The sequence below is a fragment of the Acipenser ruthenus genome, chromosome 5 (genome assembly GCF_902713425.1).
Source record: "Acipenser ruthenus chromosome 5, fAciRut3.2 maternal haplotype, whole genome shotgun sequence".
NCBI classification, from domain to species: Eukaryota; Metazoa; Chordata; class Actinopteri; order Acipenseriformes; family Acipenseridae; genus Acipenser; species Acipenser ruthenus.
The window spans coordinates 45,266,589-45,338,677 of NC_081193.1; the positions used below are offsets into that span (position 1 = coordinate 45,266,589).

Consider the following 72,089-nt stretch of genomic DNA (forward strand, 5'->3'; position numbering starts at 1 on the left):
TTTTTCTTATATGCTCTGCACCCTTTGATACCCCATGCCTTTCCAGCAGCCTTATAGAAAAAGGCAGATACAGTTTTCACAAACCGAACAAGTGTTTAATTAATGCAACTATTGTAAAATAAACAAGCAAACAAATAATAAAATTAAACGCATTCCTTCATGGGCAGACATGTGGCTTCAGAGATGGCACACAGTCTCAAATGCAATAGAAAAAATACCCTATTAAAATGTCATTAACATTTAAAGTAATAACAATACAGTGCTACCCCGTTATAACGCAACCCGTTACAGTGCAGAATCAGTTATAACGCGATAATGTTGTGGCTCCCATTTCCACCATAATGCAATCTGACTTACAAACGCTGGGTTTTATTGTTGTTTTACATTACTGTTTTTAAACCCATTTAAGTTGAAACTGGGACATACAGTACTATAAAGCTCCCGTGCTTGCACTGTATTGTTTTTTCTTCTAAAAGTAAAAATAAACTGTCAGTTAATGTTACATAACAAGTACGAAACAATACAAATGTGTATAAATGTCCTTGGATTCGGTGTTATTTATTTACAGTTTATTATAAACAAGTTATTATAAAAAATATACAATTTAAATGAGTGGTGTAGACTTTAAACTGGTGGAATAGCAGTTTCTATTATGTTTTATATATTGTAATGACCTGGGAGTTATACTGTTACACCACTGGTCTACGACCCTGTGTGTGTGAGCAGGGAAGCGGTAAGCTTGCCTCAGCCGAGATTAATTGACGTCCGGGTAGGCAGGGACATGAAAGCCCACATCAAAGCGGACAGAGCTGACAGCTGTTTTTGGTGTAGCCCAGACTGACAGGATCCAAAAATAATCGTCCCAATAAACCGTGGATTCGAGCACCTGCAAATTGTGTGCGTCTCCTTCCTTAATTTTCCACGGTACGCTACAATATTAATTTGGCCATTGTAAATCGTTTCGGGAACAAAAATGCCAATATTCATTAATAAGGCGAAACACAAATAACGCCGTCTCCAATTATGGACCCTGATAACTGCGTATAATGGGGTAGTACTGTAATAATAGTAACTGTAATAATAATAATAATAATAATAATAATAATAATAATAATAATAATAATAATAATAATAATAATAGAGAGCCATTTTTATTGATAGAAGCATTTGTTTTTGTTCGTTGCCGAATGACAACTCTGAAAGTCTTGGATCAGACCGTATCCAGTTTGCATTTAGCATGTAAACGTGTGTCTTTTTAACTGTGCTACAAATAACTCACAATTATGATTATTATTATTATTATTATTATTGCAGTCTTGCTTACGAAGGTTCAATGGATCAGACAGCCATAGGATTTAAATCCAAAAGCTCTATTATTGGTATTTCCACACCATCTTAACACAGAACTCTACAACAGACAGATTTAGGAAACCAAGACACACAAAGGCCTGAACAGAGGGAAGGGCACTCTCAGGGCTGACATGGGCTGAGACAGTGACTGACCTACTCTACACACACGCAGACAGGCAAAACAAAGGTAACCGGGGGTGAGGAAAAATACACACACTTATTTACAACAACATCGTCCAGTGGGGTCCACTATAACCAGACAATGGCCGGGAAATGTCCGAACTGTGTTCCCCAGCATGCACTGCTCTGCGGCTATGCTAATTAGCCCCTGTAATCAGTCCCGCAACAGTCCAACAGGTGGCAGTAGCTAATCCCTGCTTCCCAGCTCGCTGCATTATTATTATTATTATTATTATTATTATTATTTTACAAAATCCATTTAAATCTTTTATATGTAACTTGGACATGTTACAAAATTGCTAAGGAAAAGCATAACTTGACAAATTCAAGCAATCAGTTCTGCTTTGAACTGTTATACATCCCAATGACTGAACACTAATGCATTAACACTCATGCTGTAGGAGTTGACTACAGCATCCTCTATGACCCATGGTGGTAGTCCTAGAATTTTTTAAGTGGCTTTTGGAATTATTACAATGTATTAATTTATATAGTGTGGGAAAGCTCCCCATACTGGTAGTGTGGCTGGGGTGCGTAAATCACAATTTGACCTCTTTTGGGGAACCCAGGAAAGCAGACACCGGAGATGTGGTATAGCACTGTATAATGCTCTTTTATTGAAGGCAGTCAAATAGGGCGTCTGGACCTTTAACCGCAAAACAAAGACTTTTCCAAAAAGAAACAAACAAAACCTAGTTCTCTCTGAGCACTAACTAAACTTGGGGTAATTTTCACCCGACTACTCCTTGAATGTAGAGGGGAGGGCTAATTCCTTCTTCCCACTGTAACACAAATGTCGTCTAGCCTGGCCTTATATACAGCTTTTCCTAATCAACTGACCCTCAGCTGTAGACAATTAGTGGATTGTCTTACGCCATCAGTCTGTTACCTTGTTCTGTTCTGGGATGTCGTTTTCTGTCCCCTAGATCTGCCAGCAGAACTACATCTCTTAATCTCATGACCCATGCAGAGCTAAATAGGATACAGACTTCTGGTGATACCGGGACCAATGTACCTCCCCTCGGTTACTCTACCCCAGACTTTCCTAATTTAGACATTATTATGTACCATATTAGTTCATTTGAAAATGCACATAAGGTAAACTAGAATTGGACAACAAATAGTCATATCAGAAAAAAAAAACTCTAAAATGTTAGATCTTAGCCAAGTTGAGACAGCATATAAGTGAACACTTGGTTTCAGAATATGGCTGTAATTTTAAGTACATTTTTGGCAAACTAACCATTTTTTCACCCTTTTTTCTACCCAATTTGAAATGCCCTGTTTTAATGTCGCCTCAGCACTCCAACCCACGAGCAGGAGGACTGAGAATCAACAGGTAACCTTCATTTCCAGTGTCAAGCCAATTACCAGTTTTCAACTGCACAATGCAAGCAGTACATGTTATTACACTACTGAACCATTGAGGCAAAACAATCTGTCTTTCTTCCCCAACCTGTTTGAGTCCAAAGGCCAAAGTAGTGCACCCTGTGGGCACCCAACAACTCACCCTGCATTCACATGGTAGTGCATTTAATGGACGAGAGGACCAAGTGGGTTTCCATCTTTTAAAAAAACTGTGTATAGAGAAATGTTGTCAACAGTACTTTACAAGCTTGGATAAATAGAGTAAAGCAACAACAGTCCCCTTCTGTAAATAAGGATATTTATAGTTTTACTCTCATCCAGGTTCTAGATTAACAAATTTGGGATGTTTTATGAGGTATATGGTTGCCTCAAAAGAAAACACACCACACACAGATTCCAGGAGTATGAATCATGTGATATTTTTTCATATAATCCTCTTTTCATGCACTTGTTCCAACACAATTCCAAAGTCCCCTTATCCCCATTTTGCAGCAGGAATGTGGTTGATTGTGAGTCAAGTCCTGAATATCTGTTGACAGGTCTTCTTGATACTGAGAACCTAATTGGCCAAGTTCTTGGCTGCAAGGCACATGGGAACATTTATCTGTGTAGAGGGTGTACTGTTGCCTTCCTTTCTTGCCATCTGGAAATGCAAAGGATCAGAATTTATAGCTTGAGTCAATAGCTCACTGCTTCCTACAATAATAGTAATATCAATAGCAGAAAATGTGTATATTTAACTCCTGCAACATAACCAATCAAACTCCATGAAAACATTAAAGGTGTAGTTATGATATTCAAACTTGCCTTTAAGGAAATTATACTAATGTAATGCTCCATTAGGTAACCACGCTAGGCCTGTGAAGTGCAGGAACGCTTGGAGTAAAAGAGGCTGTATTTCACATTGGTCGAACAGCCTACAGGCGACTGGCACGGACCACAGGAGCTGCTGGTGATTGGCCGTGGAGTGGGACGAGGTGGGACTAACTGGGGCTAAAGACCAGTGACAGGGGGAGTGGTTGTTGTTGTGAAGCAGAGAGAAGCGAATAAGCAGAGACAGAATAGTTCCACCCTGTGATTCCTTTAAAAAATTAATTAGTTTCAGCAGTGTAGGTCGTGGCCCACAGCGACGTGTTAATTGTTAGTTAACAATTGATAGATTGTCTTTTATCATTTATTAGTGTAATAAGATTGAGTTTGGCCCTGAATGGACTGAAGGCTCATTCTTATAGCGTTAAGGATTTTTGTTACAATATACACACACTGTCAACATCCTGGTTTGTACGTGTCACAGGTGGAGTGACCAGTGGTAACCGTAGGTAAGTATTTAACTTGATCTGTACCGACTACGCCACTTTGTGTTTGAAAAGGGCAAAGACCTTTATGACCAAGTAATAGTAAACCTTCCCTTAGCAAGTACTTTATATCCCCGGGGGGGTCCAACACACACACAAAATGGAACATTAGGTAGGTAAAAAACATTTTTAGTGTTTCTCAACAGGGTGATAAAAATCTTTCAAACCACACAAAACAACCCTAAACAAAGAGAATTTAAAAACAAGGGAAAACCTGTAATGAAAACTAGGGTAATCCCCTCCTGCTTGTAATGTTCATGCTTAGCTGTAACACAAGGAGTCCAGTAAAATATCAAATGTCAGTCTCTAGTTGGTTCCTAGAAAACCCAGCTGTCCACTCATCTCAACGTCCCCTGTCCTCTGAGCCCGAACCGCCAATGGACCTCACTGCAACAACGCCCCGAACTGCTGATGGATATGGAGACGGAGGTCCTGGTGAACCTGAGAGGGTGAGGGGGGCAAAGAAGGGAGGCCATCAGGAACGTTTACACAGGTAAGTAGAGCTATCACATTCATCTGTATGGTCCAGCTGGTTACTTCCCCTTGGCCTATCTTTGACCCTCGTGAATCTCCCCCTCTCTCTCTCTTCTGTCCTAGAACCTGGCTGTTGCACCCTGGGCTGGACCACTGGACCTCGACCCTCGACCTTAGACAGGTAAGTATCACCCTAGACTGGCCTAGGGCGTGCCCTAACGGAACACACACACAAAGCCGACTCAGTGTGGGTAAGTATGAATTATCGATATAAAATGTACAGTTTATTCAAAGTATTACAAATAGATAATACATAGTTCCACGAAAGTATTCAATAAAGCACCTTCTAAAATCCCATGAGTCTCACAGTGTCCGTTATTCCTCTAAAAACAGCCCAATATAAACAGTGTAAGAAAGAAACTCAACACTAAGTTGGGGCAGCACAAAACAAAAGGGGGGAAAAAAATCCAGAAAAGTACACAAACAATGAAAAAGTCACAACACAGTCTCATATAAACAATCCCAAACGGACAAAAAGAAATCCAAATCAGTTCTTTACCCTCTGGTCAGAATTCTTTCTTCAGTGTAGCCAAAGACTCTTTCCTTTTTTTCTTTCTTCCAGTTTGTATAGTAAGTCCAATGAAGCCTGTTCTCTCTTCCACAGCCACAACCCAACTGCTTCCCTTCATTGCCTCTCTTCCTTCTTCCCTTTTATATCCCCCCCGAAGCTCAATCTCCGCTCTCTTTCGCTCGACTGGTTGTGGGGCGGGACTTCCTACTAATGTGGAGAAAGTGCTCATGCAGATGGTAAAATACAGTGCACACAAAAAAAAACTGATTTGAATCGAAAGATTCCAAGGTGTAGGAAACAAAAAGAAATACAAAGAAAAACAAATCAGGTAAGTGTTCATAGTGCAAAAAAAGACTTTAACACAATAATAAACCATTCAAGTGCATAAATAATACTTCTAAAACGTCACTTGTGACATATGCTCGGGATCATGCCACCTCCGCAGTGAAGTCAACTCTTTTTTTGTAACTATGCCTCCAAAACGAAAATAATTTTATGTTGCAACAAAGCTGGAAACTATACTAATCGTAGTAACGCGGGAATATCTCTGTCATGAATATAGGTTGTCAAAAAGCACTCTGTTTTTTGGCTTGTTCAGCAACCATGCAGCAAAGCAAAATTGAATAATAAAAAGAAAAAGAAAAACTTGGAATAAAAACTCAGTTTGAGATTCTTGCATGTTGGATTAAGATTTGGTGCACTTTGAAACGATTCATGTCAGATTGATTTAAAATGAAAATTAAGCTTTCGGGATGTGTGCTTTTTTTGTACAGCATTTTAATTCTTTAACAAATTGGATAAAGCAAAAGCAGAATACTGCATACATGAAACGAACAGGTACATGTAATTCTACTTTTATTCACAATATCTCATTAACTTACTCCAACAGTTAATCCTTCATTGTCCTTTCACTATAACAAACCCCTTGATATAACAAACAAAAGGCTTGGACCCCAAAAGGTTTGTTATAGCGAGGGTGTACTGTATACACAACCAATCAGAGTTATATTTTATATTCGTAAGGACGGGGTATAGATTAGCTTGAGGCCCGCTCACTTTGCAACAAGCACCGTGCCTCGATTAACTCAGTCCTGTCACCCCGGTACCTCTCAACCATGAAAGCCTCTCCTTGTCCAGTTAGTAGCTTCATGGTCACTATACGTCATCCGTTCTGTTATGGAAAGGTGATAGAAACAGTTTGGTCATCCAGGAACATCAGCAAGTTGATCCGTGGTCAACTGGAGATTTGGAAGCACAAATAACAGCTGAGTAGTTATTATAACTGGTTTAATTACCTGAGCTCTGCTCTGGTGGTTATCAGTGGAAAAGAGCAAGAAAGTGTAAATGGACTCTTAATGTAAGTGGGTTTAACCAATGTCCACTGCAGGTGGGGCATTTGGACTGTTTCAAGCTGCAATAATAATACATTTGGAGAGCGGTGCGCAGACAATCCACCATTACACTAATCTTTATTTTTTCCTTCATTGAATGTAATGTTTACTTCTCTTGGCAACAATGGAGATTGTAGCTTGTTTTCCTGCAGCTGAAACTGTCTTACAGGTATGTACACAAATTGTAAAGTCAACAAGGCCTTAAGAATATATAACAGTCACCCAGGAATCCTATTTAAGGCTTTTGGTTTTTCGCAATTTTTGTAAGGGCCCAAAATACTGTAGTTTAAAAATATATAAAAAAAACTTGTAATACAAACATAGGAAATGGTGTAAATCTGCCACCCTAGATTGAGTGTTTAAAGTGATGGATGAAATAATAGTTTGTACAAAAAAAAGTGTATCCCTTAATCATAGCTTCATATAAAATTCAACAAGATTGTGGGGTCTTTGTCTCTTGTCTGATAAAAGGGTAAGACTAGTCTGTTTCAGGTGTTGTGCCAAAACATCATGTGTGCCAGTTTACTTGGCCATTTACCCTCAGTGCTGACAGAGGGCTCCTCCCATTAAAATATTGCTGTATTCTTCTAGCAGTAGAATTATGATCAAGATAACAAACATTTTCTTTTGTATTAAGCTTGTATAAATCCTTGTTTCTAAAAATGTAGTTGTACTTAGATGTAAAATGTAGTTAAATGCTTTGAAAACTTGACCATAGCTTGTTTCCCTACTAAGAACTGTCTAATAAATGAAAATGTAACTGTTTTCGTAAAAAAGTGAAGAAAAATAAAATCATGTACTGATAATGTTTAGTCAATTAATCTAAACTGTGGGAGAATAAAATACCACCACTGAGAATTTACATTTGAACCAAGGTTTTGAAAATATTCTAAAAGTGCATTTCTGTCTCAAAATATTTAAAAATGCTGGATAGGGTCCTATTTTTTATTTATTTAAAATTCATTTTTTCTTCTTTATTTTTTGTGCTGCCCTACATTTGTTGAAATTACTGTATATTCTTCTGAATTTCACAAGTCTTCTCTGAATAATCTTAAAACAGGTTAATCTGTTTATACAGTACTTTTTTTTTTTTTTTTTTAGAAATATACATTTTAAATGCAATATGGAGTAAAGTTGAGATATACACACCTCCAGACCGTCGCTGATGAACCACTGGAACCACTAAACATTGAGCTCATGGTCATTAATATTTTTAAATACAAATCTACTTTTCTCATTATAATTCAAAGGTACTTATTTTATTATAACTACATAGTCATTGCAGAAACATTTAAGAAACAACTACATTGTCCTTGGAAATAGAAAAAAGCAAAGATGACAAGTAGAACGACCCAGTTAAACATGTTGTAAACCAGAGTGGTCATGATTAGGTAAATGAAATAACACATTTCTGTAATATCATTCTAACATCTTATAAACATGTTACAAACTCCCTTTTTAATGCAGTGCATGTTTAATTCATAGTATAGTTCTAAATATGAATGGCACCCGGAAATATTAGCATAGCCCCCAAATGACACTCACTGGCACGGCCAGGAGTGAAATTCTGCCGGTACTCACCGGTACTCATTACTGGGGCTTATTTTAATGTTGGTACTGTGTACCAGGACTTATTTTATCTGCTTTTCATCCAATAAGCATGCATTCTTCTTACACAGTTCACGTGTTGGACCCCAGGACCCCCCAATGGATAGAGACGGAGGGGGAGATCCTCCTGGATTTTGTCTGCCTGGCTCCAGAAGTACCGTGGAAGGTGATCTGGCGGCAACCACCTGCACTGATGGAAGCTGTAAGTGCCATGACAGAGGTGGTCAGCTGGATCCATCAGGACCACTGGGTGACAGAGCAGTCCAGATTGGCTCTTGGTGGTACAGAGTTGTGATCCTCTTGCTTATTGTACGGGCATGAGGAGGCAAACTGCCCAGAGCTAAACGGAGATACTGACCTAGAGTGGGAGGAGCCTGAGGTCCAGAGTGAGCTAGAGCTGCTGTCCCACTGCCGTGTCCAAAGCCGTTGCAGAGATTCCCAAGGAAGGATTCCCTTGGTGAGGAGCTGGGTCCACACCACCCAAAATTTTGGGGGGAGGTACAAGTGCAAGCTGCATGTAACCATCAGCAGCCACCCAAGGCAAGGAGGACCTGCTGCCATCTCCAGTGCCAGAGGGGGAGGAGCTGCTGCCATCTCCAGTGCCAGAGGGGGAGGAGCCGCTGCCGTCTCCAGTGCCAGAGGGGGAGGAGCCGCTGCCGTGTCTAGTGCCAGAGGGGGAGGAGCTGCTGCCATCTCCAGTGCCAGAGGGGCAGGAGCTGCTGCCATCTCCAGTGCCAGAGGGGGAGGAGCTGCTGCCATCTCCAGTGTCAGAGGGGGAGGAGCCGCTGCCATCTCCAGTGCCAGAGGGGAAGGAGCCATTGCCGTCTCCAGTGCCAGAGGGGGAAGAGCCACTGCCGTCTCCAGTGAATGAGGAGGAGAAGTCAAGAGACCACCTCCACCACTGCCCCGACCATCACCCCTGTTCAACAGTCCGGCGCCTGTGAGTCAGTTCTCTCAACACATAAGTAAATACTGCACGTCTGCATGGCGTGTCGACCACAAACTCTAGTCTCTTTCCTATCTGTCAATGGATACTCATGCCCCTATTACATATTTACTGGCTACAGAGAAAAATAATATATTGTAATTTTCTAAATGCACATGATGAATTTAAAAACTAAGTTACTGAGTTGTTTTTTTTTACTCCCATGAAGATAAAAATTCTTGTCATGCTTGTGTCCACATTAGCTACGTAAAGTTTTGTCGTGTTAAATTAAACTCTTCATAAATCCAACTGGTTAATGATACAGAAGTAGATTGATCATTCTGCAAGAGAAGAAATGCCAGTTATAGTAATTAATTATACAATAAAAGTCTAGCTGGAACTTTTTCTTTAGAAGTATGATTTTTTTTTTTTATTACGAGCAGCTGTTAAACAACAGAGGAGCTGTTGTTACTATTGGTAATCACTTTTGTTGATCTTAAAGTTTGGCGCATATTGAGTAGTTGAATGACAATGTCTAAAAGAAAACAACAAGATTTGTCAGATTTCAGTTTCACGAAGAAACCTAAGACTGGCGAACGTCAGGCAGTAACCATTTCAACATGCAGCTCAACTGGCCAGTTAAGAGCAGATTTGATTAAATAATCTGAAATACAGAATGTAGACACCAACAAGAACAATGACGACACTGAAACACCGAACATCTGGAGCAATAAACAGTGAGAGGAATGGAAGGAATGTAATCCATGGTTGTTTTGCAACGAAGGAAAGCTAGGATGTACAGTCTGAAAAGAAGCTAAATGACTTCTTTCTGAAAAGGGAGTTCAGCTAAATCTACAAGCACAGAGATAGCACTACACATAAAAAGGCTATTGAGATTGCCAGTATCAGGGAGAAAAGTGTTCTTCCAAACATGGTTTTAGAGTTAAGCTCTCATTTACTAAACAAGACGGCGGCAGTATTCCGAACTGCATACCTAATCTGCAAAGAAAGGCTAGCTTTTAACAAAATGGATCCGTTAGTTTCACTTCAAGATATGAACAGTGCAAAAATGGGGTCAGTACACCGACCAGACCACTCCTGTGCAAACATTATCGAACACATAGCCAGTGAAATGAAAAGCAAAATGATTTCAACATTAAAAATCCCAGCCACTCTGCCGGATTCCTCCCTCTCCTTCACTCCTTCGACTTCTGTCTCTCTCCATCCCCTCCTACCCACAAAGCTGGCTGTCAACTGGACCTCACCTTCTCCAGGGCCTGCTGCCCCTCTACCCTCTCTGTCACCCCCTGGACCTCTCTGATCACTATTTCATCTCTTTTTCTCTGTCTCTCCCCTCTCTCCCTGCTCCTCCTACCCTCACTGTCACCTCTCGCCGTAACCTCTGCTCTCTCTCCCCCTCTGTCCTTGCCTCCACTGCTCTCTCTCATCTCCCTCCTATCAACTCCTTCTCACAACTCTCCATAGACTCTGCTACCTCCACCCTCTTCTCCTCCCTCACCTCCTCCCTCGACTCCCTCTGTCCCCTCCCCTCACCAATCCTGGCTCTCCTCTGCGCTCCGCTCGGCAAGAATCACACTGCGATCTGCTGAAAAGAAATGGAAGAGAACCAAACTCCCTGCTGCCCTAGACCTTTACCGCACTCTCCTCTCCTCCTTCTCCTCTACTCTCTCCTCTGCTAAATGTACTTATTTCCAATCTGTAATCCAAGCCTCCACTAACAACCCACGTAAAGTATTCTCTACCTTCTCCTCCCTCCTAAACCCTCCCCCCTCCTCCTCCCTCCTCTATCTCCTCTGATGACTTTGCCTCCTCCTTCTCTTCTAAAATCTCAGATATCCGCAAACTCTTTAACACCTCTCCCTCCCCCGCACCCTCTCCTGCTCCCACCCCTACACCCACAGCATCCTCTACTAACCCTCCTTCTCCACCTTCTCAAACCCACCACGTGTGCCCTGGACCCCCTCCCCACTCACCTCTTTCAAGCTGCTGCTCCTGCTCCCTTCCCTTCATCTCCTCACTTCTCAACACCTCTCTCCTTTCTGGTCTCTTTCCCTTTGCCTTCAAACAAGCCTCTATCACTCCCCTCCTCAAAAAACCTACCCTCGACCCAACCTCCCTCCAGAGCTACCGTCCTGTCTCCCTCCTACCCTTCTTCTCCAAAACCCTCGAGCGGACTGTACACCGCCAGCTCTCTGCTTTCCTGATCAACCACTCTCTGCTCGACCCTCTCCAATCTGGCTTCCGCTCAGATCACTCCACTGAAACCACCCTCCTGTCTGTCACCAACTCACTAAACTCTGCCCGAGCTGCCTTTCTCTCCTCTGTCCTAATTCTCCTCGACCTCTCTGCTGCCTTTGACACTGTCGATCACTCTATTCTACCATCCTCTCTCGCTGACCTGGGAATCTCTGGCACTGCTCTGGCCTGGTTCTCCTCCTACCTCTCCAACCGCACTTACCAGATAACCTGGCATGGAGCAACCTCCACACCTCGCCCTCTCTCAGCAGGAATCCCCCAAGGGTCAGTCTTGGGTCCTCTCCTGTTCTCTCTCTACACCCGCTCCCTGGGCCCCCTCATTGCATCCTATGGTTTTTCATACCATTTCTATGCTGATGATGCTCAGATTTTCCTCTCCTTCCCCACCTCTGACTCCACCATCCCCTCCCGTATCTCTATCTGTCTGTCTGCTATCTCCTCCTGGATGCACTCGCATCACCTCAAACTCAACCTCTCTAAATCTGACCTCCTTTTCTTTCCCTCCTCCTCCTCCCCCTCCTCTGATCTCTCTATCTCTGTTCCTCTGGAATCTACCACACTCTCTCCCTCCTCCTCAGCTAAGAACCTCAGAGTCACCCTGGACCCCTGCCTCTATTCCCAGCACATCTCCACTCTGGCACGCACTTGCCGATTCTTCCTGAGCAACATCCGAAGAATCCGACCCTTCCTCACCAACTATGCTACCCAGCTCCTGGTCCAGGCCTCGGTACTCTCCCGGCTAGACTACTGCAACTCCCTCCTGGCTGGCCTCCCTGCGTCCGTCACACGTCCGCTGCGGCTCATCCAGAACTCCGCTGTTCGCCTGGTGTTCTCTCTGCCTCGCTTCTCCCATGCAACGCCACTACTCCGCTCACTCCACTGGCTCCCGATCACCGCTCGCATCCAGTTCAAGACTCTTGTACTAGCCTACAGATGCCTTGACCAGACTGCACGCAGCTACCTCCATACCCTCATCTCTCCCTACACCCCCCCTCGACCTCTCCGCTCCGCCGGCACTAGAAGACTGGCTCTACCTCCTTTACGCTCCCCTGCCTCCATAGTCTGCTCCTTCTCCACCCTTGCCCCGCAGTGGTGGAATGACCTTCCTACAGATGACCACATTCCGGCGCCTCCTCAAGACTCACCTCTTCAGAAAGCACCTGTAGAACTCCTCTGTTTCTCCACTGGGACATTTATCACCCTTCCTTAAATGTGCTTTACTTGCTCTTATCTGCCCCCTATTTTACTGCATTTAATCCTGTACTTTAGAGTACTGTAATCGTCCAAGTTTTTAATCTGTAGTATTTTGTATATAATTATATCCTGATGTAACTATCACTGATACTGTTATCTGCTCCGTCATTGAATCATATTTTGTCATACTTACTAGAACCAAAGTCATTGTATTTTGCTCTTAATTGTATTAATACTTGTACTGTGATCCTTGAAATGTATTTTTGTTTGTGACTGTAAGGCGCCCTGGATAAGGGCGTCTGCTATGATATAAATAATAAATAATAATAAATAAACCAAACATACCCAATTAAAGCTTGTATCCTGGATTTAACAGAGTGTATAATTTTCGTATTTACAGGATGCTGATTGCTTGTGGTGTTACTAGCCTGAGGTTGATGAATTTTCAGTAATGTTACCACCACACATCACAACAGAAATCGACTGAAAAAAAACTAAAAATGCTATGAATAAAGTCAATCCACCCCACGAAAAATCAAATATACTTATGAGAACGTGTTTAACAAATTAAATGAGTCAAATTTGTAATTAATACAGGTTCACCTGGTAAAGGCACAGGGCGAGTTGTATAATCAGGGGAACGCAGGTTTGTGTCCTGCTTGCGTGAAGCTGCAGAGGATTGTACAGGGAGCTGTTGCATCAGGTCTGACAATCTTGCAAGTTAGAGGCAAAATCTGCATTTTTCTCCTCACCAAGCTACAGTAAACCCTTACTGGCTGGGCGCCTGGTGAGCTCAAGAGAACATCTGCATTTGGCAATTGGCTTGGTCAAAAGACTGGAGGACGCCCACTGACCTTCAGTTGTCCTAAGCTGTTGTGGGGATTTGCTGCAGTGTGGGAACTTCTAAGTTAAAAAAAAAAATAAAAAAAATGATACATAACTATGATATAACATTAGCTTAGGATGTTCTCGAAATACTGACTCCATACTTTTATTATGTTCTGCACGCAGTGTCTGGAAATTAATTATTTATTTATTTCTTAGCAGACGCCCTTATCCAGGGCGACTTACAATTGTTACAAGATATCACATTATTTTTACATACAATTACATTATTTTTTACACATTATTTTTTGCATACAATTACCCATTTATACAGTTGTTTTTTTTTTTTACTGGAGCAATCTAGGTAAAGTACCTTGCTCAAGGGTACAGCAGCAGTGTCACCCACCAGGGATTGAACCCACGACCCTCCTGTCAAGAGTCCAGAGCCCTAACCACTACTGTTTGTCAATATTGGTACTTGTACAAACCTTGTTTTGTTTTGTGAAGCATAGCAATCTGTAGTTCACTTGCTGGCCTTGCTGTTTGCAGTTTGGATGTCTAAATTGCATTGTACATTGTTGGATTTTTTTACAACATTATCAATACATAGGTTGAGAAAATGAGTGGTGATTGTATATTTTTTAAAAGAACGGTATGTAAATATTCATGCAACACTTTATTACTAATAATGTACCTGTAATTGAAAGATGTGTGTATCAAAACTTGTTTGGAGATGAGAACATTTCAATTTGGGCTGAAAGGTTACACCATTATCAAGGCCGTAGCCAGCTATGAGGCACCCAAGGCATGGGTCTTGGTTAAAATCATACTAATAATTATTTATTTAGGCCCTTTTACACATTGCTTTATAAAATAAAATGCATTTCATCCCTTGTTGTGTGCATGCATTAAAATTCCCACTGATATTTATAGCTTCTGCACGCTTCAAAATCTTTACTGTCGAAGACTACAGCAACACCATACCGCTCAGTTCATACCACCGCATTCAAATGGCTTCGAAACGACTAAGGCTCATTAGAGACTTTTTTTTACAAGGTGAGGCAAAGTAATAACATTGATTAGAACAAAGTACATATCAGCCTAATAATAAGCAATAATAAATTCCCGTTGTAGTCCACAGTTTAGCAAACCCAGCTTACTAATATTTAAATTCAAAACCGCTTACTAGTGGAAGTGGCTTGTAAACTGCAGTTTAACGGAAAAAGTTTAAACACATTTTAACAATTCTATTAAATAGTTTAGAGGACCTAGGTTGTGAATAGTATTGTCATTTTAGGTAGGGGTTTGGCGGCTTGCCCCCATAGACGCTGTAACTTACTATATACATCAATATGCCTTATACATGTAGGGCCTTTTGCGGTGTTGCAACGCCTGGGTCCCGAGACCCGAACATTGGGCTTCGTGAATAGACCAATACACAGTTGAAATTGGATGTAAAATGGTCATTTCATGTTAGTCAAGCTGTGTGCAGCTCGAAACACTGTGTGCTAAAATTGTCTCTATTTACTTATATCAAGTGATTGATGTGTTTAGTAGGCCACTGTCTGTATTTCAATGTACCTGCCTTTAAATATGTTTTTTGCTGACTATTTTTATTAAAAAGTGAAACGAGATGATTAACTAAGACTTCTTTCTTCTCCAGCAAATAACGTGCAGAATGAAGGCAGCGGAATGAAATTAATTGCTCTGCATTTAAGTAGTGCAAACACATAATTAGTCATCACAATTATTCATTTTACTTAATGAGTTTAGCAAGGGTGACGTCTTTGTTTTATGAAACAGTTAATGTTGTAACTACAACCTCCAAGCATCGAGGGTAAAGCGATCATCACTGTGGTTTTAGGATTGTATAGGTAGAAAATAGTTGAGCTTATTTTGTCATTATCATTTTTCCATGATTAAATTAAGAAACTGAGATGGTTTAATGACGCTAATTACAACATTAAAAGGCAGGCGGAACGCTCAGAAATAAAACCTGAAAACCAGAAACCCTAAATATCAGTTCTAGTGTATTTAGAAGCATTTGACTTTTGCATTTTAAAGTAAGTGGGATACTTCAAGGTTTATTTTAGACAGTGTGTGATTGACACTGGTAATTGAGTTGAGGGTGAAAAATGAACCAATGAACTGAGAGTCTGTCAAATAAAATTCCAACTTCAGTTCTTATTTTATTGACAGTCAAAACAAAAATCTACAATAATTCTAGGCATACTGTAACTAAAAGTGCTGGGAATTGAAAATGTTATTAGACAATGCAGAGTATTTTTTACAAGCAGGGGTTGTATAGTAAATTGAAAAATAGTGTTATTATGTTAGAAGTAATTGTTTTGTAGGACAGCTGCATGCTTTAAGGCTAGGGTTAGGTTCTTGGATGCCTTCCATTTTAAATTGCAGTTTAAGTGTGAATCCAGTTGAAAATGTTTATCCAATAAGAAATAGATGCAAAGTAAACATATACATTTATTTTCATGGAAACATGACTTTTATTTACAAACACTGCTGGTAGCTAGGTCCTTTATCACTGTTTAAGTACCAGTAAGAATGCATCAATTAGATGAGGTATGGTTTGAATTTGAATTAAGCAGATCGGCTATAAAAATAAAACTTGTAAAATAATTTTATGTTATAAAATGTGTAAATGTTTTGCAAGATATAACCCTAATTCGAACCCTATCCCTAACCCTAACTCTAAACCTAACCCTAACCCTAACACTAAACCTAACCCTAACCCTTTTTTGATACAATTGTGTACTTACATATATCATGCAAAAAGATTTACACATTAAGTACATTGTAACTATGCATAATAACATTGTAACTATTTGTAAATGCACAGTAATTAGAGACACTTATGGCCCTATTTAGCAACGTTCGCAAACCCCTAAGGCAATCACAAAATGCTTTTGTGGACAGTTAGCGCACCAAAATCAGGTGCATGTGTGGGCAAATAGACTTTGCCCACCTATGGGATTTAGCACCCGTGTTTTAGTGCCCACCTGGCAAGTCAGTGTTAGTGCTGGACATGGGCTGAACTTTAGAGGAGCGTCCTTATTTACACAGAACTGTACCAAGTTGCTAGCATTGGTTTTTCAATTGACATGTGAAAACCAGGTCTAAACTGTGCGAAAATTACATGGTCGACTATAAATAAATACCTACCAGGGAAGCAGGTAAAGAAAAGAGAGAGAAAAAAAGAGAAAAGAAGTATGGAGTGCGCACTGGATTTCTACGTGGCCAGACAAAGAGATGGAGGGGACATCCCCAAATATTTCAAAGTCATCTGTCTTTTCTGAGCATGTCTGACACACAATGTATGCAGCAATTTCGCCTCAACACACAAACAATCACTGACATCTGCCAGCTGCTTCAGGCTGACCTGGAAGGAGACATGCGGAGAGCACACTGTTTGCCTGTAGCACTAAGGGTACCCGCTGCACTAACATTTGATGCCACTGGCTCGTTCCAACGTGCTGTGGATTATACTGCAGGCATGAGCCAGTCGGCTGTATCCTGTGCAGTGTGAGATGTAACTGCAGCTTTAGTAAAGCAGGTAGGAGAATTCATCCATTTTCCCTGTCTCTCACGAGCTACAACAAAATACAAAGCAGGATTTTCTTGGGAGGTATGGGTTTGTTGGTGTCCTGGGAGCCATCGATTGCACACATGTGCAGCTACGCGCACCAACACAGAATAGGCACCTCTACATAAATCATAAGGGGACCTAGTCTGTCAATGCGCAAGTAGTGTGTGATGCCAACAACTACATCACAAATGTGTATGCAAACTATCCTGGCTCTGCCAATGACTTGTTTATCCTCGCTAATTCGCAAGTGGCAGCTGTGTTTCAGTGGGATGACAGTCTGAGAGGCTGGTTGATAGGGGACAACGGGTATCCACTGAAGCGGTGGCTACTGACACTGCTGTTCAACCCCACGACCCGTACCAAACCCGAAGAGAGTACACCCATACTTTTAAATGTGCTCAGCGAACATTTGGAATCCTCAAAAATGTTTGGATGTCTCTGGAGGAACACTACAGTGCACTCCTCAGGTGGTTAGCAATATCATCCTGGCTTGTGTTTTAGAGAACATAGCTCTCTGTAATGGATGTGATATTGATCTTACAGAGGAAAGATTACAAGGTTTGAGGGAAGCAGATGCTTAACTTGAAGCCCCAGTAGCCTTGCTTGAGAGGCTTGGTCATCCTCCTCACTTGGGCTGCTGGACATTTTTTTATTTGTTTGCTCTTTTGTCTCCTTCTTTTTTTTAGTTTCAAAATGCCCTCCGTTCGCTATCGCAGACGCAGAGGTGTTCTTAAAGGGAATGTTGAATCCTTATTGGTTGTAACCTTACTCACCCCTACTGTGCTTTGTTTGGCTGGACGCATGATTTGCTATTTAATGTGAGTTAGCCCACACATGAGACCCAGCTTCTAAATCACGTTTTTGTGCGCTATCGCGGCGGTTCGCTAACGCTGTCATTAATTTGCAATGTCTTTTTTTCCTCTAACCATGTGGTTTACTTTAAAAGTAAACTTTATCCATAATTTGTTTATTTACATGTCATTTGTATCCTAGCAACAAGTCAGTCAGACTAATACTAGGACACAATATCAAGAGCTCATCTAACAGTCCGATGATAATTAGATGTCTTATTCCCATGACCTTTTACCAATGTAATCTTATGATTGTATTTGCAAACATTTTTGAGAGAGTAACCAGTAACATCCAGTTTGAAAACTCATCTATTGGAATTGCTTTAGTTTGAAGGCTAGGTAATCAAGCATATTTAGAAATCATATGATGTAAGACAAAAAAAGCAGCCCACAAGATGACATTTTCTGTACTGAACTTCAACTTATCCATTACTGTTTGAGTTGATAGTAAAATGGGCATTCTTGTGGAAACAGCGTTTAACAATAGCAGACTTCATGTTGTCCTTTTTACGAGTACATGAGTAGTTTTTCAATTAATGTTATTAACAAATAATATTATGCATACAGCTTCTGCTTTGCATTGTTTTCTTTTTTCTGGGTTTATTTAAAGACATGTTCTGGGTTGTATTTGTTGTACCATTTGAAAAGTCAATTTACCAATTTTCTGGAGTTTTCATGTGTTGAGACATCCTGCTCAAATCATATAACAGCACAGATGTGAATCACAGTGCACAATATTGCAACACAATACAGTAAATTACAGCATAGTCTACTCATGTGTTCTATCTGAGTTTAAAGGCCAAACACTAATTTCATGTTTCTGTTTTGAGCATTTTATCTGTGTTAAAATCAGAATCAAATTGTAATTAAATTATTCAACAGAGAACATGATGAAGCTGTAGTCTGCAAGGTATATTTGTATTTGGACTAGTTTAAGTTATAATCACATAATGCCTTATTTGAATTCAAAATCATGTAGGACCCACCTCTATTGAAATATTCAGACTGGACAACACTTCTAGTGAATATAAAGGAACAGTTTTATTAGAAATAAAACTAAATGAAGGAAAATTAAAGGTGCAACAACTAACCTAAAATAATACAGAAAGGAAGAATGAACTAAACTAAACAGTACAGAAAGGAAAATATAAACAACTGATTTAGCGATCCAGAGCAGTCTATGGCAGATTCCTTTAAAGGTTACAACCACATTCCTGACAATTACTTAAGACGGAGGATAGTCTTAGCAGGGGTATCTTTAGTAACACAAATATTTACTTTCGTTAATATTTGATAATCAAAACATTGTTAAATCAGTCTCATATAGATGTTTTGGATCAGAAGGCAATTCTCACTCTTACGAGATAAAGACGCTCTTTGCGTCCAGACAACCTATTTGGATTCTAGTTTTAAACACAGAATGATAATTGCCTTGTAAAACCCACATCAATTTGTATGAATCACATACAACAAAACAGTTAATATAGTGTTCATTAACTCAAAGCATGAATTGAAAGTAATAATACTTTTCTTACATTCTACCTCAAACAAAACATTAATTTTATTTTAAGGTCAGCTTACTCTCGAGTTCATGGTCTGTCATCCAAAACAGGCGCTCTCCTGCAAGCGAGGAAAAATCCAGTCTTCCTCGCGTTGTGTCTCCACACCAGGGGACAAAAGAAATATTTTTGCAAAAACCAAGATCTTTAGCTATTTAGGTATTTGTGGCAAAGTGGTTTGCAGTGCGCAGGTGTAGAGGTGATAGTGTTCAAGAGAATGACAAACAACAAAGTTACTGGTGAAATGATGCTTTTATTTGTAATCCAAAGTCACCTGACAACAGTAAATAATAATGAGAACTGCAAATACACAACGATGTGTATTGCTCATTTAAATCCATGGGCTTCAGTCCCGAAACAATAAACACAATTTTAAACACACCAGTCCAGAGCGAGTGTTAAAGTGTGAGTGATGAAATACAATTTATTCGTTTGGTGCTGGCCTTCAGTGACAGCTCTGCATCGTGTTAGCCGTCTAAAGCCGTATTCCCACAGAAAATGCAGAATCAGTGACTAAACTGATGCCACATTTCGCTTTCTAAATTCACCATTTACACACAACAACATTGCTGGTTCAGTGTCTGCAATTTGGCGGCTTACCCCCATTTACACAGAAAGCGGATATTCTCACGTTAACATAATTTGATAGTGTTCAGTACCGTGATAAATTATAATTGCCCTTCAATGATTTTAATTTAGCCATCACTTGCTTTTTATTAAACACAACACCGCGTATCATTAACTTTTCTATGATTGTAGAATACACATTAGCATATCGCACAGTTCCATCAAGTTGTGCATTTATCTCTTCTTCTGCTCTGATGGTCAAAAGCTCCCTTACTTCTTTTTTGGACCAATTACTGCCTCAGTCACTAGCTATTTTGTTGGATTTATTTCTTTAATCAACACGTGGCGGAACAGGAAATTGCGTTTACTTGGGAAAAACAATCCACCTTGAATGCAAAATGTAGTGTCAGTGGCGGCCATGCAGTTTGCACTGAGAAAAATCTGTTTCAGTACCGATACACAGCCACCTCTGAACCACCTCGAAAGGTGGTTCAGTGCCGGAATAAAGTATGACTGCTTTTTACACGCATTTCCCATTTACAGTAAAAGTGATGCCGCATTAGCGCTGGTAAAGACACTGCAATTTGCTTCTATGTAAACATGCCTTAACAAGAACAAACAAGTATTATTAGACATGACAAACAAACAAAACACTCACGGTTAGTTTACAGTTTTTCTTTTCGCAGTTCGCTCTTAACCATAACAAAAGGAACAGATCACCTAGCCACATCCCCTTTTGTACCGTCAGTCACGCCCCCTTGGTTAGTGAGTGCAACCGTTTCTCCTCCAATCCGCGGTTGCCACATCGCTTCCCTTCTGGGGCGATGACATGGTGTACTGTAGCTCCGCCCCCTTTCTAGATGGTTGACTTCCACCTAACCCTTGGAATGAATTGTCCGACCATCCAGTCCGGGGCACTTTGTTCCCTTTACGTCGTGCTCTCTGAAACAGCAATTCCTCCACCAATATGTGCACTCTTCGTCCGGTTATGTCTGGGATATTCCACTGCAAACTCTGGCACTCCTAGCTTAATAAAAGACTGAATATATATTTCAGTCTCTGTCGACTTCAAATGATATGTCCATCTTTTCCTACGGTGATCAATCGGGGCTAAGTTAGATATTTGTACTTTTAGAATTTTAGACATCTTACACGGCAGACTCCCACACCAAGGAAAACACTGGGGTTGTTACCCCATATCAGAGTCTCCAAAAATGGTATCTCTTTTCAAGCCAATCGCAGACTGCGGGTCTTCAGTCCTTTTCTACTCCTTTTCTCACCCCGGGTATTGGATAGTTTGTTTATTTGGGGCTGTGCCCGAGTCCACGTGGAGTGTTTTCCCATTGGCTGTTCTCGTTCCGACCCAATTGGTCTGCTGTTTTGCCCCAGTCAGCTGTATTTATGAGGTGCACTGTTTTCTGTCCAAGGTGTCAAAAATTTCAAAACCATCTGGTTTGTACCCTCTTGGAAGACACCTCTGGTGCCAAAGGATTTATTCAGCGATGTTGAAGATAAACCCCTTGTCCAGTATTTAGTTTATGACTCTTTTTAAAAGCATTCTTTGTCAGTGGGGCAGTTTGTGACAAGAAAACCAAGCAGACACAGAGAATGGCTTAGGACCCCCCTCTGTATATTCCAATTCTGTTAATTTCATAAACAGAATGACGCTACACAGCATTTTTGGATGATGTGGGCTATAAGTAGCAGTAAATATCAAAATGTATTTAGTAAATATAAATAGTACAAGACACTAGATAAAAATGACCCTTAAAATAAAGGGAACCCGTTATAATGTTCTTTTCTGAAATACATTTGTAAATGGGAAGCACAGTAAACCCTCTTTTTGGCAGAAAGGTTGTGGAGAGAGACAAAGGTACATATATCACCATGGTAACAAAATAAAAAATACACCTTTTATTAACTTACCTTGAAAATAAATCATGAACACAAACTATCAATTGCGAAACCTGTAAAAACAAACATTAACCTGTAGGCATGTGTCACAGGAATGGCTGAGTGGTGACGTCAGGCCAGATGCAGGAACAAAACACAGACGCAAGTGCTGCAGGGCAAAAGGCGCTGCAGCGCCTTTTATTTTTCAAACAAAAAAAAAGGTTTGAACAAAAATAAACACACAGAGTAAAAATAAATAATCAAACAAAACAAAATCACGAACACTAAGGAATATAAGTCAGGCTGGGCAGTAGCCTTTACTGATCCTTGATGACTTAGTTTCTTTTGTTTTCAGATTCCTTCTCTCGCTCTTGCTCTCGTTCTCTCCACTACTCTCCACCCAGAGGGCAGAAAACTGCAGGCTTTTTATACAGGTGATGGTCACCTTCTGCACAAGGTTTTTATGATGGGGCTTTTAACCCCATCCATGCTGCCAAACAAAAACACACACGGGTATTTGCCGTGCTTTATAAACAATAAATCATAATACAATAAATAACAGCGCACATATACTATATACATAGAGGCAGGCACTTTGCCACAGCATGTGTTTAGGTTTAGATCCCTGTTGTATTGGGCTACCTTTATCTTGAATGGGATTATAGACATTAGATGTCAGAACAGCCTCAGGCTTCATTGTCCAGATTTATATGGCAATTCAAACATTGAATGAGAATGAATCTGATATAATAACATTTGAGATTATATATATATATATATATATATATATATATATATATATATATATATATATATATATATAATATTTATAAAACAGCAATGCAGCCTACTCCAGTGGCGTAACTAGGCTTGGAAATGTGGGTTGGCCCCAATTTAGGTTGGACGGGCAATGACCAAAGGAAATAGTTTACATTTCAAAAATGATTTGAATAAATTAAAACCCTGAATAAATCAAATATATTTACCCTGTAAATACATTTAAAATGTTTGAAGTAGACAACAAATGAATTTACATATATCTGCAGTGAATGCAATTTAAAAAGCCAAACCAGCGAGAGCATAGTAATATTATATTTTAAGCAATTATTAAATTAAATGAAAGTTAGTAAATGACTTACCATTACCTAATTAGTATCTTCTCGTCTCTGCTCGACCTTACAGGATAAGGCTTCGGGCTTGCTGTTGAATATTGCAATTATAGTCATACTCCAGAGAATCACGCGGGTCTCTTTCAAACCATAGGAGAGACAGCATGTTCTTCAGCGACTTGTCAGCATTGAGGCTCGCAACAGCTGTATTAATCCTGTTCACGGTGTACAGGAGGTCATTGGGATCAAAACTCTTAAAAGTGCGTGCATATTTGGTTGTGTTGGATATTTTTTCCCCCAGTCGATTTGCGCTTTATTTGTTGAATAAAACTTCAGCTTCCTCCGTATTAACGTTGTACAAAGTACATACCAGTTCTCTATTGCAGAATGTGTCCGATTTTGGCAAGTATGCAGACATGGCTTTCATAACGCCATATTTGTCATTTTGAAAGCGGCTGTTCACTTCGTAAAGTTGACAATCTAAAATATGATTCCACATTGCTCTCAGATCTTCATTAGAGTGCTCCCTGGTTCACTTTCCCAAAGATGAAGTAACAAACGAATCATCCAGTCGATTTGGTAATTTTTTTTTCCGACATTTATTTTCACATGTTGCCATTTCGACTGCTGAAGTAGATGTAAATGAATAATTTGCAGATATCTGTCCGTTGTCTTTTAAAAAAATGTAGTCAACTCATTTGTTTTGGCATGTTAACCACCACACTAATACTAATTAGTCTGCAAGTTTGCTTAAAAAACTGCACATTTAAAAAAAAGTTGGAATATGGAAACGTCTGGGAGTTTATGTTGACTCAGAAATGTCTTCATCTAGACAATGTGGGGAAGCTACAAAAAAAGTAGTGAAAAGTGATATATAGTAAAAAGTGTTGCATTTAAATCAGGGAAGTAAAGTTAAAACTTAAAAAAGCATTAGTAAGACCTAATCTAGAATACTGTGTTCAGTTCTGGTCATCTCACTACAAAAAGGATATTGCTGCTCTAGAGTGCAAAGAAGAGCAACCAGAATTATTCCGGGTTTAAAAGGCATGTCAATACAGACAGGCTTAAAGAATTGATTATTTATTAATTTATTTTAAATAATAATTTAGTCGTTGCCAATTATTTTTTATTATTTTCTCCCCAATATCAAATGGCCAATTATTTTTAGGCTCAGCTCACCGCTACCACCCCTGCGCTGACTCGGGAGGGCAAAGACAAACACACGCTGTCCTCCGAAGCATGTGCCGTCAGCCGACCGCTTTTTTTTCATACTGCAGACTTACCATGCAGCCACCCAAGAGCTACACCGTCGGAGAACAACAAAGCTCTCAGGCAACTTACAGGCAAGCCCGCAGGCGCCCGGCCAGACTACAGGGGTCGCTGGTGCGCGGTGAGCCGAGGATACCCTGGCCGAACTAGCTATCCCTCCCCCCGGGCGGTGCACGGCCAGTTGAGCGCCGCCCCCTGGAAGCTCCCGTCCTCAGTCGGCAAAGGAATAGCCTGGACTCGAACTCGCGATGTCCAGACTATAGGGCACATCCTGCACTCCACACAGAGCGCCTTTATTGGATGTGCCACTCGGGAGCCCCCAAAAGAATTGATTCTATTCAGTCTTAGAACAAAGAAGACTATGCCGCGATCTGATTCAAGCATTCAAAATTCTAAAAGGTATTAACAATGTCGACCCAAGGGACTTTTTTAACCTGAAAAAAGAAACCAGGACCAGGGGTCAGAAAATGGAGAGTACATAAAGGGGCATTCATAACAGAAAATAGAAGGCACTTTTTTACACAGAGAATTGGGAGGGTCTGGAACCAACTCCCCAGTAAATGTTGTTGAAGCTGACACCCTGGGATCCTTCAAGAAGCTGCTTGATGAGATTCTGGGATCAATCAGCTACTAACAACCAAACGAGCAAGATGGGCCAAATGGCCTCCTCTTGTTTGTAAACTTTCTTATGTTCTTATGTTCTTTAAGATCCGCACCTTATATTATATTATCATACTTAGCTTGATTCATGGGCTTGCACCGATCCTGAATTTCTATCAAAACTGGTGGGTTTAATTTGTTGTTGTATTGTTGCTGTCTATAGCAGAAGAGCTGCTCATGTATTTTGAGAAGTGAAGGTGATGTACTCGTGTGTGATACTGGAACTCACTTATATATGGTATACAAATAAGCGTCTTTCTCTCCAGTGAGCCGTCAGAACGTTTAAAAAAAAGTAACATCTAATTCATTTTTAGTGCTTTGCTCCATTACTTGGTTCAGTGACTAACTTTCTAGTTAATCTAAATAAATATTATTACAATTTGGCGCCACAGCGTTTATTTTAAATTGATCAAAATGACTGTGGCCCTTAAATAAGGGCAGTGATTATACGAGGACGGCCTTTATTAATAATACTATGTTTTACGCTTCAGCCCCGCTCCAACAGCCGAACCTGGGGCGAGCCCATTTGCTCTTTCCCTCTCCTGACCCGCTCTCCTTCTCGCACTTGGTTTGCTTGTCTGTCACTTCGAACTGAACTCCGAACCACCATTTAGCCAGGCTATTTATAGTTTAATAACTGCTAATTAAAATGATCCACAAGTGATTTATGCATGGTTAATTCACGGAAAGTTACATTTTTGCTTCACTACATGTGCATTATAGAGAGGGAGTTATTTTATTTTGTATTTTAGTCAGATGTGTGTCGTTATGAGTCCCGCATGAGTCCCATGTTTATGGTGAGTGTGATATACGTGCACACATTTCTTTCTTGTTTTGTAATCTGCCAATGCCTATCTACAGTCTATTTAATAAAAGCCCATACAAATGATATCTCATCTGCAATGTAAAATAGCCACTTTATAAACCTTTTATAAAGGATTCAGGGGTAAATGTACTAAAGTGTTGCGCCTGTCACAATAGTCGTAAACCAGACCGAAGTCTTGGGTGAAATGTACTAAACAAGCGCAATGCTATTAGTGACTTTTTAGGGAATGCTTTGCGGCAGCAGTTTTTCTTTGCGGTGCAACCTTCGATGAATATGTAATTATGGACGTTCCTGTACAAAATGGGGTGGAGTGTAAATCAGGGTTCTCAAATATTCTGATGAGATGTACTAAAGCTGCCAGCAATTGCGATACTTACAATTGCATCAAACTACAGGCTAAAGTAAAAATAAAGTGTGCTAGGTATTCATTTACTACTGTACTGTATACTGTATAGGCCTACTGTACAGATTTATATTTTTACATAATGTAATGTATAGCCTACCCAAAACACATTAGTGTTATTTCAGCGCAATGATTTACATTTAAAATGCATTGAGCACTATAAATGTACGTGTATTTGATTTTGTTGCATTGTTTTTAAACCCAACACCTCCTTATGTCGGACAAACATGTCCGGTTTAGCGAGGGGCTACTGTATGATTATGAAAAGCTTTTGGGGGGTGAAGGTGGGGGACCCACCATAGAATCTAATGGGATTAAACTGCCTTTCATTTTTATTATATATATATATTAACAGTATTAAAATAGGTAAAATGAAGACAGAGCAGAATGCACTGTACAGATGATGTTTACATTTAACAAAAGTAATGTTATTTTGATTCTTGCACCCTTGCATGTATAGATGTTATCATTCGGGCACCCTGTGCTGCAGCAAACCACAACTCACCTCCTACTATTTATTTGAACAATGTTGCACGACTCTCGCAGTGCTAGAGATCTCGCTAAGAAGACACAACAAATATTTAAATTAGTATATTGTGGCTCTTTTCTTTAACACATTTTCTCTTAGTACATACGACAAAATGTATAACTTGCAAATTGTTGCAACATGTTTGCACTGCGACTGGCCCATCTTAGTACATCTACCCCTCAGTTTTAATCTTGCTCTGAGGTAGGATTTGAACCACATACTATTGAGTTGGCTATAACCTACAAATACTAAATGGGCAGAATTCTTCAAAGAAGACTTTGATAGTGATTGAAAGATCTACATGAGAGACTAAATTGATTAACAAAAAGAAAATGTGTTGAACATAAAATACATACACATCTCTCCATTGAACTGTAATAGGCTACCTATGTTTACCCATGAGACGTGGTGTTCTGTTTTGCTTTGCTATATGGTTAACAGTATGGTTTATTTTACTATACTGTATGTCTCAAATGTTGTTTTTTTTAAATTTTATTAAACTCCAAACCATTTTAGCATAACCCCACCTGAATTGAAATACAATGACTCCCACTTCAGCCTACAGGCAGGTTTGTTGTAAACGCTCTAAAATAGCAGGTAAACAAAAATGTTATTGTATTACTAAGGAACGACCATAAGGTACCACTTAGTTATTTTCCATTGTAAACATAGCCAGTGTAGCTTCATGTACAGTAGACTGAAATGAGGATTCTAAAAAATATATATGTCAAACAATTCATAGGAATTGAAAAAAATTATAATAATGATACATTTTATATAAATTGGATATCAAAATGAAAACTGCAATTTATGATAAACTATATATTAAATAAAAGCTAAACAAAGATTCTGACTTATTAAACTAAAGAGCAAAGGCATTATCAGCTATCAGTACTGTAGCTAGAACAAAAATATCAATTTCAAGAATTTCACAGTCAAGTCCTTCTTTTTGGTGTAAAGACACAGACTACACAACATTCCAATTGGGAGACTGTCTGCTCTGTGTCCAGGAATGAACCTAACTGTACAAGGCAAAAAAAAAAAAAAAAAAGTCTGCTGATTTATGTGTCACCGAGTCTGATGAGTAACACTTGTCAGGTAAAACTAACCCATCAGATGGGCACAGGCCCTTATTGTTACTCCCCAAACATTGCAGGTGAAAGACAAGACGTTCAAGTAGGTGAGTGAGGTGCCTGTCCCAAGCAATCTACATGTCAGCTTTGCTCGCTGGGAGAGGAGACGTGTGCCACTGAGCTGTCAGATGTCTGTCATTGACTCTTTCTGCTCTTCATAATTCTTATCTTTCCTCATGAATGTTTTATTTTATTTCTTATTTCTATCTACAGGACAGGCACTGGTATCATACCAAAGTAAGAATGCATTTCTATATATAAAAAAATACACATACATATATATATATATATATATATATATATATATATATATATATATATATATATAATATTAACGCAACATGTTTCGGCCAAATTCAAACATTGTTTTAAGTATTTAAGTTTGCTCCATTTATGTTTTTGTTTAATAAAAAAGGAAACCATTAACCAGCAAGAAACAAATATGAGGTGTTATAGCTCTTAAATTAAATAATGGTTATTTATTTGAAACTTTGTAACATTTTATGTATTTATTTTGTAAAAAAAAAAACAGTTGTACTTAGTTATGTTTTGTAAATATGCCCTATAGTAATTCTATATAGCAGATCACCCATAGTAATTTTATACCATCATTGTTTTTATTTAGGGTTTTTCTGGTGGACAACTACATAGAGATCTCATTCCTAAATGTCCTGAATTTCGTTTCTCCCTCTTTGTGGTTTCCCAAGAGTACTCTGTCCCCAGGACAAATCAGTGCCTCAGAAGCAGTCCTATCATACATTCTCTTCTGACTAGCTGCTGTTTCAAATGCTGTCTTAGATGCTGTCTTACAATCTATCTCATGGTGTGCTTGCACCCACTGATCTAGACTGAAAGCTTCATCTTCATTGGGCTTCTCTTCCAAAATAATGTCAAGAGGTAATTGTGGGATCCCTGGCAAACATCATGTAGAAAGGTGGGTAACCTGTTGATGAATGATGGTGACTGTTGTAAGACAGAACTTGCTCCGGTAGGTAATCCTTCCATCATCTCTTCTTTTCAGAAGGCAGGGACCTCAGCATATCAAGGATTCTGCGATTATCCCTATTACATGTAATATTTGTAAATGGCAAGCCATTTTAACTGTTGCTATGATATGAAAATTTAAACAGTCATAACTTCACGGAATACGGTTTTATTATTATTATTATTATTATTATTATTATTATTATTATTATTATTATTATTATTATAATTATTATTATTATTATTATTATTATTGTTATTATTTGTTTATTTAGCAGACACCTTTATCCAAGGTGACTTACAGAGACTACAGAGCTGCAGAGTCACTTATAACAACGTCTCACCCGAAAGACAGAGCACAAGGAGGTTAAGTGACTTGCTCAGTGTCACACAGTGAGTCAGTGAGTGAGCCGGAATTTGAACCGGGGACCTCCTGGTTACAAACCCTTTTCTTTAACCACCGGACCACACAGCCTCCTATAGTATATTTTAAGTATATAATATTTCAATTAGGACAATCTTGCATTAAATAACCACCTTTTATTATAATACATATATAAAAACATTGAACCCAAACAATGGGTGAAGACAAATAAAAATAAAAAATGTAAAAGACAAACAATAAAATAATAAATCTGTGTGACATGTTCATCCCGGTGAACAAAATAATATTAGGCAGAGGAGCATCGTATACTCCCCCCTCTGGACGAGGTGGGGAGTGAGGTGGTGGTGGTTGGGGAGGAGGTGGTAATTTGATAGCACGGCAAGACTGAGTTTGCAAAATAGGTTTATTTACCTTATAGGTTAATTGGAACTTGCTGGTAATAGGCTTGTAGATTAACCAATGAATGTACCAGGCACTTGTACTATAGATTTCCTACCTGAAAACCTTGCAAGCTTTTTAATATTTGATGAATCCATTTGCTTTTTATAAAACCGAAAGTGACTGTACAGTTATGGACAAATCACCTGGAATTTTATGATTGAGACATCATTTAAAAATATATATGAACGTAATTTTGATCTTTTATTTAACGTCATGTAATCAAAGAAACTACAAAATGATATTGCAAATGTCTACCGGAAGCCATAATAGTAGTACAATTTTTGTCAGTCTTTCGTTAAGTAGATGGAAAACTACAAAGCAGTGGTATGTAATTCAATATGTTAATAAAACATTATTCAGCAGGTTTCATTTGACTTTATGAAGCAAAATTAGTTAATTATATAGGGGGATGCAAAACTTTTGGCCGTAGCTGTACTGAATTACTTTTCAATTGGCTTCTCGATCCAAACTTTTCACCTCTGTTCTGTCAGCTTATCAGATCCCCAACAAGTTCAGTCAGATTTGGAGACTGGAACAAAAAAACCCTCTCAGCTTGTCTTATTTGTAAGGTTTTTCTTAATAATATATACATGTGGCAATGTGCCCCGCCCCTGTGTGTATTTTTGTGTTTTATCTTGTATGTTTTGTGTGTGTTAATGTTGGTGTATTGTAGTTGGTACACGGGATATAATGTGGGTAATGAGCATGAGTGTTTAAAATGTATAATTGTATTTAGGCATGGGGATTGCACTTCACTTCACATGCATTTAAAGTATTTAATATGTGAGCACAGGGTTTTCACAGATTAGTTCACGCGCTGGGATTCAAGTGAATAAATAATTGGTAATTGAATCCCAGCACAATTGTATATATAGATGCACATTTTACTCACTCGGGGTTGTGCGTTCAGTGAGTGGAGAACGGGTTTGGAGAAGGAGAAACTAAAAAGTAAAACTAAGGAAAAAGTAAATATAAGTTTGTTTGACTCACCGTGTTTGTTTGTCTGTTCATCCACTGTTTGTTAAGTGTTAATCCGTTTTGTTTTGGCGTCAAGTGCCGTGTCCTGTGTTTTGTTAAACCTTTTATTTTTGTTTGTTTATTAAACCTACTGAGCGCAGCCATTGCGTTTTCAGTTTCAACCCCAGTACTGCCTGTCTGTGTGATTCTTTCTGGCCTGACGTCATCCCTGCAGCTAGCCTGTCACAATACATTACAATAATAAATAATGAATAAAGTTCACCTGGTATAGATCACCTCTTCACCATCATCTTGTTTCCTTGTAGTGGTGGTGGTGGTGGTGGTGGTGGAGGGGGAGTTACGGTTTTGCAATTTAAAATAAAAAGTCTCCGTGTTCTGGGGTAGGTTTTTAAAACTAGTGATTGACCGATTTTATTTTTATTATCATTTTTTAAACTACTCCACAGAAATCTCTTTCAGTGTACATTGCCTATAATTGCTGTTTGATCTTTTGTTGGGATGGCGATAGTACATTTTGTGAACATGTCATTAAGTACTAGGACATTTTCATAACCATCTGGTGTTCTTTCCAAGACTGCATAGTGGATGTTGAGTGCTTCAAGTGGGGCTGAGAAGCTCATGTACACTACAGAGGTTCTGGTACAACAAAGGACACCTCTAGCTAGAGAATATTTTGTACACTGTCCAGTTCAAGTCTGCGCATCCATCATCATTGTGGGCCAACAGAAACAGCCTGGCATTGAATCCAGTGTATGCTTCCATTCATAGTGGCCAGCATGGTCATGTTTGGTTTTGTAAGTTTCTTGATGCAAAACCTAGAGAACTTTTAGCTGCCAGAACTACTTAGGATCATGGATAAACTGTGTACAAGACTCCCCTGTGGACTCTTAGTGTCTCCCATTGGTTTACTCTTAGTCTCTCCCACTTTTCTTTCTTTACCAGGTACTTCCCCTTTTTCTTTCTTTAAGACAAGGCTTCTGGTTACGGTTCACATAGGAGAGAGCTTGTTCTTGTAGCTCCTGTACCCACGTTTTCACTTTCCCATGGACTGCAGCTACAGTAGGTTGACTTTCCACTCCTTCTGATTCTTCAGAAACACCCTTAGCTGCCTGAAGTTCTAGGGCAGTGGTTCTCAAACAAATCTTTTTGGTGGCCTAGAAATACTATGTATATCATATGTAAAAAATAAAGAAAATACAGACATATGCACTTCTAAAGGTTTTTATTTATTTATATAATAAAGCCAGTGTTTCTCATTTGAAAAATACACTAGCCCCTCTCAACTCTGTAGTGGATCTTAATTTGTTTTCAATTATTATTGCTCTGACAACAGGTCAAACTAAATAGGTTAATCAAACATATAAATTGGTATAAATTAATACAATACCCAAGTTAATCAATCAATCTTTATTTTACATAACGCCTTTCATAGTGGACCTCCATCAAAACACAAGATGCAGTAACAAAAACATCCAATACATGAAATACAGTGAAAAATGCATAATACATGATATAGTAGCATAATACATGAAATAGTAGCAACAACACAGCAGCTAATAGCAGATATCAGGCTTAAAGAGCATGGAATGCAAGAGAGAACAAGTGGGTCTTGAGAGTTAATTTAAAGCAAGTGACGGTGGGAGCATCACATACCAAAGTTGGAAGAGAGTTCCAAAGAGTCGGAGCCATGAAGCTAAACGACCGTTCTCCAAGTGTGGTGCACTTTTGCTTGGGGATAACAAGCAGGCCAGAGTCAGAGGACCTCGGCTTGCGGGCAGGGATATAGTGGGTCAGCAGGTTGAGGAGGTACTTGGGACCTGTGTGATGAAGGGTACTGTAGGTAGCCAGTGCAGCTGGGCAAGACTGGGGGTGATGTGTTCATGTTTTTTACATCTGGTAAGGATCCTGGCAGCGGCATTCTGAACTAGCTGCAGTCGGTTTATGGTGCATGCTGGGAGACCACCGTAGAGAGAGTTGCAGTAGTCGAGTCAAGAAGAGACAAATGCATTACAGAGTATCTCTGCATCCGGGAGGTAAAGGTAGGGGCGGACCTTGGAGATGTTTCGAAGATAATAGAAGGAAGATTTGACTACAGAGGAGATGTGGGCATCAAAGGAGAGGCTGCTGTCAAGAAGTACACCTAGGCTTTGTACAGTGGGAGAAGTCTAAAGCAAATTACTAATTGGTATAAAATAAATTCAACACGTTCTGTTGAGCCATTCTTCCTGCAGCTTCCACACCAGGAGTTATAATATCCCACATGATTTCCATTACATGAGAGTAGATGTTAAAACTTCATGCTGATTTGAACTCGGCTCTAGCCAAGATAAGGACCAACTAAGATGTAGCTTTACAGTAAATTAATGTGATCCATCTGCGTCTCCATCCATTTGTGTTTCCTTCTGCCTGGTGTTGATGGCTGAAGTATAATGCTGGCTCCAGGGATCAGCTTATTTTGCCTCCCTAGCGCATCAGCGCACACAACGGCTGTGATGCTCTCCCCAGCGCAACAGCATGACAACCATCTGGATTGAGCTAATTAGGGTACATCTCTGAGGTCTTCAAGTGGGCACTTTCTATCCTTGGTGTTTCGTCGACTAGCCCACGACACCTCAAGAGGGCTGGACGGTGATTCTGGCGTCCCAGAATAACCCTCCTATCCCCCCTAAACTCAAGCCAGTTTACTTAACCGTACATCAGCGTTTCTTTCTTTCTATTGTGCTTGAGATCCCCAGTCAAAATCTTTCCGTCTCAACCACAACCAGTTGCTGCTCCTCTCAGCTGCTTCAGACAAGTTCCTCACTGTGCGACGCAACTCTTGGCCACTGAATCCGACGTCTCTGAGAAACCAGGTTGTAGAGTATGCCACAAATCCTCGACAGTACACCTCCACTGGGTAAACCCGGACTCTCCATCCTCGCTGTTCCGCTTCAGCAGCTAGTTGAGCATACCGAAGTTTCTTCCTCTCATACGCCTCAGTTACAGCATCCTCCTATGGCACTGTTAACTCTACCAGGTGAACAAGGCATGCTGATCCAGACCACAAGACAGTAGCCTGTCAAAATGTGCCTTAATGTTGCAGGTGATGAACACAAAGGACCTGAGGGATCCTCTCCTACCCAGAGGTTTAGGTTCTGTGGTGATGGGAAAACATCATATGTTGACCTGATGAGGAAACTGATCCTGCTCTGTTCCATTGTCCATAGGTCTTGCCAGCTGATCTTGCATTGTTCCACACTCTCCCATCTCATCCATTCTCCCTGCTTGGCCTGGGAAACGGCCTTTATGCACCTCATCCTCTCCTCCTGCTTTTGCACCTTGTTGACTACCAGCTTCCTCCGTTGAGCTGGGGTTGCCTTGTGCCATGTAGGAGGAGCTGAACTGAGACCAAGACCCCCTCTTCCATGCTGAACTTGTCCCATGATATCACCGATTCGATGGGCAGCCTTTGTATCTTCCACGGCTTTCTCTGCCACCTACTTTCTTCCAGTTTTCAACACAGGTGCTGCCTGTGTCATTTCCAGTTGGACCTTGGCGCACTTAAACTCCTTGGTTAGAGCGGAGACTGGTAGCTGCAGTATTCCTTTACCATAAAGTCCCACTCTGCTGAGGCAGCATGGAACTCCCAACCATTTCCTTATGTATGAACTGATTAAAGCTTCCAGCTTCTCTACTGTTGTCAAAGAAACCTTGTACACAGTCAGTGGCCACAGAAGCCTCGGCAGTAGACCAAACTGAAAGCACCAGAATTTTAGTTTGCCCGGTAAAGTGCTGCTGTCTATGCTCGTCAACCCTTCTGCTGCTTGTTGTCTAATTTCTCCCACATGAACTGTGTCTAACTTCTCCCACACAGTCCCATCACGAGCAACCCCTGGATTATTATTAATATTTTATTTCTTAGCAGATGCCCTTATCCAGGGCGACTTACAGTTTTATACAAAACACACATATCAAGAATTACAGTACAATTAAGAGCAAGATACAATACAACTACTTACATGGATTACTTACCACCATACACACCATACATTATTTTGCAGTATCAAAAACTAAACTCCTGCATAAAGTTGCCATGTAATTACTAATGTAGTTGTACACGAAAGCATGTGTCTGTTTTTTTAACTTTTGGTCTTTTCAAAATACATTCCAATAATACAGTTCAAAATAAAGTACTATTCTTAATACAACATAGTTTTTTGAAAACTAGTCGGTATTTTCATTCTTAAAATACAATGTTTTACTTTCATTTTTTCAAAATATTGTAGCGTTCCTGGTTCCGCAGGCAGGCATATCACACTGGGCGAGGCAATCCACACACAGGCGGAGGGCGGGCGCGAACCCGGGACCTCTCGCACTGAAGCATAGCGCCGATACCGCTGTACAAAAGAGCCGGGTCCTTTGCAAGGAGCATATATCGGGCTCATGTCTCTGTGAGTGATTACGTCACCTACCAGCCCTACTGCTGCCTTCCCCCGTGCACGCTACACTCTCCCCTGCCAGCCTCAAGTCCGCCCCGGACTTGCTAACCAGGCTACAGTCCGACGAGTGCATGCTGGGGTACCTGCGTCCACTTCTGACACCAGTGTAGCGTTTTTGTCAGGTTTATGAAGCAGGACTCACGGAGACAGTGGGGAATTCTCGGTCTCGATTTTTTATTGGAATAAACAGGGAATTCCTGTCAGGGGCTGGAATTCACGCCACTAAAACAACAAACCCTTATTTATCCTCTATTGCTATCTCTCTCGCTTTCTATCAAGTCGCTTTCACTCTCTTTCACTCTCAGTCTCTCCCCCCTCTGTCACTCATGCACCACCTTATATAACCTCTCCTCATGTCCCGCCGCTGTCCAGCTCAACCAATCGACCCATGGTCTACAGTCCCCCTTTTCCCGCTGCAAACTAACGGTGTGACCCGTTCCCCTTACAATACACATAACATAAAAGATAGACAAGACAAACGGGACAGACAACAAGTCCTGCAACAATGCAATTGTCCGGGTCGTTACAATATAAAATTACCAAACTTTTCACAATATTACGCATTTCAGTTTTGTCTAACAGCTTTGTTGTCTAACAATTTGCCTGAAATAATTTGTACCTCTAAAACACTTTACATTAATTTTTAAACATAATAACTGCGGCATTAAAATACACAAAGTTACACTTCACTCCTTACACTAGATCTGTCAACACATGTATGATATTTTTATTTTTATCTCTGGACCGTCTGCTTTACTTCTGTACAGAACATTTTTCTTTCTTTATCTATATTCAAAACTGCATTTACTATGTAAGCACTTCTGCCATGTTTCTATCTGCACTATGAAACCAGTCTGTGAAACTCAATCTCATCTTGTTCCTTTATTTTCTGTTTTTATTTTTTAAATAAGAACTAAAATCAGTGAAAATAATAATTTCCCCAGTTTTACAGGAATAATACTCCAAAAAGCAGCTCAACTTCTGTTTTTGTAAATGCAAATCATGTAAAACTGGTGAAGTTTACCTGTATTTGTACGTACTGTAAGTTCAGTATGCCCCATATTACACTAAACCTTTTATTTTATTATTTACATAAATATGTCCACCGAATCTAAAATACTGATTCATGATTTTAACATGTTTGAGTTGGTAAAACATGTTAAGCTAAGTGTTTAGCTTTTGTAAAATCCATACAATTTTCATAAATGTATACCGGTATGTATATTTTTTTAAAAATCAGTAAAAACTAAAAATAAAGGGCCTTGAGTTTAATTCATTTACAGCCCTCTGGCTGGGCCAGAACAATTTGTTTTATTTGAAATTCGGAAACATTACATTCATTTACCGTTTGATTTTATGTGACCACACAGATTTACAAAATGAAACTGCTATAGTGCTGTAACTTTGTCTTTTATTTTGTGGCATTTTTACACATAAAACGTTGATTTTGTTTTATACTTAAAACAGCCCCTATTGTCCTAATCATCTATCCAAACCTTGCTCTATAAGTCAAATACTGTAAATGAAACAGCCATTAAATTAAATAAAACAAAATAAACAAGTCAAGAAGAGAGAGGTGGTGTTCACTGTAGCTTTCACAAGAAATTGGTTTCCATAAAACAACTTCTATCTGTTTAAGTTTGACAGAAAATTTCCATAGCTGAGCGTTTGATGAAAAATTAAGCTTTTATGGCCAGCAGACTCTTCATGAATCAAGGCCTTATTATTTTGAGGGAAGGGAGTTCCTGTGCTTTTTTCTCTAAATGATGTGTAATTTAGTTTATTTGTTTTCCAGGCTGGACAGAAATTAAAGCATGCCACATCATAGTAGTTACTCTTAAGATGCAGTATATTTCTGCAGGCCGTGTGGGTAAGTATGAGTCAGAACATTGGGCCCTATTACACCAGGAGGTGAAAATCCAAAAGGCCTTGAGATTCAAATCATGTGTAAATGAAAATCACATGCACATAAACTTGCCCCTTCCTGAAATTTTTCCTTTTCTGCTCGTTGTTTTCGAAACTGCGAACCAGAAAGTTTTAGTCATTTTATCAAGATTTTCTTTTTTCTTTTTACTATCACAGTTACTCTGCGCCTTGTACTCCTCAACTCCCTGACTGTCACACCGGTGGAAATCGTGATGTGTAGTGAACTAGTTCTGGGCATTAGCATCGTATCGGTTTTGTTGCAAGAAACTGCTGTATAACGCACCCCTTAAGGGCGCTAATTATATATATATATATATATATATATATATATATATATATATATATATATATATATATATACACACACATACATATATACACACATACATATACACACACAAAAAAAGTACACTTATTACAGGGTGCGCTTTTTTATATGTATATGCTCCCCTGTATAAAAGGAAAAATAAAACAAAAAAAATGCGCCCTCATTGGATGGCGCCCTAGGCAGCTGCTTATGTCACCTACGCCTAACGCCGGCCCTGCCTTTTTTATAATGACATAGGTTTTGCCAAAGTGCTACAGGTTTGATTCTCTTCCCATAGTACAGCAGTTTATCAATAATCCTGTATTTGAAATATTTGAACATATCCTTGGGGGGGAAAAAAAAAAAAAAAAACACAAAACCCAACCAACACACCACATGTGAAGAACCAAAAGACTCAATAAAAGGGTAACCAATATAAGGCACGCAAATGAGTTTCAAAAGTGTTAGCATTCCAGAATCTAACTTTACTTTTATCCCAGATTTTAATTTCCACACCAGAATGCAAATTCAAAAAATAACTCCTTTCCCAAAAGTCAATTGGATTTGATTTTAGTAACATTGACAGACATTAATGTGTTCTTAAGGATTTAAGGATATGCAGTAAGTGCCAGTATTATTTACACAGACCCCAATACACTACGTAGCTACAAGCTTTATGAATAAGTTCTGCCTACCAGGTTCTTGGCCTTAGTCTGCTGTGGTAGTTGGCAGCAAAACATCAGCATTCTTTATCATTATTCCCAAATGTAGCTACTAACCAGAAACTGTAAACATCTGTTTCAATTTTAACATCCTGCCTGAAGGACTATGATCTGAGCTCCTTATGCAGTAGGTTATACATCTATTCTGGGTTAAACTATTTGGTGATGGTTTATTTTAAAGGTGCACCTAACTGTTAACCAGCTTACTAACGTGTTAACGTTTTTTTGTTAAGTTTGTTGATCTATAGTAATCTGTTTAAAGTACAAAAAAAAAAAAGCCTAGAACGGTTCAGCAAACATTAGATCACTACTTTGGGATTATCAGATCCAAAATTGTGTCATTGAAATTAGGTTAAATGGGTCACTTTAAAAGATGTTACTATAGTAAGTTTCCAATTGAGAGCTGCAGCAGATTCTCCAACTTCTTAATTTGATTGAGCGTCACAATCAAGGAGGGTCATTCTCAGTTAATGATACATACAGTACTGTCGTTTCTTATACCCTTCTGATTTGAGTTTTATATTTTTACTCAAATCGTGTTAATACAAAAAATAGTATACGTTTTTATAATTCTCTTTATAACCGTTTGCCCACAGGTTGTTTTGGATTTCGAACTGACCATCCGGACCTTCCCAATGGAGTGTACAGAAACCACAAACAGGTAACTAAAAATAATGATATTTAAATACAGGAAATGATAAAATTGAATACAGCTTACATTGAGACAATGTATAGAATTCCCCCTTCAAAACACCTTTCAGTATATCCCCAGTACAAAAGCTATCCTTTTAAAAAAATATATATATATATATAAAAAAAAAACAAAAAAAAAAAAACTTAAAACTGTGCACCAAGTAAAACCACTAAAACCTTCCATAAGACATTGTTAACAGACTACTTGTGACTTCAGGGGGATATTATTACAATTATTCAACTCCACAGAATATATTACCATAACACACTGTCCCAAACAATAGAAGCAGCAGCTTGGTGAAACAGTAGTTCCAGTATATTCACCTGGGCCTCCAACAAGCCTAGAAAACTTGGTTTGTAGGTCCTGTACTTAATCCAAGTCGCCAAACACTGCCCCGGTAGAAACATCAAGAAAAAAGGTAAAGTTGAAGGTGACCAACCCAAGAACCTCCTAATCCGTTGGTTTGTCCTGGTGTAAGGCTTGTATTTAGTTCCTTTCAGGCTCAGTCCCCTCCTCTCCAGCACCATGATAAAGGATCCTGCAATGAAAGAACAAACAGCACTTGATTTCCACACTCCCTCTGTGTCCTTAGTCATTCACTATGTGCACCCCAGTCTTGGCCTTCCCTACTCTGATTTGGTCTTCCAACCCGACTACTGGTACTTAACTTAACTAGGGTAGGACCTCATGTCTCAGGTGGCAGTCCGTCCCTTGGTTGGTGCCTGTTTGCTCCTCCGGGGCATCGGCCTTGAAGGGAAGCAGTACAACACCTTATCATGACCCACAAGTAAGATCGGTAAATCTAAATATTTCTGCTAAATGTCTTTACCTCTGAATCATTTGTCAAACACCACACAGTCCTCCTTTTAATCAAAAAGCTCCACTTCAACAGTATAATTCAAGGATGAATACTTAGCTTTGCTATCAGTTCCTGGCCAGTCCTTCCTCTCATCAGGCTGCCGTGTCTTTATCCTTCTGTATTCCCTTTAGAGTTGCACATAATTCCTGTTGTTACCATCCAGGTCCTCCGTTCAATTCCCCCTGGAACCACGCGCTCTCTTCCTGTACTTTCAGTTCCTTTTTATAATGGAAATGTCAATGATAGTTAATTGGTGCAAATAGAAAACACCTGGCTGCATTTAGACTTTGGGGAATGAGACTATTTTCTCCCCCTAATCACCTGTGTTGTATTACAAATTAATCACACACACTTAACCAAAATAATTTAACTCAATAATACAAAATAAGCAGCAAAGTGCCTCCCTTTGGGTAATAAACAAAAACATAATGTGGAACAAATGTAAAAAACCAAAATACTAATATACTAAATACAATCAAATCAAAACATAATGTGCACAACCCCAGCTTATTATAGTCACTCGTGACACATGTTTTATCAGGTTTTATTTTAGAAAATATATACTCAGAAGGAGAAAATCAGGTGAAGTCTGGGTTTGTTTTTGTCACACTCTTAACCAATAAAAAAATTAAAAAATGTCACTCACAGGGTTTACATGATCGTAAAACTGTGCCAAAGTTCACGATTAATGGCAGTGTTCCAGTTTACATGAGGTATAAATTCAAACAATAAGGACCAGTTGGAATTTATGGAGGAGCGACATGAAAGCTTGGGCCAAAGAGTTATCACACTTTTATAAGTCTGACATAGCACAAAAGTCAGATGAAAGGTATTTGTAAACCTGAGTATACGATTAAATAAAATAAAGCAATGTGTTATTATCTATATTATGGGTTCTGGGAATTAAGACCAGGAATGTATGCAGTGTCCCTGTAATAGGATAGCATCAATAATGAGACTTGGATGCTGCAGTTTAAGCGCTGGGTGCACACGTTTAATCAACAACAATACACAAAACGGGAACAAACAAACAAGCACAGTGGCCAAAATAAAAGGTTTAAACAAAACACTACTGTACAAACACTTGTCATACTGGGCATTCACCTTCACAGACCAATACACAGAACAGGACAGGACAGACTCACCTCCACACAAAGGATTCTCTCCTTCTTAAATACCATGGAGTCTAATTAACCATGACTCATTCCATTAAGGCTCTTGCCATATTCTCACATATTTTCTGGCAGGGAGGATTTTGACCCCCTCCCTGCCAACCCTATATTCACACACAAATTTACACTTAGGGCTTTTGCCCTGCCACGGTCTCCAAATGCAATGCATGTAAAAGCAATAGCATTGAAATCATATCACATGGTTTGGAACAAAGCACCACTGTGGGAAGTGAATGCAAGCTTATGTTTAATCAGAATACACTTTTAGAAGGACAATATATGAATCCTACATTTAACAAAAATATTTCTAAAATGTTGTGGCTACTTTCACTGTTTTGTAACTTTTATAGCATACAGTAATGTACTGTAATTGCCAAGAATAAAAATATTGTCAGTCATAGTTGCACTTTATATAGATACTGACAAAATGACGAGTAATGCCTGTTAGAGCTAACCCATCACCCAAGGTATCCACCAATTACAATAATCAACCAATCAATCAATCAATCTTTATTTTATATAGCACCTTTCATAGTGGACCACCATCACAAAGTGCTTTACAAGATGCAGTAACAACAAGAAAATCCATAATACTTTAGATACAGAGAAATGCATAATACATGATATAGTAAAAAACAATGCATAATTCATTAAATACAGTGGAAAGTGCATAATACATGATAGTAGCATAATACATGAAATAGTAGCAGCAACACAGCAGCTAATAGCAGATATCAGGCTTAAAGAACATGGAAAGCAAGAGAGAACAAACAGGTGGGTCTTGAGAGCTGATTTAAAGCGAGCGACGGTGGGAGCATCACGCACCAAAGCTGGGAGAGAGTTCCAAAGAGTTGGAGCCATGAAGCTAAACAAGCTTTCTCCAAGTGTGGTGCACTTTTGCTTGGGGATAAAAAGCAGGCCAGAGGACCTCAGCTTGCGGGCAGGGACATAGCGGGTCAGCAGGTTGAGGAGGTACTCAGGACCTGTGTGATGAAGGCAATTGTAGGTGAGCAGGAGAATTTTGAAAATAATCCTGAACTTTACAGGTAGCCAGTGCAGCTGGACAAGACGGGGGGTGATGTGATCACATTTTTTACATTTGTTAAGGATCCTGGCAGCGGCATTCTGAACTAGCTGCAGTCGGTTTATGGTGCGTGCCGGGAGACCACCATATAGAGAGTTGCAGTAGTCTAGTCGAGAGGAGACAAATGCATGACAAAGTATCTCCACATCCGGGAGGGAAAGGTAGGGGCGGACTTTGGAGATGTTTCGAAGATGGTAGAAGGAAGATTTGACCACGGAGGAGATGTGGGCATCAAAGGAGAGGTTGCTGTCAAGAAGTACACCAAAGCTTTGTACTGTGGGGGAAGGCAGCAGCAGACAGTTTCCCAGGTTCAGGGCAGCTATATTTAGATTCTTAAGATAAGTTTTAGATCCTACTAGACAGAGTTTAGATTTGCTAGTGTTCAGCTGAAGAAAATTGGCAGACATCCAGGCCTCGATGTCTTGAATGCAAGCCGAGAGCCAGACCATGGCAGAGGGGCTATCAGGGTCAAGTTTTAAGTAGAGCTGGGTGTTGTCAGCATAGGCGTGAAATATGAGGCTGTGTTGGCGGATGAGGTGACCCAAGGGAAGCATGTAGATATTAAAGAGAAGGAGCCCAAGAACAGATCCTTGGGGGACACCACAAGTGACTGGGTTTGCAACACCACTGCGTCCAGCATAGAAAACAGATTCCATGCATCCGGATAGGTAAGAGGACATCCAGGAGAGACAGGTTCCAGAGCAGAGCAGTTTCAGTACTGTGATGTGGCCGGAAATCAGTGTAGAAATTCAAGCAGATTGTTATCCATGAGATGTTTCATCAGCTGACTGGCTATAGCCCTTTTGAGAGTTTCTGAGAGAAAAGGGAGATTGGAGATGGGGCGGAAAATAGATAAATCAGCCTGCTCAAAGGAGGGTTTTTTGAGTACCGGCGTAACTCGGGCAAGCTTAAGTGCAGAGGTAGATAACAGCAAGGATGAGGGATATGGGAGAGGGAGAGGGGAGCTAAATGGCGAGATGCTCAAATGAAGAAAAGGCAGGCAAAGAAAGAACTGAGGAAGCGAGCACAGAATTTGCAATAACAGTAGTGCTCCCACCTCGGCCAGTGAGGTGAGGTTTGTCAAAGAGGGAATAGCCCTTTGGGGTGGCTAGATGCAGTGAGTGCATGTTGTTTACAGAGTGCCAGGTTTCAGGTAGACAGAGAAGATCAAGATTGGTATCGATTATAAATACGCTGAGAAGCAGAGATTTGTAAGTCAGAGAGCGACAATTGAAAAAGTTTTTCAAGTTTGTAGCAGGCAGCGTAGGGGGCGAAGGAGTTAGTAACAGTTCTGGATGAGCTGGAGCGGACGGGTGGCGGACGCAGGGAGGTCAGCAAGGAGGGAGTTGCAGTAGTCTAGGCGGGAGAGTACCAAGGCCTGGAGCAGGAGCTGGGTGGTGTAGTTGGTGAGGAAGGGTCGGCTTCTTCGGATGTTGCTCAGGAAGAATCGGCAAGTGCGTGCCAGAGTGGAGAAGTGCTGGGAATATGGTTTCTCAAACCATTTCTGACCCCACAATCCCCTCCCATATCTCTACCTGTCTGTCTGCTATCTCCTCCTGGATGCACTCACATCACCTCAAACTCAGCCTCTCTAAATCTGACCTCCTTTTCTTCCCCTCCTCATCTTCCCCCTTCTCTGGTCTCTCTATCTCCATTCCTCTGGAATCTACCACACTCTCTCCCTCCTCCTCAGCCAAGAACCTCGGAGTAACCCTGGACCCCTGCCTCTCCTACTCCCAGCACATCTCCACTCTAGCACGCACCTGCCGTTTCTTCCTGAAGAACATACGAAGAATCCGACCCTTCCTCACCAACTACTCCACGCAACTCCTCGTCCAGGCCCTGGTACTCTCCCGCCTAGACTACTGCAACTCCCTCCTGGCTGGCCTCCCTGCATCCGCCACCCGTCCGCTCCAGCTCATCCAGAACTCAGCTGCTCACCTGGTGTTCTCTCTGCCTCGCTTCTCCCATGCTACTCCACTGCTCCGCTCACTCCACAGGCTCTCGATCACCGCTCACATCTAGTTCAATACTCTTGTACTCGCCTACCGATGTCTTGACCAGACTGCACCCAGCTACTCCAGACTCTCATCTATCCCTACACCCAGACCCGGCATCTCCACTCCCCCTGCACTAGAATACTGGCTGTACCTCCTCTACACTTCCCTGCCTCCAGAGCCCACTCCTTCTCCACCCTCGCCCCACAGTGGTGGAACGACCTTCCTATGGATGTCAGGACTGCCCAGTCCGTGACCATCTTCCGGCACCTCCTCAAGACACACCTCTTCAGACAACACCTGTAAAACTCTTCCCTTCTGGACAATATAGCACTCTGCCTTTAATGCACTTTAACTTGCACTTATCTGCTCCCTATTTTACTCTATTTAATCCTGCACTTAACCCAATCTGTAGTATCTTGTATTTCACTTGCACTCGTATCTGACCCTGATGTAACTAGCAACACTGTGTGGAGGCTGTGTGGTCCAGTGGTTAAAGAAAAGGGCTTGTAACCAGGAGGTCCCCAGTTCAAATCCCAGCTCAGCCACTGACTCATTGGCGGTGTTTACATGCAAGTTTTAATCGCGCTACTGTAGTGCATTCATGACGTGTCATGCGCAAATGACGCATGATTATGCTCGTTCCAAAAGTGCACGGCAAAAAAAGTGTGTGACTTAAGTGTCATTACACTTTGGTAAAGCACGGTAAAGTGCATGCTAATTGGCCTACTTAGTCCCATAGCAACAAACTCCACAGTCGTGCAAAATACTTAACGATAGACTTTCATGAAATAACATGATACATCCTCCACTTCCCCTATGTAAAAGAATGCTCTTCTCTGGGATACGGTCTTTCTGTCCTCCTCTGTAGCGTAAGATTTTCCTTATCCCAGTCTTACTAATACAAATCAGTTAAATATCCATCCATTATTATCAATCTGCTTCTCCTGATGAGGGTCGCGGCTAAATTATATATAAATTGCATATAGAGATGTTGATTTATACCATTATTTATTCATTTCAGTGTATTATGAACGATGCATGAGAACTACTAGATCGTTATGACCAGCAGTATTATCATAATAATAATACTATGAATAATGTAGCTTTTTTCCTGCAGGATGTTTCAAGCTTCCACCCCTTCTGACAGCACGCAACACCAGGTCCGCTGGACGGATGAGGAAACTCGTTCCTCCTCCAAATTATTGAGGACCTGGGGGTTATGGATGAACTGGATCGACCTCACCAAAAGAAATGCCACCATTTTCACCAGTATTACCGGTGCTCTGGCTGAACTTGGTATAAATAGAACGCTCCTGCAGGTACGAGATAAATTCAAGAAACTGAAATATCTGTACCTGCAGGAAATGCACCGGTTAATGGGTGACCGGCCAGTGGCAGTGGCATCGGACCATTTGCTGGAATCCTCATCCTCCCAGACGTCCTGTGAAATACCAGCCCCATCAATATGGTAATTGCGCCAGCCATCATTTACTTTTCTAAACTAAAATATGCTACCGCGGTAAAGTTAGCTTGACGTTTGATATTCATTTGATATTCGACTCAAGCTAACCCAACATGAATGAAAATGGCTGTATCTCGCCAACCACAGAAGCTAGAATGCTCAAACCAACTTTAATTTAAAGGAGACCAATTGTGAATTGTTTCACAGTCTCTGTTTTACATGTGAATCCTAAGAATAATTTCTGGAAAATAATAACATACCGCACATACGCACACTTAGCCTCAGCCACGCGTAAAAGAGCTTTATCTCCCCACCCACAGTAGCTAGAGCGTCCAAACCAACTTTAATGTGAAGAAGACCAATTGTGAATTGTTTCACAAGCTCTCCTTTACACGTGAATCAAACAAATAAATTGTGAAAAACAATAACATACCGCATATACGCACACAGCCTACCTGACACGCGTAAAATGGCTTTATCTCATCAACCACAGCAGCTACCGTGCTCAAACCAACTTTAATTTAAAGGATAAAATGTGAATTGTTTCACAGTCTGTGTTTTACCTGTGAGGCCTAAGAATAATTTGTGAATACAATAACATATCGAATATACACACCACCGTCCCAGCATCAATTAAAAGTGCTTGATATCCCCAACCACAGCAGCTAGCATTTTCAAAACAACTTTAATTTAAAGAAGACCAGTTGTGAATTGTTTCACAGCTTCTGTTTTTCATGTGAATCCTAATAATAATTTGTGAAAAAACAAATGGTTGGGGATATTAAGCCATTTTACGCATGTCGGGCTAAGTGTGTGCACATATGCGATATGTTTTGTTTTTCACATATTATTCTTAGGATTCACATGTAAAACAAAAGCTGTGAAGAAATTCACAACTGTTCTTCTTTAAATTAAAGTTGGTTTGAACGCTATAGCTGCTGTAGCTGCTGATCCAGGAGCATCGTCTGATGCACCTGGAGTACAGAAGGATGTACTGTCTGATTGCACGCACCGCTGCCAGGCAGGATCGGCAATACAGCCAGCCACCTCTTGGAAAGGCTGGACCACGCTGATCAACAGCACCAAGAGGTGGTTGCGTTGCATGCCGAATTTCTGCACATAATAACAAGAGAACTGCAGGTGCCTACCCGAATTCCCGCTAAGGTGGGAACCCGTTCTGCTGTCCGGTCCGAGAAGTTTGTACAGAGCAATACCCACTCGCTTCTGTAGCGGCACAGATGTACGGACATGTATTTGTGACGGCTCCATGTCCACCCGTACAAGTTCCACCAGTTGGTCAAACGTAGGTCGTATGACCCGAAATGTTTTAATCCATTGTTCGTCAGAGAAAGACTCGTGAAGCACAACCTCCTCCCACCAAACAGAGGGACGATGATGCGCCCGCATTCGTCTTTCCTGCCGATGCACAAATAGAGGTCTGTACATAGGGACGAAGTGGATGAGGGTGTCTGCTGGAAAGAAAGCTCTAGATAAGAAAGCAACAGAGGCATGATTCCTTTCCTGCAAACCCATTGCATGGGACTGAAGGAGTTCTTCCCATACAAGACTTAATCTAGCCAGTGTTTGTCTGTGTCTTCTTCATCCATCCATTTTTGTCGCAACTACGTTGTAAGTAGGCCTATGATTTTATATACCCTTATAACTAATTAGCAAATACACACAAAGTATGTATTTATTATATTAACAGCGTTTGTGTAAGTTTCCACATTTTCTGCATAATTAATTTTAATATTTCAACAAAGTACCTGTGTTTGAAACCAACACATCATGAGTTGTTTTTAATATATTTGTTCCACACTCACGCATATTTGTGATTATTGAACGCATAATACTTTTGTTTAGCACATTAACAGTTATGCAGTTGGCTAAGACTAATATATATGGGTGAGTGAAAGGACATCAGTAGCCTAAGAAGCATAAGAAAAGCAGTAATGGGAATTGGTGAGTGCTGTCAGTTTTTGTACACATGCTACTTCTATAATTTCTAGAACAACTCATTCTAAACAATAATAGTAATAACTATTATTATTTTCTTCTTCTTGGCAGCATAAACCGTTTTAACTGCAAGCCTTTTGCATTCTAGACAGATGGGAGTAACCTTCTCTTCATCTCTGCCTAGCGTGTAAAGCCTCACGTAAACCCCTATGCATTATTTGAAATATTTTATCACGCAGCATCTCTTTTCAGCGTGTTTGGTGGTATTTAAATAAATCCTCCCATAATTTTATTATTAATGAGGTCGTTTGCATCTGGACGACTAAATTCTCTCTCTAAAATAAACTCTCATGTAAACGTGGAAGCAGAACTGTCATGACCAAAAAAGCGCGAGAGATCTGTTGTCACGCTTTTCAGTTTTTGCTTGTAAACTGCCCCATTGTGTGACCCTGAGCAAGTCACTTAACCTCCTTGTGCTCCGTCTTTCAGGTGAGACATAGTTGTAAGTGACTCTGCAGCTGATGCATAGTTCACACACCCTAGTCTCTGTAAGTCGCCTTGGATAAAGGCGTCTGCTAAATAAACAAATAATAATAATAATAATAATAATAATAATAATAATAATAATAATAATAATAATAACACTGTTATCTGCTCTTGAACTGCCCCATTATCAAATCATACTGTGTTTTGAATTTGCTCTTATTAGGACTGAAGTCATTTTATTTTGTATCTTGCTCTTAATTGTACTGTAATTCTTTAAGGGCATTTGCTAAGAAATAATAAAAATAATAATAATAATAATGGGGCAGGACCGAGGGTATAAAAAGGGTCTGGAAGCAGTGCTACTGTCAGAGCTGTGGGCTCTAAACCTGCCAGCAAGAGCGGCATCAATAAAAGAGCATAAATTTCCCAAGAGCATCTCAGCTGTTTTTCTTCTGCCTTGCCGACATGCTACAGTATTTTGTGCATGTCCGCACAAAGTGGGGTCTAGCCCCCTTAATTTTTTGTTCTGCCCCCCTCTTAACCCCCTCATCAGGGAAAGTCTGGCACTGGCACTGACTGATGTGCTTTCATTGCTTAACTTGCATGCTTGCTGCGCAGTCATTTTTTTAAAACAAAGACGTGCGAGTGTCAAAATTTTAGACAAAAAGAAAGGAAATTAGATGTCCATTTTTATTTCATAGTTTTAATAAAATTAAGATTAATAGCATGCAGTTTTAATAGCATTACAGTGATTAATATATTTGCTTTGTATTTTTATTCTTAAATGGCAATCAGAAATTGTATCACTGTAAGTGGTTACCAGTCCACCCATCCACCCCCCAGGTACGCACATCATGAGCGCCCTGTAGACCCTGTAAAATGTATGTTGGTATGTGGGCACAGGGATGTCACAATTAGTTCACGTGCAGACACTGCCAGGGCCAAATTGAAAGATTAGCAATTGAGTCCCGGCACAGCTGTATTTAAGAGTCACGAATTTATCACTCGGGTTGGTTGTTCAGAGGCGGAACGTGAATAACAGAGAAACTAAAAAGAATAATAACAACTGCTACTCGTGCTGGCCTAATACCAGTGCGATACTTGTTGTATTCAGTGTTTGTTCAGTGTGTGTTTTTGTCTGTCTGTTTCGGCCAATGTGTCGTTTATTTTGGCAAGCAAACAAATCTTGTAGTAGTGTATAGACAGTTTATACCCTACAGAATACTTAACATAAACAGAAAGACCTGCAGACAGCATTACTTGCATTCCTCCCTAATTGCACATTTGTTTGCATCAAGGAGAAATAACAAGTCCATATCCAAGGAATCTGGAATAAAACAATATGCCACACATCCGCACTGCCCATACCCGCAAGCTATTTAAAGGTACAGTAGGCTGTACTTTTTGCCACTAAGTTGAGCACCCACCCTTCCGCTACAGTTCACATTGGAAACAGATGCTGTTGGTTGTAATGCTCAGCTAATTCCTGTGTACAGAATTCATACACTCAATACCCATTGCTATTTGACTTTTGAAAAAGGAAATGCAAAGTCCTTATCTAGTTTGTCAAAACTCTTCAATGTTGAACTCATTGGATATAACAACGTTTTCATAAGACCCTTTTTCTTTTGATGTTGGTCATTGTGTTCATTTTGACTCAGATAAAATCCAATTTTCTTGCACATATCTTTAAATTCCACTTTATATCAGTAGGCCTCTTCTTTTACCAGTTTTCAAGAAACTCAAATTAGACTCCATAAATGTTAGGAATGAAAGACAGAAACATTTGTAGCGATTACTCAGGCTGCAGCCAGCCATGACAAATCACTGGCACCTGCCCATGCACAGCTTCACTTCAAATCATATCTTTACTTTAAACTGTTAAAAGTGTTTGAAGGGTGGGGGGATTCACTGACACAGGAGACAGAAGGTGTAGTCGAAACACTGCACAGGTGCTCAGTTTTTTTTTGTTTAATCGTATGATTTGTACTGATTTCTTTTAGCCCGCAGAGGGCGCTGTTGTCCGTGGTCTGGCTACCAACTATGGTATCCAGAGCCTACGGGAATTCCACGTCAGGGTACTCAGTACAGTTCAGGTGCACTCGCAGGTGCTCAAATTAATGAAAACGAAAAGGCAAAAAGAAAAAAGGGAAAAAAAACAGTAATCAAAACTACAAAATAAATGTGCTGCGCTTGGCAGCATGATTTTTCCCAGTCGCCGCTACCCATACAACCCGGGTCTGCGTCCTACACTATGCTGTTCCTCAGCTCTCTTTAAAACAATATCGGGGTCTGCCCAAGGATTCCCCACTTTCTCTCTATTTCTTTAGATTCTTTTCTTTAAGTTTCGTTTTGGAAGTTTTCTCCCGTCCGTCCGCGGTCTTGCCGAGCAGCGTTACCTCTTGCTCGTTGTACAGGACTAAAGGGGCAGATATGAGGAAACAACAAGGTATTAATTTATAGGACCAGCAATCCCCCCAAGACCCGCCTCCCAGCTACTCAGAGAGGGGGAAAGCCCACACACCCTCTTCCCCACCTCTCTGTGTCACTGCCATGACTAGCAGGCGGATCCCACGGGACTGCCGCCCTCTTCCTGCAGCATTGTGCATACGTCAGACGGCCAGTCCAGGTCTCCCCCTGTTAGTGCTATTTATTTGTTATTATATATTGAATTAAGTCGTTAACATTTCACTTGTTACTTACATAAATATCCACCTGTAAGAATTGTTTTTGTATTCGAAATATGAGAGGTTCAGAAAATCTGGCCTTTAAGTCAAGCACACAAGAACATCCAGAGGATTCTTTCTTTCTGTTCTAGTCTAAACTTCCCATTCATAAATAGCTACCGTGAATGCAATGTAATAAGTGCTTATTTCATAATCTCATCCCAATCTCTGTTGTTTTTTTTCAATCAGTTTACATCTTGAGAAACTGAAAAACATAGCTATCGGCAATCAACTGAGTTTATGTCAGAGCTGTTAGTGATACTGAAGGAAGGGATGTGGTATGCAATTCAAACAGTTTATGAGTCTACCATCTGTCCACTGTCACAAGTGTTCCCTGAATGCACTGTCTTCCATTGTGTTGCATAATGTCCCAGGAGCTTCGATCACAACCCAACTGGCTCTGTTTGTCTGGTCCAGGGGTTCTTAAACTTTCTTTTTACCCAAGACACACCTTTTGATTACAATAGCACTCCAAGAAAAAGGCCACTAGTTTCGATTTTACTGGTGTGTATTATCTAACACCATCAGCCGTTTCATTACGTGGAAACAATGTTGCTTCACAGTTTGGACCCCAGTCCACAGTTTGGGAACCACCTGTCTTGTCTAGCCCCCATCTGACAATGAGCTCAGGTAAACAACTTTTCATAATAATCATTTGCACCCTACTGTAGGAACTTTAGATTACATTAAAATGCATCAAAAATAATCTTCTCGTCACTCGTGTCACTAAAAATACTGTACATGTTGCAGGTTGGTTTTAAGTGGGCAGAATTACTGTAAGTTTTTAATTGAATACATAATTTAGTTTACATTTTTCCTATGCACCACTACTTTCCATAAATTAAGTTTTTTTCTTAAATATTAGTTAATTATAGATCATAAATGCTACTAGTCAGCATAAACACTTTCTAATTGTGATCAGTAATTAATCACTGTATGTGAATTGATTCCCTGCAAATGTATTACAATGTATAATCTATGTGAGTTTGTAAAAAAATAAAAATAAAATAGGTATTCATTCTTATTACATTTATTATATAAATGCATTTGTCCTACTTGCATCAGCAAGTAACTAAATAAAACCTTAAGCGATGGTTACACTTTTATATGTCCATATTGTGCTAAATTGTGCTCCGCTCCAAAAAAAAAAAACATGTGCAACACAGGGATGGAAAGTATAGAATAGCCTGAGGACCCTTCAACAAATATATTGCAAAGAGTCTCCCAACATAAAAGGAGCTAACTGTTTCCTGATTTATTTAACCCCAAACAATGGGAGAAGAACAGTTGATGAAATCTTCCTATTAACTTCATCATGGTGCTGAAACTTGCTTTATAGTAACACAAACCAGCCTTCAACATGTTGAGCAGAAAGACTGAGAGAAATGCCACAGTATAGTTTCCATACATTTTAACAGTGTTAAGCCTTGCAGACAGAAGCACAATACCTCTGAAAAAACAAAACAAACCCCCCAAACAGCAATTTAATACAATATTATCCCACACTGAACACATCTCCTATTTGAATATAATATGATATTTAAGTAGCATGCACTAATTATTATATGAATACAAAATGTTTAAAATATACTTTTGATAGGGCTTTTTACTTGCATTCTTTTGTGCTGTTCATTAAATAGTACAAGTGATAATGATATCTTCTTTTAGAAACCCTACAGTTCTTTTATTTCAAAGGCAGGAAACAGAAGGGAATACCTGAAGCTGTCTAATTATAGATCTTGAGAAATGAACTACAGGGTATTAAAATAAATTAAATGGACGAATTATCAGAGGGGAGAGTTAATCCGATGAACCATATTTAGTACACTAATCCCAAGTGTTTGTTTTGAATTATTTTAGTCTTTTAAGATGACAGGTTGTGATCAATTGCTTCCCTTAGAGGTTGGCAGCTTTCCTGCCCAAGTGTTTAATTTCTGTTTGATGTTCTATATCAGAGATGACCAAACCGCGGCTTGCCAGCCACATGCAGCTCCCGGGTAGTTCAAGTGTGGCTCCCAGTGAAATGTTGGGTGATGCACACTTTGTGGCTCAAATGAATTGAAGAAAGAATAAACAAAAACAAAAACAAAATAGAGAATAAGTAAAAATAAACACAAGTTTATTTTTGTTCTCTGTGTTCATTTGTGTTTATTATTCTTTCTTCTCTCCCCCCCTTAAGTTTCTTTGAGCCTGCATGTTCACTGCAAGGACATTTCATCACTTGATGACCTTTGACACCACGCGCTGGCGCATGCGTATTTCGATCACAGCTACTGATGCCAGATGTGCAGTTGAAAGTAAATTTCATAATTTTTAATTGAGTGCTCATTTGTTTTGTGGAGTATGTTTATGTTTAAATGATATATTGCAGGTCTAAAATTAATATTATATTTACATATCTTACATCTGGGCATGAGCATGTACTGTAATCCCTTTCATAATAAATAGAGTGGATTTGTCATCCACAAAGCTCTCAAAAGTATTTCATACACGCAGCAGTCATACAAAACGTCTTCAAGGGAAGAGCTTGCCACAAAGAAATCTTACAACAATGTGTCTTTTTATGCTGTGTTTTTGGTGAAATCAGGGCAGTTACCGTATTTTGCTTCATAATAACTGAATATATTTTATTTCACGTGCATAATACAGTATAAACAGAAATAATGGAAAAACAACAGTGTTACATTTAAAGTTTAATAAACTGTAGATCTACAGTACAATACAAATTACACAGAAACTATAAGGCTCACAATGTTCTAGCCCTTGTTCTTGTGTATTTTTCTGCCATCAAGAGATAACAACTACTGCACAGAGTAAGTGCAAGATTCTGTTATAATGTTCAAGAGAATTTAAAAAAATGTTTAAAACAATGCTAGTATTTAAAATGTCTTGCTCACAAACATTTAATGTTTTACAGTATGTGTCATGCGGCTCTCGGCCATATGAACATTTTGGTATGCAGCTCATAGGGTCAGGAAGTTTGGCCACCTCTGATCTATACTTTGTGTCACAGCACAAACTACTGTTCAAATATGTAACAGCGATAAATGTAATTCACCCAGCTGTTTATAATTGAAGGCCAGGCAACATGTAATGAGAACTTTATCTTGTGAGCTAACAGACATTTTTAATTTGTGGTAAGATTGTATTGCCTCAGAACTATTAGGACACTAAATTAAGCCAAAAAATGGCACTTCCAAAGAGGAATTGGGGTTACAATAAAATTGTGATTATTACAACTCAGTACTGATATACCGTGGCTAGATGGATAAAATGTGCCCGAGAAGGTGGTATGTTTTGTTTAACCTCTTCTCTGCTGAGGCCCTGTTGACACCCTGTGCTACAGGCATTTTGTGATTTTGGGACTCGCCTGTTTTACATCAAAATTACTATATGTTCCTTTTTAGATACCCCTGGCAAACTATAAATATTAGTTAGTTTTGTTTTGTTTTTTTGCCAGACTGAAGTTTCTTGGTGCCAAGTTTTTGTGGTTTACCTGGTCATGTGACCACAAAAACAGCTATTATTGTAAACAAAATACTACTTTTTCATAAACTGTATTATACCTGCATCACATGTAGTCCCTAAAATGCTAATGTTTGGTGTAATGATGTCAAAACCTTTAAGCTGCTGGATGTGCCTGTGCCTATGTGTGCATCTTTTCGTTGGTTTTGGTGGGTTTTCTTGCTCTACACAGACACCAGGCAACTTTAACTTTTCCATTTCAAAATATGCAGCCCATGGTCCATAGCACCCACCCCAATTTCATGTGCCCAGTACACCACTAAAGAATGAGATACTCTGGCATAAGTATACATTTTTTAAAACTGCACAAAATAAGGATTTTAGAAATTGGTAACATGGCCTTGCATGTCAATGGTGTGTTACCCATAATGCTTCTGCAATTTGAGGTAATGCCACTGTATATAGCAAAAGTCACTTGTTTTTCCTTATATTTGGACCTGTGGATCCGACAGCTTTTGTTCCACTGTTAAAAGGACACTGGTTTTGAATTGCGCTGAGTATCCCGAATTCAAAAATACCAAATATGTGTACCTTTATGAAAGTCCAGGAAAGTGATCCGATTCTCTGGAGCCATACTATACACTACATGGCTGTTGTAGAAAGAAATCTGGACCATGTACATGCCAAGCTACTTGTACCATGCCATGGTCTTCCAAGCAGCATTGTACGGCTCCAGCATCTGGTTCGACCTATTCTCTCCTCCCATGTTTTTATTGTAGTCCACGACACACTTCGGCTTGTTTGTGTGCATACCCATTCCTCGCACAGGAACTGCTATTGCTGCCTCATCGTGGATGGTGGTGAGGTGGTACACATCTTTTTTATCTGTATATTTCATTGCCAGCAGTTACTCACAGCGCTGATTTCACCACGCCTCTGTTTCTTGGCTACCGATTGACGAGGAAATCCCTTCCTGTTTGGTCTTATTGTGCCACAAGCCATTGTTTGGGATGTGTACAAGACCCTAAACAGAGGGATTCCTGTGTAGAAATGAACTATTACAAATGGTAGACCAGGTTTAGGAGGGGAAAAACCTCACACAATTCTCTCAGTGGTCTGGAACCATGGAGGGCAGCCAGGCGGCTGAATCAGAGAGTCCTTCCCTGTGTACACTCTGAACCGATGAGTGTAGCCAGTGGAGCTCTCACAGAGTTTGTATAGTTTAATCCCATACTGACCAAAATAAAACCTCCAGTGCCCAATACAAATAAAATTATAAATACAAAAAATGTTATAAAATTATACCTTATACAAATGCAATGTGTGTTGTGAGAGGATAATTCAATAAAAAAAAAACATAACACAAATTGTAAAGCCAAGTCATTTATCACTATATATACAGCTCTGGAAAAAATTAAGAGACCACTGCAAAATTATCAGTTTCTCTGGTTTTACTATTTATAGGTATGTGTTTGGGTAAAATGAACATTTTTGTTTTATTCTATAAACTACTGACAACATTTCTCCCAAATTCCAAATAAAAATATTGTCATTTAGAGCATTTATTTGCAGAAAATGACAACTGGTCAAAATAACAAAAAAGATGCAGTGTTGTCAGACCTCGAATAATGCAAAGAAAATAAGTTCATATTCATTTTTAAACAACACAATAGAAATGTTTTAACTTAGGAAGAGTTCAGAAATCAATATTTGGTGGAATAACCCTGATTTTCAAGCACAGCTTTCATGAGTCTTGGCATGCTCTCCACCAGTCTTTCACATTGATGTTGGGTGACTTTATGCCACTCCTGGCGCAAAAATTCAAGCAGCTCGGCTTTGTTTGATGGCTTGTGACCATCCATCTTCCTCTTGATCACATTCCAGAGGTTTTCAATGGGGTTCAGGTCTGGAGATTGGGCTGGCCATGACAGGGTCTTGATCTGGTGGTCCTCCATCCACACCTTGATTGACCTGGCTGTGTGACATGGAGCATTGTCCTGCTGGAAAAACCAATCCTCAGAGTTGGGGAACATTGTCAGAGCAGAAGGAAGCAAGTTTTCTTCCAGGACAACCTTGTACTTGGCTTGATTCATGCGTCCTTCATAAAGACAAATCTGCCCGATTCCAGCCTTGCTGAAGCACCCCCAGATGAGTCCAATTTTCAGCTTTGCCCAACACCTGGTCGTCTAATGGTTAGACGGAGACCTGGAGAGGCCTACAAGCCACAGTGTCTCGCACCCACTGTGAAATGTGGTGGAGGATCGGTGATGATCTGGGGGTGCTTCAGCAAGGCTGGAATCGGGCAGCTTTGACAAAACCCCTCATAATTACTGTGAAATCCTAGAGAGAAATGAGGAGAGGTGAAAAAAAATATATAACCTAATAAATACATAAATAAATAAGTACTAATCAAAATAAAAATTCCAAAAAAAAAAAAAGAAATCAAAATGTAGAACAGGAAATATCTGTTCTGAAATATACAATGAGATAATAAAACCTGTCAATTATAAATGTTTTTTTGGCGAGTCACAGCAGAATTATGAAAAGAAAAAAAAAGATAATAAAATTATATCCTATACAATTATATGTGTTGTAGGAGATAATTCAGTAAACAAAGAGATGTCAAAGCCAAGTCGTTTTCACAACTGCAATACAATATATTTTTACATACTTGTGGCAAAGTGGTAATTAGTAGCAGGTGTATAGCAGGTGTGGTGCGGATGCAGTAATCCCAAGAACAAACAGACAACAAAGTATGGGTGAAATGGTTGATTTAATGATTATTAATCCAATGGTCTGATGACCAGCCAGCAAATAATAATGAACTGGCAATACACAACAATGTGCATTGCACAGTAGTCAAAAGGGTTGCAGTCCCGTAAATAATAAGCACAGTACTAACACACTCAATTAGACACACTCACGATCACATGTCCAAAGTGCTTGTGGTGAAGTACAACATAATACGTGCTATACTTGTGAACAAGTGCTGATAACAATGTTAATCGTGACTGTAGTGCAGTGTTGATCTGGTTTTGTGCTGGCCCTTGGCGACAGCTCCGGATTCGTGTTTAGCCGTCTAGTGCTATATAACAAAAACACAGACAGTTACTAAACAGACACGAACAAACAAACAAAACACTCACGAAAATGTTCCTGTATGCTTTCTCTACGTCTCACACGATCCTTCCAGTCTCTCAATAAAAACCAAGTGAAGGAAAAGATTTACAATTCTCCGGCCCCTTTATGCGATCATGCATGACCCCTTGGTAAACGATTGCAGCTGACTCTATTGCCTGCAGCTGCTACCTCGTTTACCTTCCGGGTCAATACGTTCCTGCAACGGAGTCTCGCCTTCTTCCAAGCTGACTGACTTTCCAACCCAGGAAATAAACTGTCGGGCCAACCGGTCCAAAGCCTTTCCCTTTCGCTACTTAGCAACCTCACAAGTCGGGAGGGAGATTTACAACCAGAACTCATTATATTTCTGTCACAATACTATAAAGGTTTTTATTTTATTTATTTATTTTTTAAATGGAGCAAAATAAATATATTTAGCCAAGAACTCCAATCAAATCGTTTTTAGGAGATGGGTAAAGGAGAAAAAAAAAAGATTTACAGTATAAATCAAAAAGCCACCCCCCCAAAAAAGCAAATCATTGTCAAATCGTAGAGAGAAATGGGGAGAGGTGAAAAAATATATAACCTAAAAAATAAATTATAATCAATATCGTTATTTCAAAAAAAAAGAAGAGAAGAGAAGAAAAGAATGAAATCAAATGAACAGGAAAGAAATCATATGAAATATACAATGATGAATACAAGTTTTTTGGGGGACGGTAGAAAAATGAAATTAGATCTAATATAAAATTATAAAGTAAGAAAGATGACTACAGGGATTACAAAAATAACAGTATTCGAAAAAATATGTAAAATAGATCAATCGTATGCTCAAACTCACTAGCCTAACAGTTTCTCTCCAAACCAATTAAACCAGACCCAACAAGTCTGAGATACATGATTTCACACACAATAACTCTATACAAAAAACATGTTGTTCCTAATGTTTATTTTTACCCTGTGATCGCTGAGTTTATGCCACTGGACAAAAAAAAAGTACCTCCCACACACTTGATACATTACAGTGGTGTCATGTGACATTCAGGAGCAGGAAGTACTTTCTGCTACCGTCACATCAACAAAACAAGATGTAGACAAATAGTCAGATGTTACTTCAAAGCTGATTTCATGAAGCACAGCTCAATAAAACAGCTACTAATCAAAGATAAAACTTTTCTATTATCAAATCTCATTGAAAAGAAAATGAAAGTTACACACAGATTGTTTTAAATTCAATCGTGATGTTTCACAGTACAAGCCAAAGATAGCCACCGCTTGCGTTCAAACAGGCTGTAAATTACATTGAACAACTGCGTCACAACAAATATATTTTATCAGTGTAATATAATGAAATTAAAGCCACCGACCTAATATATGTAAAAAGTCTGTTAGAAATGGAGCTGGAGGAAATGAGACAGCAACAGGAGCTTGAGGAGTTGACACACCCACAATTCATGGAAGTCTGCACCCCTAGCAGACTGAAAGCCACCAGGGAGATGGAAGAGGGTCGAAACAGCTGGGTTCAGATAGGCAGAAGCAGGGAAAAAAAGAAACTTCATCAAACACAGCCACCAGAAATCCAAACATCCAACAAATTTGAGCCACTTCAACATTTCGATGACCAAAACCAACATCAAGAGAACGAAAGGAACAACATCCCGGACCCTATAAACAGTGCTGGCAGCAAAAAGAAGGGAGGTCATGATTGTTGGGGACTCCATATTGAGAAACACAGCAAGTTCAGTTCGCAGTTTGGACCCTCTCACTACAACAGTGTGCTGCCTTCCAGGAGCCTCTATCAAGCACATCACTGAGAACGTGGACAGGGTGCTAGAACGAACATGAGACGACCCGGTAGTAGTCGTCCACATTGGTACAAACAACATTGGAAGAGACAGGCCAAGATCCCTGCAAAACAAATTCAGAGAGCTAGGAAGGAAATTAAAAGACAAGACCAAAACTGTGGTATTTTCTGGGATACTGCCGGCACCTTGCAAAGGACCATAAGGACAGCACACAGGAAGGCTTCACCTTTCTTGAACATTGGAGCACATTCTACAACAAGGACTATCTATATAGGCGGGCGGACTGCACTCGGAGAAAGAATCCTTGAGGAGGTCCAGAAGCATTTAAACTAGAAAGGAAGGGGGGAGAAAACAAAAAAACAGAAGGGAGACTTGAAGCTACTGCACTAACAAGTAACTACGATGTGATAGGTGTTACAGAAACTTGGTTGTCTGAGAGTGATGGAGACGAATATAATATTAGTGGGTACACACTGTATATGAAAGACAGGCAGGACAGAGGCGGAGGGGTAGCGCTATACATAAGAAATAGCCCAGGTGTTAAATCTGGACAAAGAAAACAACGCCGAATCAATATGGGTCAGAATAATGGACAAAAATTCAAAGGGCATAATAATAGGAGCATGCTATAGACCGCCAAATTCAGACGCCGAGCAAAATAATCTGTTATACAATGACATTAGATATGCGTGTAGAAAAGGAGAAGCCATACTAATGGGGGATTTCAACTTCCCCCATATAAAATGGGAGAACCCGGTGGGGAGCACGACGGACGAAATTGAAATGGTGGAAATGACAAATGACTGCTTCCTAACACAATTTGTCAAGGCACCGACTAGAGGGGAGACATGCCTTGATTTAGTCTTTTCAAATAACGAAGACAGAATAACTACAACAGAGGTCAGAGAGCCATTGGCAAACTCAGACCACAACATGGTCTCATTTGAAGTGTTTTTTAAAACCCCAAAAGTAATAACTAAAGCTAAGGTTTACAATTTTAGAAAAGCACATTATGGAGGTATGAAACAAAGAATAACAGAAGTAGATTGGAGTAAAATAGAGAAAAATCCACAGAAAAAGGATGGCTATTTTTTTAAAATGTAGTATTAGAGGCGCAAAACAATTACATCCCAAAAGTAGACAAATCTAAATCTAAAACAAAATGGCCAAAATGGTTTAATAGATCAATTTAAAAAAATATTCAGCAAAAAAGGCACTTTACAGAGTGTTTAAAAGGGACCAAAAACAAAGTACACAGAAAGAGTACTTGGAACTGCAAACACAAGTCAAAAAGGAAGTTAGAAAGGCCAAGAGAGAGATAGAAATCAATATTGCTAAGGGGGCTAAAACCAATTCCAAAATGTTTTTCCAATATTATAACAGCAAGAGAACATTCAAAGAGGAGGTTAAATGTCTAAGAGACACACATGGCAAAATCATAGACGAAGAAAAAAAAATAGCAAATATATTAAATGATTACTTTTCACAGGTTTTTACAAAGGAGGACACAGACAACATGCCCCACATGTCGACCTGTTCCTATCTAGTTTTAAATAACTTTAGCATAACAGAGGCAGAAGTGTTAGAGGGACTAGGAGCTCTTAAAATAAAAAAAATCCTTGAGCTGGATGAGATCCTCCCAATAGTACTCAAAGAAATGAAAGAAGTTATTTACAAACCGCTATCCAAGATCATGCAACAGTCTCTTGACACAGGGGTTGTACCAATAGACTGGAAAATAGCAAACGTAATACCAATCCACAAAAAGGGAGACAAAACCAAACCAGGTAACTACAGACCAGTAAGCCTGACTTTTATTATATGTAAACTTATGGAAACTATAATAAGATCTAAAATGGAAAATTACCTATATGGTAACAATATCCTGGGAGACAGTCAGCATGGTTTTAGGAAAGGGAGATTGTGTCTAACTAACCTGCTTGATTTTTTTGAGGATGCAACTTCGACAATGGATAATTGCAAAGCATACAACATGGTTTATTTAGATTTCCAGAAAGCTTTTGACAACGTCCCACATAAAAGATTAATTCTCAAACTAAACGCAGCAGGGATTCAAGGAAATGCATGCACATGGATTATGGAGTGGTTAACATGTAGAAAACAGAAAGTACTGATTAGAGGAGAAACCTCAAAATGGAGCGAGGTAACCAGTGGTGTACCACAGGGATCAGTATTAGGCCCTCTGCTATTCCTAATCTACATTAATGATTTAGATTCTGGTATAGTAAGCAAACTTATTCAATTTGCAGACGACACAAAAATAGGAGGAGTGGCAAACACTGTTGCAGCAGGGGCATTCAGAACAGAAAATAGGAGGCACTTTTTTACACAGAGAATTGTGAGGGTATGGAACCAACTCCCCAGTAATGTTGTTGAAGCTGTTGTAGAAGCTGCTTGATGAAATTCTGGGATCAATATGCTACTAACAACCAAACGTGCAAGATGGGCTGAATGACCTCCTCTTGTTTGTAAACTTTCTTATGTTCTTATGTTCTTAACACACCACACGCAACATATAACACATAATACACACATGGACGGGGCACACTGCCACATACCTCCCCCCTTGTGTGCAGCACACATGGCCTCAATGGCCACCTCCCCCCTTAAAATCCCCAAAGTCCTGCACAAAGTCCCAGGCCAAGAACAGGGACTTCAAAGGGTCCATGGGCGGCAATGTTGTCAGTGCAATGGCTGGCTGTGGCAAGGCTGACTGTGGCAATGCTGTCAGTGTAACTGCTGACAGCAGAAATGCTGTCAGCAAGGTGAGGTCATCCTCCCGTAGCCCCGCATGGTGGCAATGCTATCAGTGTAATTGCTGCCAACGGCAAGGCTGTCAGCAGATGTGCTGGCAGCGCCAAGGCAGGTTTCTCCAACCTCAGCAAATCCTCGGAGGTCAGCAGCAAACTACTTTCTGGGTAGGCATCTCCCTGCAATAGCGCATGGGCATCCCCAGGAGGTGACGTGCAGACATCCCTGGGTGGTGACTTGAAGGCATCCCCGGGCGGTGTTGTGTAGGCATCCCTGGTCAGTGACTTGAAGGCATCCCCGGGTTGTGACGTGCAGGCATCCCTGAGCCATGTCTTGGAGGCATCACCGGGCGGTGACGTGCAGGCATCCCTGAACGATGTCTTGGAGGCATCCCCGGGCGGTGACGTGCAGGCATCCCCTGGCAGTGACTTGGATGCATCCCCAGGCAGTGACGTGCAGACATCCCCGAGCAATATCTTGGAGGCATCCCCGGGCGGAGACTTGAAGGCATACCCAAGCGATGTCTTGGAGGCCTCCCCAGGCGTTGTTATGCAGACATCCCCGGGCGGTGACTTGGAGGCATCCCTGGGCGGTAGGGAACTGCCATCCCCGGGCAATGGCGAGCTGGTCTCCCCAGGCGATGGCGAGCTGGCCTCCACATACAACATGCAACATATAACACATAATACACACATGGGTGGGGTACACTGCCACACTGGCATATTGTCTTTAAATTTCTTTCTGATAAGATGCAATTGTTACATTCCGAACTTTATCTAACCAATAGCCTGTGTTTAAAGCACAGTTGTATCATGCATATTGTTCATTATATGGATGCTTTGGTTTGTATTGCTTACAATTTAAATACATTTCTTGCACCTTCACCTTGTAGCTGCTTAAAAATAATTTTTGACATTCCTTAACATTGCTTGACACTGATGCTCCAATAATCATGCACCTTTGTGCAACTATATGTCTCTTTCCTACAAACTAACAGGTAACCACTATGCTTTCAATATTGCTCAGTTATCACCAGACAAGTCACATGTTTAGCTAATATAAGGTTCAGTTTATCTAAAGCTGTAGCATGTGACTTATTTCTAAATGAAGTATAACTTGTACTATGTTATTATTTATGCACCTACCATTCCACTTGTGGATTCCATTATTCTTTTCTGACATAACTTGAAGTAGCATTGTTTCAAGACCCCCTTTAAATGGGATTGTGACAGTGCAAAAGTGTGTGGGAATGTAAGGTTGGCAGAGATGGGATTAATTCTGCCCCTGCCAACAATCACAGGTGTTGCCATTCCACAATTAGGTAATTGAGTGCTAATTGGGGAGCGGCCATCTGTATAAAAGAAGAGCAAATACCCTTGTTTGGGGGAAGGGAGTTTGGTGAGTGGCACTGTGTTTTGTTTGTAACTCTGTAGTGAAGGCTAATGCCCAGCCTACAACTGTGTAATCTTTTGTTTGAAACTTTATTTTGGCCCTTGTGCCGTGTTTATTTTGTGCCAGGTTTATTTTTGTTAATAAATGTGTGCAACAGCTCTTCACTGCAGCTTCTGTCTCTGAGTCTTTAATTGGGCCGTGATGATATCCTGTCACACGGATGTTAATCGTATACTTGATGTTATTTGATTTATTTTGGTTTCTATTAAAGTTACAAACCTTATTTTTTGCATCCTATGATGATACATTACAGAGAGGTCATGTTGTCTGTACAGTGATATCATGGGAATAGCAACAAACATGATTTTAAATTCAAATAAGAAAGACATCACTGTGGTTTAATCATGTTTGTAACATTATTAGAAAACAGCTACTATATTCCACAGAACAAATCACTAACCTTTATAATAACCTTAATAATTGTTTTAATTATTATGAATCCTTTGATTCATGCAACATATTGTGAACAAATAATTAAAAATGTATTGGTATTACATATTTTGGAATTAAAAATTAAGACATAGTATCAGAAAATCCTTGTATGACTTAAAGAAATGATAACCGCAGCTTTAAAATCAGCCAACCTCTTCCTCATTTATAATGCTAAATCAGCCCGTCCTTTGACACCTGTTAAGTTGACTACTTTAATCCTGTCAATGTCTGCACTGTTGCAGAATTGACATCTCCAATGGATCCAGAGCAGAAAACAAAAGTGTTTAAACATCAAGTTATGCAAATCTATACTAAAAATAGTGTCGTTTTTATGTCCATTTTTGTGATTTGTTGAAGATATTCCAGTCAGTTTAAATCAATCATGACTAGAGGTGGAGTTTCAAGTAATTAGAAGATGAAATGAAGGTAATAACAAGTGTTGTTTACTGCTCTCAAATTATCTAAATACGTGATAAAAAATCACAGACCTTCGTTAGGCCTCACACCCATTTGTGGCATTTAGGCAAGCGCTGTATTACATAATTACTTTTTATAATAGCTGCTTGGAGATGGCTATTTACAGTCATGCCTTATTTTGTCTTTGGTAATCTATTCTAAACTCTACTTTTGCAGGCCTGTGTTTCCTTAACATCGCTATTCATTCAGAATGTCACTTGATGAACAAAGCCAGCAGTTCTGCTGTGTGTTCTTATCAGCTGAACGCTGAAGAGGGGCAGCTTATTTTCTTGATACAATTGCAAATGACATGACTGTGGTTGGCCGTGTCTGTCTTGGTTAGGATGACAAGCTGTGGACACTTTGTGCGAGATCATGCCAACAATGTGCTTTGAAGGCCCTTTGAAGTGCAGAAGCAGCAGCTCATGGCAAATACATTAAGCAGAAACTTAATGTACTCAACTGCAAGGTGCCTCATTAGTCAATCAGAATAATTATACATTTTGACAGGGGAAGCTGATGGGTTGAGAAGAGCCTGATTAGCTGGTGGTTGTTTCCAACACCTTTAATCTCGCTAATAGTGACAGCAAAGACATTGACATCTATTTTTAAAGCGTTCTTCAGAATTAAGTATTTGTTGTTTGAACATCTATGATGACTACCACCAAGACACATGCTTTAATATTGTACTTTTTAACCACTTACTGTTGCAGCTGTGTTATTCGTAGCACTACATTTGTAGTATTTACTTTGGCTTTACTACTCAGATTAGCTACAGGCAACAATTTAATATACATTTATCTTCAGTAGCTCAGTCCAAATAAAAAAAATGAGCTTGGAACAAAACTTCTGATGTTGAACTATTGTCATTCTGCTGCAGTCTACTCAAACTGCTGTACAATTACTCATCTGTAACAGTGGCTGTTACTAAAGTTAGGGAAATAATTTGCAGTTAAAGGTAATACAGTTGGTTCTATTTAAATATTTGCACCCTGTTAAATGATCTGTCATACTTTTTTTAACTAACATGAAGTGACTGTTTTATGTTGTATGATTCACAGGGAATATTTGGCTTTGCCATAAAAATATATGTAATGCATCTTATTTATAAGATTACAAAATTAAGAAAGAACGTAACCTGTCAAACACTGGGCAATATGATACAGTATTTAAACAAGAACCAGACCTCCTGCAGCTACACGGGTCCATATCTTATAGCTAAGGCACACAACAGATAATGAATAAGAATTACTGTAACATTTATTTTTCAAACAGTTAGGATTTGCAATGGAACTTTTCCTTTTGGGTCTTACAAACTTCCTATTCAGAGGCATTCGATATCAGTAGCATGCACTTTTGTTTAATGTTTATTCTTGTAGGTTGTTGCTAAATTTCCGACTTTAAGTGACCATTTCTTTCCTCATATTTTTTTAATTCAGTTAATTCAGCTCTCCCCTGGCCACCTGTGACTTTGGATGGTATCACATTGTCAGGGAACCTATCAGTTAACAGGCCATCAATGGTATCTATTTTTAAAAAGATTTGCCTGGTTTAAGCACTCCCACTGTAAAGACATGCATGTACACACAGTTTATGATTATCTTCTTCTTCAGCTGGATGCAGTGAATTTGGTGTTGATTTTCAAATTATATTTATTTTAATCATGGCATCAGACAATGTTTTGATGTCATGATTCATAAAATCTTGAAAATCAACACCTACTGCACTGCATCCAAGTGAAGGACATCTTGTCCAAAAAGTTCTGAACTTTGATACCGTAATACATCTGTTCATGTATATTTTAAACTGTACTTCTCTTTTTTTGATTCTTTACAACTTTATGTACAAAGCAGGTAAACTATCTATTTTGTATGTATTTATGTATGTATGTATTAATCCTTTGTTTCATATAAAAAATATATCTAGAGTTCTACAATTCTTGGTTATTGCTACAGCTAATATAATTCCATTATTCTTATGTTTCTGAACCACCTTCTTCTCCTTGTTATTACAGATTTAGAGGTTATGTATTTGGTTTAAAAAATATTAAGCAATATCCAACTTTGTAAGTTATGTGCTGTAAAATATCTCTGTCAAATTAACTTAATGGTGGTACTTTTTACTTGTTTTAGAAGGTTTTTCCTTCAAGAAGTGGTACATTTACTGTGGATTCAGAGTGTGTGGTGTTTGTATCAGAATGTAATTCACACATGTCTCACTGTGAGTAGTTTAAAATATAGGGGCATGGATCTAGGCCTCAGTTCTTTAAGAATGTGAAAACAAACACAGTGGTGATGAATGCATTAAGAGATTTACTGTTCTCTGCTCTAAACCCCCCCCGGCTAAGGGTTAAGAGGCACTCTACTTTATGTTGTGCCTCATAACACCCCAATGGGTGTGATTAGCTTGCGTTTACCCAGCACTTGTCGTGACTTATTGCTTAAATAACTCAAAACTATGGGAGAAATGCATGACAAAGGAGGTATTTTTAAAGAATCTGATAATCATTAAAAGACTAAAAGTGAAGACAGATATCACTGTAAATTTGTCTGCTTCCCTCATCTATTTACCCAGTACACACATCAGGAATTTTTCTGGTATGTAGCCAGCTGTTGGCTAAGATTTAAATGCAAATACCCATTTATTCAAGTTCAATTACATGTTAATAAACAGTCAATTAGTATATATATTTGCAGATAAATAAATCTGTGGTCCACCCTGGGTATTGACCTAAAGAAGAAACAGCTTTAGGAAATTCAAATCATAAGAAACCACAAGATTTGAATCTTCAAATGCATAGTTTTTCACATTCTAATAATTGACCACATGTGAAGGAAAATTATACCCATCTTCCCTAGATTATCACTTCCTACAGCAAGGCTATATAAGGATCCTATTCTCACTTGGTTTATGCGCTGGAAGAAGAGCTTTCAGAGGGTGCGTAAAAGCCCTTCTTCCCGACCGTAAATCGCACGTAAACTAAGAATAGCTGTAAATGATCTCACGTTGTAATTTGGAAGGTCTGTTAAGTTTAAAAGATTCCCTTTTAGTATGCTACATCCCTTCAGCCTTCCAATTGTGATATGAATATTGCAATTTCTTGATCCCTCCTAATTGTCTCCCACATAGGGCAACAGTGTGGAGTAGTGGTTAGGGCTCTGGACTCTTGACCGGAGGGTCGTGGGTTCAATCCCTGGTGGGGGGACACTGCTGCTGTACCCTTGAGCAAGGTACTTTACCTAGATTGCTCCAGTAAAAAACCCAACTGTATAAATGGGTAATTGTATGTAAAAAAAAATAATGTAATTGTATGTAAAAATAATGTGATATCTTTTAACAATTGTAAGTCGCCCTGGATAAGGGCGTCTGCTAAGAAATAAATAATAATAATAACATAAAGTTTGCCGGTAGCGCAGCTATAAAGCAATTCCCGCCTAACGTGAATTGTGGGGTTTTGTTGCTGTAGCACAGGTCAATAATTAGGTTTTTGTGAGGGACACTTTATAGTGTTGGTCACAAGCAAAAATGACATCACAGAAACATACTTGCCAACATTTGTGTTATACGCATCATGTACATGGGAGGGGTCATACACAAAGAACACTCTATCATATAAGACGTTTCCCCTCAACTCAACACCACACGACCAGCATGACAGTAAACATAGACATAATGAAGCGTTCTTACCTTTGTATACCAGTAAGTTAGTGATCAGCAGATGTGTCAGCCGCACAAAGAGCACAGCGTGTGGTTTTCACTAACTCTACTGTGCAGAGTAAATGATTTTTTTTAATGTTTAAATATCAGGACTTTCTTCCTATGCATCGGGACGCGGGACATTTGCTAGGAAATCGGGACTGTCCCGACCATATCGGGACTGTTGGCATGTATTCATAGAAATGATCAATTTATGTAAAATGTACTACTATGCAAGTACTTTTTTTTATTTTTTACTCTTTTTATCTTCAAAGTCAAACAGCTAATTCTGGCTTGTTCAGAATTGTGAATAGTTAGCATTGGACTCCCCGCTGATTTATGAAGTGTTAGCAAAAGTGAGATTTGAACAAAAAAATCTTAAAAACAACGCAAATGAACAACATACAACCATGCCCATGGAGCCTAGCACAATTTTACTTATTTCTTTTTGTAGCTTTGGCACACTATCTAGGAATATGAGTTTGGCTTCTGTAGTGGTCCTTCTAAAAGTACAAACTCCAATTCTATCTGAGAAACAAGAGACATGATTCCAGTTGGCATTTTAAATATTTTAGTTATCATAACAGCTGGACAATATTAAAAAAAAAGTAAAATATAGAGACATTCCTATAGAGCTGTAATGTGAATTGACCTTTTCAGTGGTAGCTAACAAAAACATTCTATACACCTTACCCATCATGCACTTCCATTCAATATAGGTCTCACTTGTGCAGTTTTGAAAGAAACACATGGAACAAATTATATACCTATATGATAATATTCAAGGTAAGACTTTCGTGTGCTTTACTTTCAGTCTGTTCCTGCTTCTCTCCCTAGATTATTTCACCTTAGTATTGTTTTCTGGATCAAAGTATGTAACGGCTGCAAAGCATGTCAGTTAATAGGGGAAACACTTGGTTTGTCAATAGAAGGAAATAAGGTGTTGAAGAGTTGGGGACAATTTTACTCTTCAGGTGACTTTACTTAGGAAGTGCAGGACTACCTGAAAGTAGGACTTGCAAACTGATCAACCTAAACTAGGGATGGAAATAAGACACCTATTGCATAGCAGTTTCACCCATTCCAGGTTTTACTACAAACTTGATTAGCCGCAGTGTATAGGTAACATGCTCAGGTGTGTTCTGTTAAACTCATAGGAAAACCAGGAATGGATCAAATTGCTATTCAAAGGAAGTCTTATTTCCATCTCTCTATTCCCCACATGGATATACATCTGGATTTTATTAGAGCATTCTAGGACACTGGAGAATCACCCTGGTGACATTTCTTGTGGTTTTTACTTTATATTTTTTAGATCTCACAAACTTTAACTTTAATCACAGCATAAAAATTCCAGAATAGGTATTCATCACTGAATACAATCTGTCATTTTAGATCCTGTCTATATCACCTCCTCTTTTACTAGGATTCCTTTCACAAACCTCTGTCAGATCACTGAAAAAGCAGTAAAGCTCTGCCAATAGAAGCAATATAATACACCTTAGACATCAAATAGATATGTGGCTAATACTTTATACCACAACACATTGGTCTGATAATTAGAACACATATAGGTTATTGTTTGAATTACACATCTCTAGTTTTAGCAATTGATTAAGTCACAGTACAGGAACCATATTAATTCCTTAATCCCTGCATAATTATAATACCAGTGAAATGATTCATTAAATTATTTAAGATTGTTATGCTTTCAGCATTCTATTGAATGCTACACTCAATGCGCAGAAATGAACCTAATCCGATAATAATCAGTTGAATTGGGAGACATTTGTCCAGTTCAAACATTTTTCAGACATACCGCCTACATGTCTTGGTAGAATATGGTCTACCTGTGGACTCATGGTTTTTTTCAGCTCGTTATTTTTTGTTCGATTGCTGTAATATATATGTGTCCACATGTTTGAGAGAAATTACTTTTTTTATCATCACCATGCCACAAAATAAATGAAATGTGACCTGCTGCTCCATATAGATAAAGAATTATATATGTCTACAAAACCATTTTGCATTTTGTTAAAGAAGACTGACAAAAGCAGATCGATAATTAACAAAGGCTGTCTGATAACCTTAGATTACAACTGCTGTAAATGTGCATGCTTTTATAAAGAAATTACTGAGCGTTCAGTAAATGGAAACCCTGGCATTTGAGGCATCTATTTATTTAAAACAATTTTAAATAAATAGTTTATTTTTAGTTAAAATCTGTTTTACAATTGCAAACCTTAAGGTAACGTATGCATTCAGTATACAGGGTTTTGCAGAATATGAACCAAATATTTAAATATTTTAATGTCCATTGAAAATTCAGAAAGAGCAAAATAAGGTTTAGGCTCAAGCCTGATAACAATGCTCACTTACAAACGAGTATTAATGAATTAATGAATTAGCCTGTTTTAGTTAGCGAGATATTCATTCTATTGATTAAATCTGTAATATAACGTTTTCATTATAAACATTTGGTCAGTTCTGCTGTCGATCTACCTGCTATTCATATAGTAAATAGTTATTGAATATATTTTACCTTAAAGTTGATGTAGATGTGGTTTACATATACAAAAGGGTAACACTAGAGTTTCATTGCCATATTGTAAAGTAACTGAAGGATTTAGGAACTTGTTAGCTTATTTTCTTTTCTTTTTTTTAACATAGCCAACAGAGGTTAGTTTGGAGTAGATATAACAAGCATCTTCCAAAAACAAAGTGCATATTGTAAGTGACAAAACAATGTCAGATATATTCCTGGAATTCTTGGAAAGCTTGTTGTTATTCTTGGAAGTGTCTACTGGTAATGATAGGTTCTTAAAGTTGCCCCAGCTTTCACCTTAGATAAAAGGTCTCTAGCACCACCTGCTGTTTCTGTCATATATTTATCTGTTGATTTAAAATTATAAGTGTAAAATTGTCTATAGTGTCAAATAATCATCTATTTCTTCTTTAAAAATGTTATGGCATTTCCAGGAGTTACATATATTGATATATCCGTGGCTTGTTTAACTTGGACACATAGGCAGTAAGTTTTAAGGGAAATACGCACACCACCTTAATTGTGTAAACACCACCTTAAATCTGATGTTCTTTGTATGTTTTAACCAAAAAATGATGTATTGTATGTGATGAGTCCGCAAGTCGTTTAAATGGTTCACAAGAGATGCGTGACCTTTAATTCTTTCAAGAAAGTCTGGTTTCAAGAATGGCCTGTAGAGTCAGTAATTTCTGCATGTTTGGATATATAAGCACCTGCCAAGAGAGCCAATTATAAGCGTTTCATCAAATATTAAAAAGGGGGTATTTTTTTTACATCACACAAGTGGCTAAGTAACTCATTCTCTAGACTAACTTAGGTTATTCATATAGTTGGGATAACTCGCTATGGAACAATGTTTTTTACAAGAACTTTTTTTCTACACAAGGAAAAATAGCTTTGTCAAATGCTGAAAACAGAAAACAAACAAAAAAATTATAATTTTCCAGGTTGACCATGGCCCTCTCAAAAATCATCATATAAATTGCAAATGAAAACACCATATCATAAAGAAAAAGACTCTCCTGTGTTTTTTCAAAACGTCTCTATAATGTATTTCCCCAAGTCGGCCATCACAGTGCGCTCCCACGATGTGTGCTCTTCAACACAAACGACGGTAGCTAACTGAAATCATCATGACGTCAGTGTATTACTCCACCTCCTCCGAGCATCAGACAATTCCCAGCTGACAACCTCAGAAATGTAAAGTTAAAATAAATAAAAAATACACATATATCATTCTTTTGTCGATACACTTTTCACAAAATATATTGGCACAGGAATTTATATAAACATTTATTTTTAAATAAGTTACTGCATTTGATATTTCAGGGTCTTTTTGGTTACATATTTGTGGCTGTCTTAAAAATAACATGCTTAAAAATAATAGTGGGTAAAAACAAGAACAAGCAGAAACAGACTTTTACTCATCAGAACCACTCTAGAAGAATATTGTCAAATGAAAATTGGCCAAGAAAACACACCCTGATAAATATTTAATACACCAGATGTAACAGGATTGCTCTGGTATTAGGCTTGTTCAGCTTTCAAAGTGTGTTCCGTTACAGTAAAAACTGTTCCAGGTTGTTCTTTGCTGGAGACCATCAGTAAGATCCTAGTTCCGAAAAAATATCGAAAATGGGTATCGAAAATGTGGGCAATTCTTCAACATACTTTTCTCTCAGGAACACAGGAAAACTCAATGAGGAGCAAAATGATGGTATTACTGTACACAATGAACAACATTCATAAGAATGTACTGCAGAGA

The 72,089-nt window shown here is 39.3% G+C and overlaps 1 long non-coding RNA gene across 1 annotated transcript; it reads right to left on the minus strand.

The window, feature by feature from the left end:
• Window positions 1-32,101: 32,101 nt before the first annotated feature.
• LOC131737132 (uncharacterized) lies at window positions 32,102-39,913 on the minus strand. Its single transcript, XR_009328705.1, has 2 exons — window positions 39,666-39,913; window positions 32,102-39,583 (listed from the first exon to the last, which is right to left on the minus strand). It is a non-coding gene; the product is annotated as an uncharacterized LOC131737132 (long non-coding RNA).
• Between the last annotated feature and the right edge of the window lie 32,176 nt (window positions 39,914-72,089).